Genomic DNA, 72089 nt, shown 5'->3' with positions numbered 1-72089 from the left:
AAGGATAATATATTTCCTGTATCCTCTATAAGTGCTTATCATTAGAAAATAGCCAGTCAGTGTAAATTCTCCCATCAAAATAAGCAAAGTATTTCTGTAACATTTTTGTGAGCACCATGTGGCTTCGTTGCAAACCACATAGATACTTTCAGAATTGTCCCAATTTTTTCATCGAGTTTATTCACATAAGGATTCCACACAACAAATTATCAGTATTCTGGGGCATTTGTGCAGTTGTTTGAGTTATTGGGTTGTATATTTTGGGAGAGTCACTACTATTTTAGAGTGCTTCTGAGCCACTACAAAGGGCTTGGGCAGGCCATATGGCATTCTCCTTATACGTGTCTTGAGATTATCCAGTACTCTTGTTGTTGTGGTCTTCAGTCTGAAGCTTGGTTTGCTGCAGCTCTCCATACTAGTATATCGTATGCGAGCTTCATCTTTGCGTAACTACAGCATCCTACACTGACAGCAGAGATGTGCCATTGAGGTAACACACAATGACACATCAGTGGTAACTCATTAAATGCAAGAAGAGTATTCTTGCCAACATCCGTACTCTAATGTGAGCACCATGGGTTCTGAACGAACTGCTGAGAAACTAGGTTAACCTGGGCTCACCAGTGAGTGCATCTGGCTAACACTGACCTTGTGTCTACACTCACCACACTGAAGTGATTAGAGGGAATAGCTATAGACCTAAATTAAATTGGCAAAACAGTATACAGGTCATGAACCTAACTTCGTGTTATAGGTGTGTTGATGTTACACTGTAGAATCTGACATTGTAGTGTTGGTGGTCATAACTGAGAATGGCAGCTATGCCACTGTGACAAAAATGGAGATAAAATGAGTTCTAAACCATTGTGTTAGGGCATTATGTGTATATAAAGGGTTACGTTTTTACTGCTTAACTTATCCTTAGGTAAATTATGCAGAAGGAAAAATTTAAGTGTCAATGTAAAAAGTATTTATTATGAACATATGTGTACAGTACAGTTTTTGTATAGAAAACGAAACATTTTATGCTGGCTTGTCAAAGAATTTTATCCTGGCTTAAGTACAGTTACCTGAATATAAATCATGTTAAGAGGCTTACATATCAAGTACATGAAACAAATTTATATCTCCTCTGGTGTATTTTCGTTGTCTAAGATTTCTGTGGAGTTTATTTTTTGGTGAACACCACAAAAACTCAGACAATACATGGCATTACTGCCATGAGGTCTTTTAACTCCACAGATGATATGGGTTGTCAGAATGGATAGAGTAATGGTATTTTTTCAGGAAGTTTAGTTGGTAAGGATGATCAAGCATGGATTATCTTCTGGTTTTTGAGTGATGACCTGCCATATTCTTGAAGAGATCTAATCCATACCACTGTTCTGCTTCAGAATAGATGTATTTGAAAAGTAACATGCTTGGTTATCTACCAAATTTCACAGCTGTTATTTTCCTGATATTAAAGTTAGCACCAGTTATTGCTATTCTGCTTCTTACTGTTCTACTTTTAACTGTTGAAAATCCATGAAATCCTGTGTTTCAGTTCAAATGACCTTAAGTGTGTCGTTGACTCTGGCATTTTACACAACTTCATACCCTGATCTGGTGTGTAAACATGATTTGTCATTCTGACTTCCTTTTCTGTTGTGCCAAAATTTTTATCACTGGATAAATAAGTATGTCCAGGAACAAGGAACTAATGTTAAATGGCTTCATGGAATCCTTCAGCAATGAGAGAATAGTACACATTACTCACTTTATTGTTTCTGTTTTGTCCAATAGAAGAGTATGAAAAAACAATAGCTTTCTCTTAAAATGAACATTTGAGGGATCATACTGCAGGATGTAATTTCTGATGAACCCCTTGAGGCAATATCTTCTGGCCACATAGACATTATACCTGAATTGGAGTTGCATATGTGGAAGTCAAGGTTGTATACCCACAATTGCCTTATGCTGGAAAATGTTTCTGTTGAATTTTTAGTGGTGGCAGTGCTTGTTGTAAATCATATGTGATTACAAAGTAGTTGCAATCACCACCAGAGCAAGCCTTTGTTTATTCCCTCAACAGAGAGTATGCTATTTCAGCTTTAAATTGGTGTAGCTTAACAGTCAAAGTAATATTATCTACCATAGAAGCAGCACACTTATCACAAGTGTGTCTGTGTATGGTAACTTAAATCTTATATTAAAAAAAGTATTAAAAAAATTTAGCATACTTGCTATATTTTATGGGTAAAACACCTGAATCTTGGCATTCTTTCTCACACAGATGGTGCATTTGGGCCAGTTTTTGCACTCATAATGTACATCTCATTTGTATTGTCTTTCCATGAATAATTACTTCAGTATTTCAGAATGGTTTTTATATGGCATCTAACCGTATCGGATGAGGCTTCACTTATTGTATGCTTAACAAAGCCATGTTCTCCATATCTCTCTATATGCCACATGCCAAGATGTGTTGTATTAACTACATTATTCACCTCAAAATCTACATTTTAACCAATAAAACACACTTTTCTGTCTCCTGTAATAGTTGGCGCTCATTTCTGCAAAATTGCAAGTATGTAACAAAAAGCTTTCAAACCTACTCCAAGCTTTCTCTTCTACTCACTCCCACAGAATTACATTTCTTAAGCATAGCCCCTACTGCAGTCCACACTCAATAAGCTTACTTAGGTATGCTCTTTCAATGCCGCACTCTTGCCGCCTGTAAAACCCACAAAATAATGTGTTTTTAGAATCTTCATCTAACATTTAGTGGCTACACCAATTGAGGTTAGAACAATGTCTTCATTTTTGCAATCACATGCAGGTTCTTCCTGTTTAGCTGGTACTTTTCTTCTGGTTTTATCACTCACATATTCATATCCACTGTTTCTTTTCTTCTTTACATTTTCTTTCTTTCTCTATGTTACAAATATGTTTTTTTTAAATAATTAATGGAAAATCTCATATAAAGATGTAAAACAAATACTAACAAAGAGATAGAGGGGCTGGCCAGTACTTACCTCAGCTCAGTACAGCCGATAGATACACAAAAAACAACAAACAAAGGAAAATTTATGTTCCTAGCTTTCAGAATAAATGTTCCTTCATCAGAGAGGAGAGAGGGGAAAGAAAGGGAAGAAGGGAAAGTGGATTTAGTTACTCACAACCCAGGTTATGAAGCAACAGGGAAAGGAAAATAGGAAGGGTAGCAAGGATGGAGGTATGGTTGTCAGAGGGAAGCCAAAGATATTCTACTGTAAGTACTGTGCCAGCTTCAAACCAAAGAGGATGCATACAGAAGTAAAGAGGTATATGGTATAAAGATGTAGGACGAAAAGATGCATGAATGGCTAAAGAGGAAAGGGAAAGAGGAGAAGACTGAAGAGTAAATGGGAGTGAGGTTGTTTAACGTAGGTTCAGTCCAGGGGGATGGCGGGATGAAAGGATGTGTTGGAGTGCAAGTTCTCATCTCTGCAGTTCAGAGGGACTGGTGTTGGGTGGGAGAAGCCAAATGGCACATACAGTGTAACAGGTTCCTAGGTCCCTAGAATTATGCTGGAGGGCATGCCCCGCTCCTGTTCATGCGCCCAGCCAGTTTAGTTGTTGTCATACCAATGTAAAAGGCTGTGCAGTGCAGGCATGTCAGCTGATAAATGACATGTGTAGTTTCACACATCGCCCTGCCTTGAATTGTGTATGTTTTACCAGTAGCTGGGCTGGAGTAGGTGGTTGTGGGGGGATGGATGGGGCAGGTTTTGCAGCGGGGTCGGTTACAGGAGTAGGAACTGCTGGGTAGAGAAGGTAGTCTGGGAATATTGTAGGGTTTAACAAGGATGTTACGGAGGTTAGGGGGGGGGGGGGGGTGACGAAAGGCACCCCACACCACCCAGAGTTGCCTTTCTGGTATGACAACAACTAAACTGGCTGAGCGCATGAACGGACACCATCGAACTGATCACCTAGGAGATGTCCAATACCCAGTAGTGGAGCATGCCCTCTAGCATCATTCTAGGGACCTAGGAACCTGCTACACCGTATGTGCCATTTGGCTTCTCCCACCCAACACCAGTCCCTCTGAACTGCGGAGATGGGAACTTGCTCTCCAACACATCCTTTCATCTCGCCATCCCCCTGGACTGAACCTACATTAAACAACCTCACTCCCATTTACTCTTCAGTCTTCTCCTCTTTCCCTTTCCTCTTTAGCCATTCATGCATCTTTTCATTCTACATCTTTATACTATATACCTCTTTACTTCTGTATGCATCCTCTTTGGTTTGAAGCTGGCACAGTACTTACAGTAGAATATCTTTGGCTTCCCTCTGACAACCATGCCTCCATCCTTGCTACCCTGTGAGTGGCAGTTCCCCAGCCTCTGCACAGAGACTGGGTATGGGGCTGGTCCTGTAAGCACCTGTGGCTAGCCTAATCCCCCGTGGTGGATAGCATCCATAATCTTCAAGTAAGAGGCCTCATTGACCCATGTACTGTGCAGCCATAATCTAGCGATGAATGCACAAAAACCCCATAAAACTGGAGCTGACGCACCCTGTCTGCTCCCTAACTCCTGTGGCTAAGACACTATGATATCCAGTGCCTTCTGGGTTCTGGCTTCTGGCTTTCAGGTCTCTCAAGTGTGGTTACCATGATAGTATGGAGTAAAAAATGAGGCCCAGAAACCTCACTGAGTCTCTAAAATGTAGAATAGTGTCCCTCATATGCCAGTCAGGTAAATTAAAAATATGACGAGAATGTTTAAAATGAAAACACACACACACACACACACACACACACACACACTCTCTCTCTCTCTCTCTCTCTCTCTCTCTCTCTCTCTCTCTCTCTCTCTCTCTCTCTCTCATGTGCAGAAAACTGAAAACCCATCTTCGTAGTTCACTCCCCTACCTTCTGCACAATAAGTTGCAACTGACAGGTCACTGTTGCAACAATGGAGGAGAGGAGGAACAGAAAACAGCAAAATCGTCCACAAATAAGGAGCATCTTACAGTATTTATGGCTATGGCGAAGAGGAAAACACTTAAAATACTGCCCTAAGGAGTACCATTCTCCTGCTCAAAATAATACAACAGTTTATCACCAACTTGGGACCTAAGAAAACACTTAGACACGATGGATTGTATGAAGATGGGGAGGTGGGCACAAAAGCCCCAGTGATGGAGTTGCTCAAGAATACTGTGTCTACAAGTAGTGCCATATACATTGCTGATATCATAGAGTATACCCATGCAGTGATGCTTATGTAGAAAAGCCCACTGAATAGTCAACTCTAGTAGGGTCAGGTTGTCGAAAGTGGGCCAAAATCTCTTAAATTCATGCAGAGAGGTGCTAAGGAGTTGCCTTGTCTCTAAAAACCAGACCAGACAACAGTTAACCATTCACTCCAGGGTCTTTCCTACACAGCTTGTTAATGTGATACTCTGGTAACTACTGGAGCATGTGTGTTCCTTTCCTGGTATGAGGAGAAGGATCACAATTGCCTCTTTCCATGGATTTGGAAAGTTGCCTGTCTGTCATATGAGATAAAATATCCAAGAAAGATTTCCTTTTGATGCTACTGACAAATGTCAAAGCATACAATACCAGATTTGTTTGTGACCATGTGCAGTGTCACAAGTCTCAGACAGTGCCGCATCCGGCTCCCATGTTGAGAAAGGGCAGTTGTAAGACTCAGAACTGTTGGCTCTAAAGTCCCTCTTGCCCCTCTCTACAGTCACAGAGTAGTGGCAAAATGCTGGATCCTGACTGGTATCCGGAGTAGTCGCTACAAAATGCTCTGCCATCATCTGAGCAATGTCTCTGAACATTGTTTGGAGACATTCATTTTCAGCTCTGCTGCTATTGGTAAACGACTGTGTTTTCCAGAAATCCTCTGGATGGCTTTCCATACTTCAGAAGAACAAGTGGAATGAGATTTTCACTCTGCAGCGGAGTGTGCGCTGGTATGAAACTTCCTGGCAGATTAAAACTGTGTGCCGGACCAAGACTCAAACTCGGGACCTTTGCCTATCGTGGGCAAGTGCTCTACCAACTGAGCTACCCAAGCACGACTCACGCCCCATCCTCACAGCTTTACTTCTGTCAGTATCTCGTCTCCTACCTTCCAAACTTTACAGAAGCTCTTCTGTGAATCTTGCAAAACTAGCACTCCTGAAAGAAAGGATATTGCGGGGGACATGGCTTAGCCACAGCCTGGGGGATGTTTCCAGAATGAGGTAGGAGACGAGATACTGGCAGAAGTAAAGCTGTGAGGACGGGGTGTGAGTCGTGCTTGGGTAGCTCAGTTGGTAGAGCACTTGCCCGCAAAAGGCAAAGGTCCCAAGTTTGAGTCTTGGTTCGGCACACAGTTTTAATCTACCAGGAAGTTTCATGTCAGAGCACACTCTGCTGCAGAGTGAAAATCTCATTCTGGAAACACCCCCCCAGGCTGTGGCTAAGCCATGTCTCCGCAATATCCTTTCTTTCAGGAGTGCTAGTTCTGCAAGGTTCGCAGGAGAGCTTCTGTAAAGTTTGGAAGGTACGAGACAAGACACTGGCAGAAGTAAAGCTGTGAGGACAGGGCGTGAGTTGAACTTGGGTGGCTCAGTTGGTAGAGCACTTGCCCGCGAAAGGCAAAGGTCCCAAGTTCGAGTCTCGGTCTGGCACACAGTTTTAATCTGCCAGGAAGTTTCAACAAGTGGAATGGTTGATGGAGTCCAGGAACCATTTCCTGCTTTTCTTCATCATGCATCGAGTTTTGGCTCTCATGTCTTGAAAGGCTGCAAGGTTGCCTGCTGTTGGGCAGCATTTAAACCATCAAAGAGCTGCACACCTGTCTCAGATTGCTGAACAGTACTCACCAGGCCATTACCTGAGCCAAGGCACAGTTTACCACCTAAAATGACCTGAAGACTTTAAGTTGGGTAAGTTAGTTGCATGATGGACCAGTTGCATGATGTGGTCCACGAATTTGTGGACAATGTCACAGTGTTCAGACAAAGCCATCTGGCTGAACAGCATCCAATTAGCCCTGTTGACCATCAATTTCGGTGGCTTCTGTTCAAGCATCTTCCATCCAGTATGTGGATCCGCAGTGGGAAGTGGTTACTCGAATAAAAGTCATCAGTTACTTCCCACTGGAATGAGTCTGGAAGGGCAGGAGAGCAGAAAGAGAGGTTGATGGCTGAGGACAATCCAATAGCAACTGAGAAATGAGTGGGGCTGGCTGTAATGAGGTTGCACAACTCCTGTGACATCCGGAGGTTCTTCAAGACGAACCCTAGAGGCCCATAATACATTATCAGCACTGAAATCACCCATTTGGAGCAATGGGTGGGGAAGTTGTTCAATAAGGTCTCAAAGTCAATTGCATCATGTAGATGTAAGTATGGTGTGCAGACACTGATCTTCTGAGCCACATGAACTGCAATCGCTAATGCTTATAGGTCAGTAATCAAGCAGAGAGCAGAGGAGTGGTGAAATGAAATCGTATGGCATTGTGGACCGGGAGGCCTCATATGGGGAAGTTCGGCTGCTGAGTGCAAGTCTTATTCCAGTCGATGACACATTGGGGAGGCAAGCACACTACCACCCAGCTATGCAGGTGGACAGAGGAGTGTTGCATGTTACTGGACAAACACAGCAATCCCTCCATTGGTTCTGTCCCCCGTCATATCATCCTTTCAGTGAAGGGTATAGGCCCCACAGTACAGGGGCATCAGTGGGTTTAAGATGTATTTTTTGAAAGTACAGGCACAAGGGATGTTCATATGGTTACAATTTCAGTTCCTCCACATGTGTCCTGAATTCATTAATGTTCCACTCTAACAAGGGAGCCATCTATCTTGGAAGATGCACTTTCATGTGTCTTTCTGCCAAGGAGGGAGCCCATACTGGGTGGAGGCTCAGTCTTGGGGCGAGATGACTGTCCCAGTCTGACATCAAGGCCCCTTAGCTCTACAGAAGAATCACGAGAGATGTGAGAGATGATGTCGACATCGTAAGACTGTTTACTTTCTAATTCTGTTGGTGGTGGATACTTGACCTTTGATTTTTTGCCCTGGGTAGGCTTCAGAGCCACAACAGCAGCAATGATAGCTGGACTGCTGGATGGTGAACTGGAGTGAACCTCTGGAGGAGCAGGGAGCTGCAAAATGTCTAGCTACCATGGCCTTGTCTGATTTTTTGAAAGGAACTGTAAGTTTTGAAGTTACTGTAGCAGCACAAGTACACTGACCAATGCACGTACTAGTGCTAACACTAGAAACCTCTGGATATGTAGCATCTTTGGTTTTCTGAACTGTCTGTTTAACAACTGAAGCCATGGAGATAGCAAAGATGGGGGGGGGGGGGGGGCTGCATGCTTTATAAATCTTTTTGGCCTCACCGTAGTGGATCTGTGTTATGGAATACCATTGTGTGGAAGGGAAGTTGAATAAAGTGAATTACAAAAGATGGTTGGTAAGTTGGGGCCTTATAGAGAGAAGCTGAAGTGAATACAATAACCCACTCATTGTAGAATGCAAACAAGATGAAGGGGAAGACTTGTATTAAGAGTCCAGACACTAAAATAAAATATTGGGAAGAGCACCTGATCATCCTGTAAATATAGATGAACTATTGCACAAATTTAAAGATGTACTGTATATAACTAATCTAGATCTTGCCTCAAATTTTCACCAAATATTATTTCAATGCAATTCTAGGAAGCACACTGATTTTTTGTGTTAGCTGGACTCTACAGAAAATTTATAAGAAATCAGAGTTTTAATGCGGATTGTCCGAATAATCTACATCTACATCTACATCCATACTCCGCAAGCCACCTGACGGTGTGTGGCTGAGAAATGTAAAATGGAAACAGTGTAAGGAATGCCAGAAATCACTTGATGAGATAAAGTTACAGTTATGGCAGCTAAAGAAACAGTTATGTGAGCTAAAGAAACAGTTATGTGACAGCAAAATTCTACACAGACCAGATCTGACATTACCATATCGCCTAATGATCAAAAACAGTGACAGTGGAGTGAGAGTAAACTTATTTAAAGACAAAGTAGTGAAAGGGAAGATAGAACACCGTTCTATAGCATTTGTGAGCTGAACGTTATATAAACAATAAAAGAATTACACTGTAACAGAGAAAGAGCTGCTGGTGGTACATTGCACTTTGACAAAGTTTAAAAGCTATTTATTGAAATACAAAACTATAGTAAGTTATCTGTAGGAATGCAAGTTGTCACAGTAGACTTACAAGATGGGCACTTTTCTTGGAACAATTTGATTAGTCAGTAATAAGATACATAAAAGAAACGCAAAATGTAATTGCAGATACACTGTCTAGAGTACTGGGAGGGGTGGGGGCTGAATGTGTAAAGAGTAGGAATTGAGAAGGAAGGGATTTCAGGATTACGAACACGAAAGGCATTATGTCTGAAAGGGAAATTAGGAAGATCTGTAATGAGATAAGGAGAAACCAAAACCATGGTGAAAACTGGGAACTTGTTAAGTGTCTCATGGGAAAGAAAGTTAATGAAAAAGTGGAACACTACTACATAGTTTATAAGGGAATGTTATTTGGGAGAAATAGTCTAGAGAATCACAAGTGGAACTTGGGTTGGCCAGAACAGTATATAGATAGTCTTATTAAATATGTATATGAAAGTTATGGACACTGTGGGGCTTTGAAATGTATCCAAAAAGTCCAAGAGTATTTATATTTTTATAACTTAGCTGGAAGAGTCATAAGCAGTTTAGCCACTTGTGACAGACATGTAAACATCAGCAACAAAACTAGTAGAGGGCACATGCAGAAAATTATTCCTAAGAAGCAGATGTTACTGTTAGGAATTGGTTTGTTTGAGCGATTACCAAAAACAGGGGGTACAATCACATCTGTGTTATGGTGGATTTATTCAAAATTCATGAAGTTATACCCTATAAAGAATGTAACAGTAAATGCATAACATAAAAAAAAGATTGTTCTGGAAAAGTACATATCCCAAAAGATATTCCAGCTGATAATGGGGCTCGGTTTACTTCTAAATCATGGAAAGGTTTCAAAGGGGAAGAAAATATAAATCACACATTAATATCGGTGTGAAAGCCGTAATGCAGTAGAGAGCACACGTCTGATTGAACATGTAAGTAGTTTTGAGAATATATACACATCAAAAAAAGTTTTGCATTACCCTGGTTCCCAAACCTCCTGAAGATAGACTGTGACTGTGGATACTCTATCAAAGATGCAGTCCCTTTGACTGTTCAGAGATGTCACTAAACCCACCCAAAGATGTAAACATTCATGCATGAGCAGTGCCTATTAGATGGAGGGGGTCCAACTGCTTATCAGTTCCAGTCATTCCACCAGGAAAGAGGTTCACAGCTCATGTTGTCAGTAGTTCAACCATGCCTGGACCATCACTGCCATGGTTCAGTCACATCCACATTGTTACTTTGTGCCAGAAAGAGCTCTCAGGAAGGGAGGTGTCCAGGCGTGTCAGAGTGAACCAAAGCGATGTTGTTCGGACATGGATGAAATATAGAGAGACAGGGACTGTCAATGACATGCCTCGCTCAGGATGCCAAAGGGCTACTACTGCCATGAATGACCGCTGTCTATGCATTATGGCTCAAAGGAAAGCTGAAAGCAATGCCACCATATTGAATAATGCTTTTTGGGCAGACAGAGGTCGTCATGTTACAACTCAAACTGTGTGCAACAGGCTAAGTGATGCACAACTTCACTCCCATGTCCATGGCAATGTCCATCTTAGAAAACCATGACACTATGCAGCGTGGTACAAATGAGCCCAACAACATGCCAAATCAACCGTTCAGGATTGGCATCACGTTCTTTTCACCGATGAGCGTCACATATGCCTTCAACCAGACAATCGTTGGAGATGTGTTTGGAGGCAAACTGGTCAAGCTGAATGCCTTAGACACACTGTGGAGGTTCCCTGCTATTTTGGGGTGATATTATGTGGGGCCGACATACATTTGGTTGTCATGGAAAGCGCCGTAACGGCTGTATGATACATGAATGCCATCTTCTGACTGATTGTGCAACCATATTGGCGATGTATTTGTCTTCATGGATGACAATTCACACCCCAATTGTGCTCATCTTGTGAATGACTTTCTTCAAGATAATGACATCCCTTGACTAGAGTGGTAAGTATGTTCTCCAGACATGAACCCTATCAAACATGCCTGGATATATTGAAAAGGGCTGTTTATGGGCGACGCGATCCATCAACCACTCTGAGGGATCTATGCCTAATTGCTGTTGAAGAGTGGGACAATCTGGACCAACAGTGCCTTGATGAACTTGTGGATAGTATACCACGATGAATACAGGCATACATCAATGTAAGAGGATGTGCTACTGGGTATTAGAGGTACCGGTGTGTACAGCAGTCTGGACCACCACCTCTGAAGGTTTCGCTGTATGGTGGTACAACATGTAGTGTGTGGTTTTCATGAGCAATTAAAAGGGTGGAAATTATGTTTATGTTCATCTCTATTCCAATTTTCTGTACAGGTTCCGTAACTATCGGAACCCAGGTGATGCAAAACTTTTTTTGATGTGTGTATTAAATAGCTTACAGCATCAATCAACAGATTTTCACCATATGAAATAAAGTATGACAAGAAACCTACTAATTTAACAAATGAAATGATAGAAGTACCCGCATGTAAAAGTCTTAACTTCACAGGAAAGGGATGAGATAGTCAAGAGAAATATACAGGAACAATGTAATATTAGGGAACAAAGAGATGATAGGAAGGTAAAAGTAACACAATTTATGGTACGAGATCTGTTTCTCATGAAAACAAATGGAAAACCAAGGGAAATTAGTGAAGAAGTTAAACAGTTTTTGTCATTTATATTGGACCATTTGAAATAATAGTTTCCTCATCCAAATGCTGATAGACTAATTTAACCTTAGTCAAGAAAGTTGTGTGTGTTATGAAATATTGTACACCTGAAGCCATACTAACATGCAACTAAAACTGGTAAACAAGTCCTGTCATTGCAAAAAAATATTAACATAATGCAATTGAGTATATGGATTTTTGTACGTTTTTGTAAATGTTAATGTAGACCCTCGAGGTATACATCATCTTTATGCATAAAATGTGTGGCATACACAAGGTCCCAAGCCATGTGATTTTTACTTCAAAATTTTGGTTTCCTTGAATCACATATTCTTTATTTTGTTGTATAAAACACACATATCCTACTATCTTCACACTTCAATGATGCACTGTATCATGCTGAGTTTGCTTCATTTTGTGAAGACTGTGAGTGGGATATCGAATGATATATGTTGAATTATATCATCACAACATATTTAAATGAAACTTATGCTTTGCATTATGTCAATTGCCTAACTCACTGAAATGTCTGTAACGTAAAACTCTGGCATGTGCACTATATTTGAAAGGAAAAAGAAATCACATGGTAACCCAATTACAGTCATAATGAAATATGGAAAGCTATTACCACTGTCTCAGAGCCTACACTTACTTGTCTATGAAACTAACACACGATATAAGAAGAACTATATATGTTACTTGCAATTTCTCTCACATACTGTTTCTTAATCAACGTTATGTGCCTTATATACAAAGCAGTAACATTGTGCAATGTGACTTATACTTTGATATGCAGCACAATATTTATAATTGTTATCAGAACACACATTTATGGGTTACTATTTCACAGTGATATGATGGATGAACCAGATTACCATGTTATCTTGGAGCAGATCTACTTCCATCTCATCTAGATTCTACAATGCTAGCTAAATGTTTCATGATATATCACATAAACTGTTATGACATGTCATATTTATGAACAGAATGATTATACTTCAATCTGATAGCGTCTTATATAAATGAAATGTTATATTGAATCTACTATGATGTCAGGCTAAAGCACTTTGAAAAGTTTGTAACCAGAAATGAACTTTCATCTGGCCAGGCCAAATACCATTCAGGCAAAGGCAGTATGTCAGTACCAAACAGTAAGTTTGATCCCCTGTAAACATAAATGTTACCTAGTTGACAAAATATATAACCATTATACAATACGCATTTACAACTGAGAATACCTCTCTTCTCCTTTGTCTGTGATGAAGCTGCCTTTCAAGAGATACCTGATTAAGAATGAAGTATTATATATGTCTACATACCTACAGTAAAAACCTAGCTATGAAAGTAGTTGTCAATATCAGAACGTCCCACATCAATGAAAGCATCAAATGCCTACATTTCAAACTACATACAGTGTCATTCTAGTGAATCCAAGATGGTCTATGGCTCCTCCTGATGTTGAATTTGTACACTTTGAAAAGTTTTGTTGAGCATATACATGGATTGTTGTCATTGACTTTAAAAAGTATTATACATGCACACAATCCTAATGTACTGTACGCACTTATTCCACTAACATCTTCATTACTTGTAAACACATTTATTAAGTAGTTGTTTTTTCTGCATCTGGAGGGCACTCAACTTTGCAGTCATCAGCACCCGTACACTAGCCGTGTGAGGCGAATGGGTCTATAGCACACAAAATGGGGATAGCCTGAAATACAAATAAGACCACATACACTCCCTTGTACTCTTTTTTGCACAGACACATGTAACTCCTCTGGATGGTACAATGGAGCAAGCAAGTTAAGGTAGACCATTACAAGCAATGATATCTGTCTTGGACAGACACTAAATGGCAAGCCCAGAAAGAAGATTGGTAGATCATAAAAATAGTAACTGGATGAGCCAGTCATTCTCTAACATACAAAACCACCGACCTAAGAGCTTAGGTAGAAGTGAAGACAAAGCACAAAATCGTAAAATCATAAAACACTTGCCGCATTCAGTTCAGTATCACCTACAATTGAAGGCATGTCTGTCGGAAAACCAGCTTGAATCCTCTCGTCATTATATGAAATACAGTCAGTTAAAATGTGGCAAACTGTAATCAGCACACCACATGCACCACAAACAGGCAATTCTCCATGCCTGAGAAGGAAGCTATGAGTCAGGGGGCTGTGTCCTATTCAAAGTCACAGTAAACAAACTTCATCAATTCTAACTGGCCAGGAGGACGTGCGTCATGGCTTCACAGTCTCTTTTATCGATCGCAACTTATTTTCCATCATGCTCAGCCACCCTTCCTCCCAACGATGCATGACAGGTCTTCACAGCATTGACAGCACAGCACACAGACGGACAGGGCAGTCAGTTACGTTGGGAAGGGTACATGCCTCCTTGGCCGTGGTGTTGGCCACCTTATTCCCAAGGATACCCACGTGTCTTCGTACCCAGTACAATGAGACAACCTTCCTTTGTCTGTGCAAGTGCAAGATGACATCTTAGAAATTCTGGACAGTTCTGTCTGCTGGATACACAGACTGGATTGTCTGCAGCGCACTGAGTCAGAGCATATGAGGAATTTGGCTCCACATTCACGTTTCATCTGATCCACAGCTTTAAAAATTGCAAATAGTTTGGTGTCAAAGACAGTAAATGCACTAGGCAGACAGAACTTAAAGACAAGGGCAGGAAAACTGACATAACAACCTACAGCATCCCCCTCTTTGGACCTATCTGTCTATACCATGTTAGAGTCCTGTTACCCTTTTAAAATGGTAATAAATTTATTCTTAAAAACATAGTCTGGAGTGAACAATTTGTTGCACTCTGTCAAATTTAACATTATTCTAGGTTTCAACAACAAGGGTGGAACTTTGCAACAACCCTCTTTATGTTTGGCAGAGAGCTCCCCAGATCCAATAAAAGCTGTTTTGCCTGCTTACAGAACAGTTTCGTCCCTCGTGGAGAACTGCAATAGAGTCATTCTAAGGAATCGCATATATTAATAGCTGTAGAGAAGGCCAGTGAAGTCAGAAACAACAGGAGCTTGAGCGCCTGTTAACCACAAGGAACCGCTACCAAGCAGCTACTTGTAGCTCCCCTGCCTCTGCACTTGAGCTCGGTATAGGGATAGGGCCCGTCCTATAGCCTCCTGTGGCCATTCTGATGCCCTTGTGGTGTGTGGAGTCCAGCATCTTTAAATATGTTGTCGTGCTGACCCGTAGACTGTACAATTATAATCAAGACGTGATCACACGAAACCCTTACAGAACTGCAGTAAGCAGGATCTATCTACACCCCAGTTCTTTCCATTCAAGTGGTTCATGACATCCAGCACTTCATGAGCTCATGTTTTGAGCTCCTTGAGATGTGGCAGCCAAATAAGTTTGCTATCAAATAAGAGACGTAAAAACCACACAGTCTCCTCAAAATGTAAAACAGAATGTTAGTTCTGCAGGTGTAAAAAGAGACCAATCGTGATTAAAATCAGTACATACTGTTTTCTCTGGGGAGAAAATAAAACCTGTTCAAGCAGACCATTCTTCAAGCCGCTTAAGTGTTAACTGTAACTGACAAGAGGAAGATATGGTACTAGAAGTGGAACAGAAAAGAGAAAAACCATCCACAAAGCATGAGTGCTGCAGATGACTCCTCACTGCAGACAATATGCCATTAATTGGAACTGCAAGCAAAGTCATGCTTAAAACACTCCCCTGTGGGATACCATGAACTTGAGGAAATCAATCGGAAAGAGTATTCCTGACTCTGTACCGAAAATAACGTTCAGCAAGAAGGACCACAAGAAAATGGGGAGGTGGCCACGAAAGCCCCATTCGTGTAGCTGACAAAGTATATTGTGTCTCCACATAGTGGTGTATGCCTTTTCAATGTCAAAAAAGATGGCTATTAAATGCTGTTTCAGTAGGAATGCCTCCTTTATAGCCGCAACCAGTAGGGTGAGGTTATCAAAAGTGGAATGGTACCTTCTAAATCCACACTGGAAATGGCTGAGGAGATTTCAAGATTCCAGAGTCCAGACTAGGTGGGAGCTGATCATGCCCTCTAGCACCTTTCCTACACAACTGCCAAGAGCAACACTGATAGCTGCCTGGAAGGGTATCATCCTTCCCTGGTTCAAGAATGGGGGCCATTATGGATTTCCTGCAAGGCATAGGATATTCCCCATGTCTCCATATCTTATTAAAGAAAGATGTAAGATTTCTTTAGATTCAGGGTTACGGTGCCGTAGAATACCGTAATGCATAAAGTCTTGCCCAGGAGCAGTCTTGCAAGCCGCAGCTAATTTTGTGTCCAAAAAAAAAAAAGTTCAAATGGCTCTGAGCACTATGGGACTTAACTTCTGAGGTCATCAGTCCCCTAGAACTTAGGAACTACTTAAACCTAACTAACCTAAGGACATCACAAACATCCATGCCCGAGGCAGGATTTGAACCTGTGACCATTGTGGTCATGCGGTTCCAGACTGTAGCGCCTAGAATCGCTTGGCCACTCCGGCTGGCTGTTGTGTCCAATTCCCACGTGGAGAACGGAAGGTTATACGCCTCGTCATTCTTGGAGTCAAAGGCAAGACATCTCCTCTCCCAAACATCGCAACAGGTGTGGAAACTTGGAACTGGACTCATGGGTTATGTTAAATCATAAAAGTACCACGTCATGGTGTTAGAAATATCTGCGGGCATTATTTTCAGGACTCCCTTGTCCTTTACGGCAACTAAGGGACAGGGCATCCTTATCTCAGATATTTTTCTTACGGACTCCTATACTGCAGTGGTGGAAGCTGACCAATTAATGGACTTTAGAAACTCATGCCATGATTGCTTCTTGCTCTTCATTACTGTCTGTCAGGCTTTGGTTCTCACTAACTGAAAGGCTCAAAGGTTCTCTGCTTTCAGACTATGCATGAACTTGTGAAGCAGTGTCTGCCTGTTCTGTATAACACAATGACACTGATCATTCCACCAAGAAACAGGTTGCCCTCTGTGATGGCCTGGCAATTTAGGTATATTTGCATCAGCGGCAGTGTGGATCACATTGGTAATGTGAGCCATCAAGTCGTGGATGCTGTCCCTGTGCTCAAGCACAGTCAGCTGACTATAAAGGTCCAGTCACTTGGGTTCCCTCAGGCTCCATTCGCTGTATTAAGTGGACAGTAATAGGGAAGTGGTCACTGGAGTGGAGGTCATCTGGCACCTCCCATTCGACAGTCTGTGAGAGCAAACTGTCAAATCAATTGCAGATAATGTCCCTGTTGCTGTGCAAAAATGTGTCATGGACCCCGTATTCAGCAGATACGTGGTGTCAGCTCATAATACACTTTCAACTACTCATCCCATCGGGAAGGTGGAGAGACTAATCCATAGAATATTATGGGCACTGAAATACCCTAACAGCAAAAGCTGGTCTGTGGGCTCAAAGTGCCTTGTCATCCAGTGGTACTTGTGGCGGAAGATAGAGGGAACAGAAGGTCACCTGAAAGGACACAAAATGCACAGTGACAGCGACTGTCTGTAGTGGGGTGATTAGGGTTACAGGGGAGGAGTAAAGTGTGTCATGGACGCTCGTTACCAAATCATCAATAGCAGCAGTAGTAGCCGGTTTCACTGCTGGTGCTTTAGGGACCGTTGCACTGAGCTTTGACTTAGTCTTTGTGGTGGCTTTCCCTTGTTGGACTGAAACATGGAAAGGTCTCTGAATGAGTGCACCAGTCAGTGCTGGTGGGACCATTCCGGTTGGGGCAGTGACTCTACATTGGCAGTCTGAGAAGTTTCTGTAACTGAGTCTTTGGCAAGCACAGTGTTACCAGATCCTGGCTGTTGGCATGTGCAGCAACAGGAGCACATGCTGGTAGCAACAGTTTCCACTCCCATTGGAGTCATCACACTAACTTTAACTATGGGCTGTTTCACAGCTGATGCAAATGAGGTAGCGAATGATGCGGACTACATTGACATAAGCAGCTTCCTTGCTTCACCACGCGATGTGTAACTTTATGTTCTTTAATTTTCTTTTCCCATTACACCCAATGGTTGTCTGACCAAATCTCTGACACTTTAAACACTGCATGGGATTTGGAAAAAAAAACAGAAACGTGGCTTAATGTGGCTGGACAGGTCTTGGTGTAATGGAAATTAGAATGAATGTAGGTGTTGGTTCAAGCTGCCCATTCACATTCTTATTGTAGAAGCCAGTGTGGAGCAGCACGCCCTGAAGTTGATGTGAGAACATGAACTGGAAGGAATGACAGGATGGAGGAAACTGTTGGGTTGAGGATGTGGGGACAGTGGGTCACCTGAGATTGAGGCCACGAGAATTACAAGAGGATAACTTCTATCTGTGTAGTTCAGAGAAGCTGGTGGTGTAGGGAAGGATCTAGACGGCCCAGGTGGTTGTGAAGCAGACATCAAATTTGAGCATGTTGTGCTGAACTGCATGTTGTGCCACTGGATGGTCAATTTTGTTCTTGGCAACAGTTTGGTGGTGGACATTCATCCTGGTGGACAGTTGGTTGGTAGTCATAACAACATAAAAAGCTGTTTCAACTCCCATATAATCTCCAATCCATACTGAAATTCATAGTCCCATCGAAGAATGTCTCACCTGAGGGCATCTGCCCCTCTCACTCCAACAACACCCCACAGACCCACTTTTTACATACTTACCCAAAACCCACAAACTCAACAATGCTGGATACACCACTGTAGCTGGAGACTGTGCTCCCACTGTAAACTTCAACTCTTGTTTACCAACACCTTCAACCAACTGACTGAAACCTATCCCTTCCACATCAAAGATACTAACCATTTCCTTCCTTGACTTTCCACTATCGCTCCTCAATCTCTATTCATCACTGCTGATGCCATCTCCTATACACTTTACCAATGGCCTTGCATCTCTTGAACACTACCTCTCTCAGTGTCTTTCAGACTCCAAACCCACCACCTCATTCGTTATACACCTTACCAACTGTACCCTGATGCACAACAACCTTTCCTTTGAAAAGAAGGTACACAAATCCACAGCACACCTACATGACACCTTACCATACCAGTGTTTTATGGGCCATCTAGAGGAAACCTTCCTTGCCTCCCAACCCCTTGTCTGGTTCAGGTTCTCTGATATTTTTACAATCTGAACTCAGGGTCAAGACACCTTATCCACATTCCTTCTCAACCTCATCACCTTCTCTCCCATCTGCTTCAACTGGTCTTCCTCTAACCAATGTGCCACCTTCCTGGATGTTTACCTCCAACTCTCTGGTGGCTCCATTCATACCACTGTTCACTTTAAACCTACTAATCACCAACAGCACCTTCATTATGACAGCTGCCATCCCAACCACACTAAAAAACCATCCCACACAATCTTGCTACTTGTGGACAACATACCTGCAGTGATGAGAACGATCTTGCCCAGTATGCTGAAAATGTCATAAAGGCCTTCACAGACAGGCAAACCCCCACCCAAACCTAATTCACAAACAGATTTCCTGCGCTATATCCTCACACACCACCAATCCTCCCTCCACCCCCAAGAATCACCCCAGACTGGAATAACTCAGCCATATCCTTTACCAGGGCTTTGATGCTCTCTCATCCCACTCTAAAATGAGGGGCATCCTACCCAAGATCCTTCTCATCCATCTGAAAGTGGTGTTTCTTCACCCACCCAACCTACGAAACAGCCTAGTCCCTCCCTATGCCATTCCCACTTCCAACACCTGTGGCAGACCAAGATGCAAGACCTGTCCAATCCACCCATCCAGCACATCCTACTCCAGTCCTGTCACAGGCTTAGCCTACCCCATCAGAGGATGCGCCACCTATGAAAGCAGCCATATCATATACCAACTTTGTGGCAAACACTGCACAGCTTTTTACATGAATATGACTGCCAGCGAGCTGGCCACCAGGATTAATAGCTGCCACCAAACTATTTCCAAGAACAAAGTTGACCACCTGGTGGCACAACATGCAGCTAAGCACAAAATGCTTAGTTTCAATGTCTGCTTCACAACCTGGGTCATCTGGATCCTTCCCTCCACCACTAGCTCCCCTGAAATACATAGATCTGAGTTACCTTTACAACACATCCCCTGCTCCCACACTCATCCTGGCCTCAATCTCAGGTAACACAATGTCCCTGCACCCATCATCAAAGTTTCCCCTTCCTCCGCACTGTCACCCCTCCCAATTCATGTCCCTACATCTCCTTCAGCATGTACCACTCCACACTGGCCCCTACAATTGTGCATTCCATGCCTGCCTCCCCTCCCTCACGCATTCCTAGCCAAGGTTTGGAGTGAAGACTTTCCACTATCTTACTCAGTGTTGGCAACTCTGGTATGAGCTCGATATTGATCATTGTTTATGACAGAAATGACACACACAAGTAACAAGGTTTATCGAAAGCACATTATACGGATGTTAATGTTCAAATAGTGTGAATATATGTAGAAATGAATATGAATTGTCTACACACTGTTAGATCTCATAGATTTACAGTAGCTGCAAGTGGCTTGGTCTTCCAATTAGAAGAAGTAGAGAACAGCTTTTAACAATTGAGTTACCTCAGGAGCTAGTGCCAGTACATTCTATTTTATGTTGTTCACTTTGTTCAAGACACCTGTGCTTGTTAATATGGGCAATAGAAAATATACTTTCTCCAAAACTTTTAAAGCAGAATTTCTTTTCTTGAGCAAAACACAACATATACAAATGTAGAATGTACTTTATGTCATTCAGTTTTCTCCAATGAAAATTAAAGTTAGGCTGATGTAACACCAGCACCTTAAGAAGCAGCAGCACATGTTGGGAGTTTCTGTGAGAACTTCCAGTAGTACAACTTCCTTTATAAGTACAAATTGACAACAAACTGAGCAAGATAAACATATCACTGCTGAAGAAGGGTTGTTTGTGTTTCATGCTGCAAAACCATTCACTCCACTCAATGGACTGCATAGATCTTATTGTACAAGAATGTTTTGAGAAGAAATTTACATGTTCCAGGACAAAGTGAGAGTCAATTTTAGTGAACGTTTAATCATCATATGCAATGCATGAAGTGCAGCCAGGACTTACAGACACTACATACATGTCTCTTTTGGTTGAAGCATCAAATCAAAAAAGCGTCAAATTAGTCCCAATTATAGTAAGGTATTCAGAGCAAAATAATATTCTGCAGAAACTGGTGGCGAAACAGCAGAATTATTTGCCAGTTATGCCCTGGGCATCACAAGAAAGCATAATTTAGCTGACAAGATCATCACATTTTGTGCAGATAAACGTAAAGCTAACTTTGGTTGGTACAAAAAGGCTGGGACAAACAAGGGTTATTCCAAAGTGAAGAGAGTGCTCAAAATGAACATTCAAGGCATTGGTTGTGTAGCTCCTGTGGTACACAAGTCTACAAACAGGTGCAGACACTCTACCTATTGATATAGAAACTGTAGTAAATAAAATCTTTCAGTATTTTCATATGTACACTGTGCCCGTGGAAGAACTGAAATAATGTTGTGATTTTGTTGATAATGAATACAAGCAGGTTCTGGGTAGTGTTAAAACTAGATGGTTGTCATTGCTTCCAGGAGTTAGAAGACTTACTATACAGGGTGAACATTAATGAAACCAACAAACTCCAGGGTTGGATTCCTGAAAGAAATGGAGGGGAAAAAGGTCCTATGAACATATGTATGGAAATGCATCATTGTCATGGTAGATGGTGCTGATGAATGAAAGTTCCTCTGACAATGTGCCATGTGTTCCTTATGTGTTGCAGGCTGTGCAACTGACACAGCATACTGTAAGCAGAATAGTGGTCTGGTATTCATGTCAGGAACAAGCCGAGATGGTGTTCGTGTACTGCCCAGCAATGGAAACGGTCGAGAAGCAGTACGGCTAGAACAAAACAAGTACCCCCCACACACACACCAGCCGCATCACATGGCATTTCAAGCCTTTTTGGGCAATTTGTGTGATCATGTGTCCCTTCAGACAGACGAACAAGCAGGGAGCAAGCGGACTGTGCATATACCAGCTTTGGAGAACCGGGTTGTATACGGGATATTGCGAAGAACCCTAGTACAAGCTTGAGGTACATGGCTCGCCAACATGGTATAAGCCAAAGAATGATTGTGTGTATGCTGCGTGACAGCCTTTATTATCCATGTCACCTGCAATGAGTGCAATGCCTATCAGCAGCAGATTTTCCGCTATGGGAAGGATTTTTTTCAATGGTTTTTGCACCAGACCATCCCAGTTATGGGATTTCTGTCAGTCCATGATGTGACACGTGAATGCGTGCATTGCACCCCATGGAGGCCACTTTGAACATCTGTTGTGGCATGTATGCAATGCACCTCTGTACTTTGTTCCAAGACAATATGTTGTTGTGCGTACACCATCCATTTCCAGATGTGTTCATAGGACCTTTTTCCCTCCATTCACAGTCAGGAACCCATCTCTGCAGTTTGTCAGATTTGTTAATGTTCACCTTGTGTGTGTGTGAATCGCTTAAGTCAAATTTCATGTCCCAGGAGAGGTATCCAAAAGTTAGAAAGAACCAAAATTTCTGCTACTGAAGGAGATGAACTAGAACAGCTTAAAGAAAGAAAGGAAAATTTTAAAAAAAATCAGCAACATGAAATGTAATACGTTTCAAATTTCAGTTGTTTCTTAAATGTTAATAGATTTAGAAAAGGTGTTTTCCCTCAAATTATGAACTGTTACAAATTTATTTTATGACACTTTTGTAATCTATTTACAAATCATTTCATTCATTAACATTGAAAATTCTGTATCTTTGAATGATGTTTTAAAAAGTCTGGAAATTCCTGAGATAGTATATTCAGGTTCAATGATTCAGGTAAAGGAAGATGAATTATTTAATGAGTTAATATATGTGAACAAAACTGTTTCTAGAAAACTTTAATGCACAAAGAATAAAGTGGATACTGATAAAATATTGTGTGATGTATTCGACATACTTAAAAATGTATGTATTTCATGTCTATAAATATAGAGGTCCATTTGAGTTTTGCTCTTCTGTACCAAGCACAAATGCTGTTGCGGAAGTCTCTTCAGCTGTTACCTCCCTTTGGATTGATATAAGAAATCACAATACTATCAAAACAATTGCAATTGCAATCGTTAAACCTCATTTTCACATGGCTCCAAGCACTATGGGACTTAACATCTGAGATCATCAGTCCCCTAGAGTTATAACTACTTAAACCTAACTAACCTAAGGACATCAAATGCCCAAGACAGGATTCGAACCTGTGACCATAGCAGCAGTGCGGTTCCGGACTTATGTGCCTAGAACCGCTTGGCCACAGTGGCTGGTAGGAAGAAGGTACACAGTTCGTGTTGCCTGTAATTCAACTATGCCTAGATGGTCAACACCGCAGTTCGATCGCATCCGCATTGTTACTTTGTGTCAGGAAGACCTCTCATCAGGGGAAGTGTCCACGTGTGTCTGACTGAACCAAAGCAATTTTGTTCGGACATGAAGGAGATAGAGACAGGGACTGTCAGTCACACGCCTCGCTCAGGCCACCCAAGGGCTACTACTGCAGTGAATGACAGCTACCTATGGATTATGGCTCTGAGCAACCCTGACAGCAATGCCACCATGTTGAATAATGCTTTTTGTGCAGCCACAGGACATCATGTTACAACTCAAACTGTGTGCAATGGGGTAAGTGATGAACAACTTCACTCCCACGTCCATGGCAAGGTCCACCTTTGTAACCAAGACAATGTGCAGCGTGGTACAGCTGGGCGCAACAAATGCCGAATGGACCGTTCAGGATTGGCATGTTCTCTTCACCGACGAGTGTCACATATACCTTCAACCAGATGATCATCAGAGACGTGTTTGGAGGCAACCTGGTCAGGTTGAACACCTTAGACACACTACCCACTGAGTGCAGCAAGGTGGAGGTTCCCTGCTGTTTTGGGATGGCATGTGGGGCCGACGTATGCCGCTGGTGGTTGTGGAAGGTGCCGTAATGGCTATACAATACGCGAATGCCATCCTCCGACCGATAGTGCAACCATGTCGGCAACATATTGGCGAGGCATTTGTCTTCACGGATGACAATTCGTGCCCCCATTGTGCACACCTTGCAAATGACTTCCTTCAGGATAACAACATCGTTTGACTAGAGTGGCCAGCATCATCTCTAGACATGAACCCTATTGAAAATTCCTGGGATGGATTGAAAAGAACTGTTTATGGATGACGTGACCCACCAATCACTGAGGGATCATTCCGAATCGCCATTGGGAAATGGGACAATTTGGACTGACAGTGCCTTGATGAACTTGTGGATAATATGGCACAATGAATACAGGCATGCATCAATGCAAGAGGATATGCTACTGGGTATTGCAGATATCCGTGTGTACAGCAATCTGGACCGCCACCTCTGAAGATCTTGATGTATGGTGGTACAACATGCAATGTGTGGGTTTCATGAGCAATAAGAAGGGGCAGAAGTGATTTTATGTTGATCTCTATTCCTATTTTCTATACAGGTTCTGGAACTCTCGGAACCAAGGTGATGCAAAACTTTTTTTGATGTGTGTGTAAGGAATTCTGCAACCTGCTAACTAAGCAATCCGAAACACTTACAAGATTTCAGGTCTTCTTATAAGTACAAAGTTCCTGGTTCAGACACCATTGTGTTGGTGTTCAGGAGGTATCTGATGTCTAGGGTACGGTTTTTTTTTTTTTTTTAATTCTGGTAGAATTCTTGGAAAAACTATGTACTAAAATATGATTCAGTGTCATGATGTGTATGTTTTTAAGTTCATTATTAAAATGAATGTCTATTTCTGTAAACGAAAGTTTTAATTTGTTTCATTAAAGCAGTGCTAACATACACTAAGCATACTACTTTTTCCCATTTTTTAAAAATTTGTATTTTTCAGGAATGCTCCATTTTGTACATAAAAAACCTGGTCACCCTAAATTATCAGTAAATTTAGTTACCAATCCATCTTTTAACTTCAACTCCAAATGAAGTGGTGCCCCATACTTTTACTAGTTGGTAACTTAATTCACCTGACACTTTTGAATGATTTATGAGATGTTCTAAACTGTAAGACTAAATCGTGCATCATTCATTTCGTACTCTATAAACTCTTCATAATTGTGTGCTGCCTGAGCTGTTAGTGATAGAGACTGTGTGGTGTTTCAGAGAAAAACATAACATTTGAGAAGACTAAGAAAAGTGAGATGCCTTCCAATGACCAGTTGGATAGGAGTTTCCATAGCACTGATGGTTCAGTAGAAAAGAGGGGGGACATGGAGAAAACAAATTTGTAAAATTAAGTAACCTTTAATAGTTTATGTAGTGGTAGTTTGTAAATGATTCTTAAGATAGTTCTTACCTCAAGTGTTTATGTAATGAACTTCTTTGGTAGTGCTTACCAATATAGACCAACACAAACAAGTGCAGACATTGAAATTATTCTAAAACATACCTGTTCTGGTATGTGCATACTATGGGAAACTATAATTTTTGTGGGTGGCACTTTGTGTGTGCATGTAAAGAAGCAGAATGGGATGACTTACCACTTTGAATAATATTAGGCCTAGAAAACTGGGCATTTATGTTATTTAAATCATTACTGGTACATATGTAACTGATTTATCTCTAAGAGTAATATATACTAAAAATGAACCAAGTTGCAGTACCTATTTTCCATGTTTACTTTAGCTTCTTGGTACCTTATGAATTTTAAAATAATAACAATTACAAAGTATAACTGCTCACCCACAAAAAAAGTCCATAGTGAGTTATTGAGCAATTTATTCCTCTTGAGCTCCCACAATTTCTTGCTCATGCAATGAACTTTATTTATCTATGGCAAAGTTACAGTGAAGTACAAAACCTACCAAGTACACGCATGAAATTATGTCAATGCAATCATATTGGCTCAACTATTTGAGAAAGCAGCTGTTATGTTCACTAACGTTCTTTCTAACTAATTCTACAAATTGACAACAAAAGGCAGGACTAGTCAAGGGACAGGTAGCAAGATGTTTGTACATTGTTCTCACACAAAATGAGTCCAGTTTTCAGGTGACAGGTGGCTCACACATCAAGAAAATGATGGACCAACCTGTACTCAGGTGCAGTCTTTTTAACACAAAGTTTTGGCCCAAGCTATGCTAGGATTTGGCCTGCAGTGTTAACAGAACTGTGATTCTGACTATAAGTACCCGATACTGTCTTGCAATGTTTACACGAAATAGTACAAATATGAGCATGCACTCCAACACTGAGTACAATATGTTGATGTAGTTAGAATACCTGTAACACAGCTATGGTAAAATACAATAAAAATGCAATGAAATATAGCTACTATCCGAAAATAAGTGAAAAATTTAAACAACTGTTAAAACTTCATACACAGAATCCTCACTGTAATTATTGTTCAGCTAAGTGTAAGGTTGCAGGATTCATGTTAGTATCAAAACTTCATCTATCTCTATTAGCCACACAGTCTTCTTTTCCTTTATATTTTGCTTAATCATGTTTCATCATGTCTCTCTATTCTTCTCCTCCCTTCACCATGAGTCTCCCTCATACTCCCTGCTGCCAGCACTCCTACCTAAAATCTTTCTCTTCAATAATGTATTTTTCGAGGTGTACCTTTCTAATTGTTTCTCTCACTTTGCCAGGTTAAATAAATAAATAAAAAAATAAAACTGAACCTGTATTTAAAACATTGAGATTTTTAAATTAAACATCATTTAATAGAACTGACTGACTAACTCAGTGTGTCGATCCTGGCATCACAAGGAGTCCAGAGTTGTTACAGGTGGATATAAATGTTATGAGGAGATACATACCTCATTTACAAACTTCAAGAAACAGCAAATTAAGTACCCAGTTTTAGAGACACAGAAGGTCACTACATTTTATGAGGATACTGAAGAATGGGTCACCCAAGTGTCCTATATGTAAAATCTTATCTACATAAGATACATTTTCCCAATAAAATGCTGTCTAACATTTGCCTTTCTTACTACCAAAATTATAAACTATTTTGTATTGCTTTGCAGCATTATGCCTATATACTTAATCAACATGGCTGTGTCAAACAGCTCAACACTAATACTTTATTATTCTGTCATCACACCAAACAGATTCTATGTCACTGTATCTTTCTACATGTACTTAACAGTGATACTTTCCTGATTACTGCAGCAACATCAGTAAAAAGTGACAGACCGCGTAATGGCTTCTGTTATTTAAGAAATCTTCAAGCCACTCCCTTATCTGGGAACCTACTCCATATATTTAGACAGTCATTAACAGTCTGCAGTGGAGCATCATGTGAAGCAGTATCTGGAAATCTGACACCATGCGATCAGCCTGTCGTCCTTCACACATAGTTTGCAGGATATCACGTGAGAAAAAGGCAATCCGAGTTTCACATGAGAGACGCTTTCTAAATTTGTGGACAGAAGCTTTTCCGTCTGAAGAAAATAATTATATGCAAGCTTAGAATTTGTTCCCGAATTGTGCAACAAACCGATGTTCTTATACACTTCTCTTACACAGGAAACGCCTGCAATTTTTCCCAGACACCTAGGACTTCACACTGGATGGGAGGTTTGTGATACATGCAAGGTAAGTAGAGGGGCCAATGCTGTAAGAGTACTCGCTGTAAAACAAGATTGTAATTCCATCTTAAGTGGCAACTTCTTTGTTTTCAGTTGCTTCTCTGCACCAGGGATGCCTATTACTATGTCTTCAATACAGTTGTTTGTGTGATGGTTGAACAACGTTATGTCTGTACAATCCTCCAGTATTAAATATTTCTTAGACACAAAATAGACAAACTTCAGCATGCTTTTTGCTGTTGTTTACTGCCACTCTAGAATAGTCACATAGATTGTCCATCTACTACCTCTTTTTTTTTTTTTTTTTTTTTTTTTTGGGGTGGGGGTGGGTGTTTAAGGGCACTCAACTACTGAGGTCATTAGCGCCCAGTCACAATTGTAAGAGCACATAGAATCTAGTAAAACAAGAGGGGGGGGGGGGGGGGGAGGGGAGACACCAGAAAGTTCTTACAAAGATGCAGATAAAATAAGTGAAAGCGTTAGATGTCTTTGGAAAAGCCAGTCAAAGTAATAAAACGAAGAACACGAGCAGCTGCTCGAGTCTCATCAGCTAAAATATCCTGTAAAGTAGATGGCAGAGAGAGGACAATATGAGATTGACTAAAACGGGGACACGACAATAAAACATGGCGCACTGTCGATGCATGACCACAAGGGCACTTCGGGGCTGGGTCACTGGAGAGCAGGTAGCGGTGGCTAAACCGGCAATGTCCAATCCGCAACCTGGTCAGAAGGACCTCTTCTCGCCGAGATGGTCGGGAGGAGGTTGTCCAAGCAGTTGGAATGGTTTTAAGGCCCGTAGCTGGTTTCCTTGAAGTGATGACCAAGTATCCCACCACAATGACACAAGCCTCTTACAAAGAACCCCACTAATGTCAGATGATGGGACACAATGGGAGGCTGGCCAAGGCAGGAAGACTGCAGCCTTGGCTGCAGCATCAGCAGCCTCATTCCCAGGCACTCCTACATCGCCGGGAACCCACAGAAAGCTGACAGGAGAGCCATCATCAGCAAAAGAATGGAGGGACTGCTGAATCCGTTGCACCAAGGATGGACCGGATACGGAGCTCCAAGGCCCTGAAGAGCACTGAGTGAATCACAGCAGAGTACATACGATGAATGGCGGTGGCAGCGGGCATACTGAACAGCCTGATGGAGAACAAAAAGCTCGGCCGTAAAGCTGGAACACTGGTCGAGGAGCCGGTATTTAAAGGTGATGGCCCCAACAACAAAGGCACAGCTGACACCATCGTCGGTTTTAGAGCCATCAGTGTAAATAAAGGTGTGACTGGCAAATCGCGCACGAAGTTCGACAAACCGTGAGCAATACACTGCAGCCGGAGTACCCTCCTTCGGGAACGAGCTGAGGTCGAGATGAATATGAACCGGAGCCTGGAGCCAAGGTGATGTCGGGCTCTCACCCTCTCTGAAGGTGGTATGGAGGGCAAAATCCAATTGTCGAAGCAGGCGACGAAAGCGGACTCCAGGGGGCAGCAGGGCATCCACGTACAACCCATACTGATGGTCGAGAGAATCGGTGAAGAAGGACTGATAAGACGGGTGGTCCAGCATTGACAACAGCCGGCAGGCATACCAACAAAGCAGTACACCGCGCCGGTAGGTCAATGGTAATTCGGCAGCTTCAGCATAAAGACTCTCGACGGGACTAGTGTAGAATGCTCCGGTCACAACCCCCGATGGTGGATGGAGTTGAGACGGCGTAAGAGGGATGGCCGAGCCGAGCAGACGAGGCTCCCATAATCCAACTTTGAACAGACTATGGACTGATACAAGCAAAGCAGGACAGTGCGATCCGCTCCCCAAGATGAACCACTAAGAACTCTGAGGACATTAAGGGAACGTGTACAACTGGCAGCCAAATAAGAGACGTGCAGAGACCAACAAAGTTTCCTGTCCAGTTTCAGCCCTAAAAACTTAGTTGTTTCCACAAATGGGAGAACAACGGGACCGAGATGTAAGGATGGCGGAATGAATGCTTTATATCGCCAAAAGTTGATGCAAACCGTCTTCTCTTCAGAGAACCGGAAGCCATTAGCCACACTCCATGAGTATAGGCTGTCAAGACAACGCTGAAGGCAGCGCTCCAGGAGGCATGTTCTCTGGGCACTGCAGTAGATCGCGAAGTCATCGACAAAAAGAGGGCCTGAGACATTAGGTGGAATGCAATCCATAATTGGATTGATCGCTATGGCAAAAAGGGCTACACTCAAGACGGAGCCCTGAGGCACTCCGTTCTCCTGGAGGAAGACGTTGCACAATACGGAACCCACACGTACCCTAAACTTTCGATCTGTTAAACAAGAATCAATAAAAAGAGGCAGGCGACCGCATAGACCCCACCTGTGCATAGTGCGGAGGATACCTCCTCTCCAACAGGTAGCATAAGCCTTCTCCAAATCAAAAAACACGGCTACTGTTTGGCGTTTTCGCAAAAAGTTGGTCATGATGAATGTCGACAAGGTCACAAGGTGGTCAACAGCGGAGCGGCGGCGGCGAAAGCCGCATTGAACATTGGTAAGTAGCCTTCGAGATTCAAGAATCCAAACTAACTGAGCGTTAACCATGCGCTCCATCACCTTACAGACACAGCTTTTAAGAGAAATGGGGCGGTAACTAGAAGGAAGATATGTATCCTTCCCGAGTTTGGGTATAGGAACAACGACAGCGTCACGCCAACGCATGGGGACTTTACCTTCGGTCCAGACGCGACTGTAGGTACGAAGAAGAAAGCTTTTGCCTGCCGAAGAAAGGTGTGTCAGCATCTGAACGTGAATGGCATCTGGCCCCGGAGCAGAGGACCGGGACAGTGCAAGTGCACGTTCGAGTTCCCGAATAGTAAAGCAGGCATTATAATTTTCCAGCTTCAGTGAGTGGAAGGAAGGTCGCCGATCCTCTTCTGCCTCTTTCCTGGGAAGGAAGGCAGGGTGGTAATGGGCAGAGCTTGAAACCTCTGCGAAAAAGCGGCTGAAGGCGTTTGAGACATCCACAGGATCAACAAGTACCTCATTACCTGAAGTCAGGCCAGGTACCGAGGAGTGGGCCTCAATGCCCGACAGCCGGAGCAGGCCACCCCAGACGACAGAAGAGGGAGTAAAACTGTTAAAGGAGCTGGTGAAAGAGGCCCAACAAGATTTGTTGCTGTCTTTGATGACTCTACGGCATTGCGCTCAGAGTCGTTTGTATCCAATACAATTCACCAACGTAGGATGGCGGCGAAAGGTGCGTAAAGCACATCGTCAAGCACGGATAGCATCTCTACAAGCCTCATTCCACCAGGGGACGGAAACGCGACATGAGAAAGAGTTAGTACGAGGAATGGAATGTTCGGCAGCATTGATGATAACAGCCACGAGGTATTCGACCTGACAGTCACAACTGAGAAAATCGGGGCCTCTTTTACTTGAGTACTACAGATGAAATGAACAGTCATCATATCAGCTAGCCCAACAACACTAGTTGAACTTATCAGCTGCAATGTGTGTGTTTGTTTGTGTGTGTGTGTGTGTGTGTGTGTGTGTGTGTGTGTGTGTGTGTGTGTGTGTGTAGCAAAGTTGCCAACAAAGAATACTAAACTGAAGTCCTTATTATGGACACAGGTGAAAAGACAATCTAACATACATCATTTTTAAGAAAACTATTTTCTTGTTGTGAACTGTGCTACAGATTACTGATAATTTCATAAGGTAAGTAATGCTGGGAAAGTAAGTACCACATTACTGAAAAGAACCATTCAGATAATTGTCCATTTGTGTTTTAGTTGTAATTTCTGAAGGTTTCCTCACCTGACAAACTCAACTTTCATCATGTTTTTCTGCTGAAAATATAGAAGATACAGATGTTTCTCATGTCTGAAATGTCTTATGATGGTAATTACATGCATGAAATAATTACACAGTCTTAACTCTAAATGAAGGCACAAAATTGCCGAGAAAAGCATGCAGACAATATTTGAGGAACTCTGAAATAAAGACTTCTACAGGGTTTACATAAGAGACTTTATTCAAATTGCCAATTTACACAAATCAGCTCTCAAAATCTGAGGAAACATGAAAGTACATATTCTGTATAAAGTAAATATATACCAAATTAAAAACTAAAATGATTCAGCATCCCAATTTTGCTTCATCTCGAAGAAATGAGGCACAAAGCTTTTCTAAATCATCTAAACTGAGATTTAAAATAGATTTGTAGAAATATATCATGAATTCTCTAGTAATTTTAGAAGAGTCGCTTTCATTATAATACTGCCGCAAATATCTGTACATTGCATCCTTTAGGACAGTGCAGTCTGCCTCGCCCTCCCTCGCCTTCACAACAGCTACTTTTGCTTCATCCTTTATTCCATACACAGATAGCGGAAAGTCATCTGTAACACAAAAGAACACATTTCAAACAACAAGAAGTCCCAGGCAACTGGAAATAAAACTGCAAGCATTTCCTGTATACAAGAAAGCTGGTAGAACATTGGTGTGTTGCGTAATTATTTAAGACATTCTAAGCTGGAATACGATAAATTTGCTTGAGACAGAATACTGACCTGGTTTGGTGGTGACAAATACAAACATCTGCAAAAAAGTTTAGGATGCTAATCGAAGAGTCACTGGATATGGGTCTGCTGCCTGTGTGTGATCAAACACTAATACATTCTAACCAAGAAGACAGTAGACAGGAAGCAATTTAAGGGTAGCAGTTTTAAGGGCACAGGGGAAAGAAAAGCCAAAGCAAACAGGCACAAAGATGATGATCAGTATCTGAACAAAAGCAGTAATCATGACATCTTCGGTTGTTGGGTGTTCTGCCGGATATCAGCGTCATACTTGCGTGTTATTTCGGCAACGTAGCTCGTTATCGTCATCAGGTGCAACCTGAAACTACTCGAGTGGACCTGGTCCAGTATTTATGCCTGTGGCATTCCTCCTTACCCAGGCACTCCCTCTGCAGTCTGCACCCACTCACTGTGATGATCTGGAGCATTGCCGTTCCCTTTTCCCTCCGCTGCAGTTCTGGGTGTTCCATCTTCAGTCTTTAGTGTTTGTAATCCGTCTGTGATACCAGGCATTCCTGCAGTGGTCCTCTCCCACTCACTGATCTGCTGGAGCATTGCCATTCCATTTTTGGTCCGCTGCGGTTCTAGATGTTCCCTCTGCGGTCCGCGTCCGTCAGACCCGACCCTGGGCATTCCATCTTTGATCTGGCGTGCCTGGAACTCTGTATGGGGATCGTTCTCCCTGTCCAAGCCTTCAGTTCTGTTTGTGGAGTGCTGCAGCTGTCCCCGTTGCTTCTTCGACAATTACAGAGCAGGATCCCAGGCTCTACTTAGCTGGTACCCCGTGTCATGGCTCATGAGGTTATTGGTCACTTATCTCTATTGACTCCCTTATAACACTGTTCCAAAATCTGGGCGTTTGTGCTAGAAACTTAGTTTCTTCATAATTCAAGGCATGACCAAGCTCTAGACATTGTTCAGCAATGGCTGATTTTGTTGCCTGTCTTAATCGAGTGTGCCTCTGATGTTCCTTGCACCTGATATTTAATGTTCTCGTCATCTGGCCAATGTAGGACATGCCACACTGGCAAGGTATATTATAAATCCCTGGTTTCTGTAAACCCAGATCGTCCTTAACATTTCCCACCAGTCCCCCAATCTTGCTGGATGGACACGCGGGTACCAGCTAAGTAGAGCCTGGGATCCTGCTCTGTAATAGTTGAAGAAGCAACAGGGACAGCTACAGCACTCCACAAATAGAACTGAAGGCTTGGACAGGGAGAACGATCACCATACAGAGTTCCAGGCACGCCAGATTGAACATGGAATGCCCAGGGTCGGGTGTGACGGATGCAGACCGAAGAGGGAACATCTAGAACCACAGCGGACCAAAAATGGAATGGCAACACTTCAGCAGATCACAGTGAGCGGGAGAGGACCACTGGGGGAATGCCTGGTACCACAGGTGGAATTACAAATGCTCCAGACCAAAGATGCAACACCCAGGAGTGTGTCTGGCAGGCGTGACCCGCAAAGAGAACACCCAGGACTGCAGCGGACGGAAAATGGAATGGCAATGCTCCGGAAAATCGCAGTGAGTGGGCACGGACCACAGAGGGAGCCCCTGGGGAAGGGGGAAGGCCACAGGCATCAATACTGGACCAGGTCCACTCGAGGCGTAGTCTCACGTCGCACCTGATGATAACGAGCCCCGTTACTGAAATATCGTGCAAGTATGATGCTGATATCCGGCATAACACCCGACAACCCAAGATGTCATTAGAGCGCCGGTAAAGTCTGCAGAATTACACCAGTACTCATTGTGATTTTCTTCCCGACAGTGAAATAAGGTTTCGTAACTTTGTAATTTACTTATTGAGCCTATCCTGAATATCATTATGTTGGACCTACCACAAACTGCACTGGCAAAAACAGGTACCATATACGTTCACAGGTTTGACTTTTACACAAACCATACCAGGAGCAATTGCAACACACACCATCACACAAATACTGTGTGTAATAAGATTTTTTTTCTTTTTTTTTACCAAAGCAAAACCTTCACATAGGAAACTACATTAAACTAAGAGGAAATTAATGTAAGGAGGGTAATGCAAGGAGCATTCACTGAATTACAAGATTAAATTTTGTCCAACGATCTGAGGAAGAACCCTAAGCAGCTTGGACCTTATGTAAAGCCCGTAAATATAATTAAATTATCTAGACACTCACTCGCTCATTTATCAGACTAGTACTGAATTGGATGATGACATGGGGAAATACAAAATAATTTCGTTTTTCCTTAATGTTTTAGCTCTGGAATATCTTAATATTGTTTCTCTCCATCATCACACAAATGTGTGTTGATAGAAAACAAAATCAAGCAAAATTGCTCAACAGAGGAAAGACAACTGGAGCTAATGGTACACTTTTATGTTCCAATATCAGGGTTTGCACAATATGCATGAACTGCATGCATGTGGCCCCAGGCTTGGCCTGTCTTGGCCCTTCTCAGAAGTACTCAGCGAAGGGAGACATTTCATTCAGCAATGCAGTGCGGTATTTCAGTTGAATCACTATGTCAGCTCTATCCATTATTTATTCATAATATAAAGGAAGTTCACAGTTCCAGTGGCTGATTGCACAAAAAAGGCTGTCTAGTGACCTGCCACCACAAACCTTTCAAAACCAACGCCAATGACAGAAGAGATCGATGCAAGTTCTTAAAATTTACTATCCAGTCACACAGTCATGGGTACCACAAATTTGTTATGGAACGATACTACAACACAATACAGAAATGATTTATAGATTTAGTTAACAACAAAAGAGCCAAACATTACAATGCTCAATATATGATCTCTGCAGGATTCACTGTTCTATACACCAAGAAGTACTTTGTGCTACATTTGCAGGCATAGAGGATGTGCTAAAACTATTGGAGTTAACAGTAAATGTCATGACGTTTCATGCACTATTACACTACCTGTTGCAATAGTTTTTGACAAAAATTGAATGATGATTGTGGAGTCCTTACAAATTTTGCAAACAATGTTGGTTACGTCAAGGGGCATGCCTGCAACAATATTTAAATTTAAAAGCCACTATTTTTGAATTACTACTGGAAAAAAGAAAAGCAGGAAAAAAATTTGGAACCTCTGGAATAGACTGCTGATCTCAAATTTTAACTAGACTGGACTGTACCAAGTCTAAAATTAGACACTGCAAGGTCAGAAACAACTTATTTCTGATTTGACGGGGATGCATTTAAAAAGAAAATCTAATTGTGGAAGCGACAAATCCCGACAAAAACAGTATCTATTTACATAAACTCAATGGCATTAAAAAGAACATGATTTTGAAGAACTGTGGCATTCAAAGAATTGCCAGATTAGTTTTCTAAACATGTTAAGTGCTCTGCCAATCATATATCTGTTTCTGATCTGTTTTCAAGAACGTTTGCCATTACAGGACACTGTGCACGAGCAAACATAACTGGTATATCTGGAACGTACAGGGCTTGCCCGCAAAGTAATGCATCATTTCTCTTTTTTTCTTTTTTGTGTTCGGATGGGTTCAGCAACTTAAAATTCTTCCCAAGTACGACTCTTCCACATCAATACATTTTTGCCAGCAAAACATCCATGCATTATGAGCTTTCTGGAACACCTCAATCTGAATTCTCTTCACTGAAGCCATCAAAGAACCTTGCACATTGTCCACTGACTTAAGATGCTTTCCTTTGAGGTCCCTTTTCAGCCGAGCAAACAATAAAAAGTCCTCTGGGGACAAGATGGGACTGTAGGGTGGCTGTAGTACTGTTGCCACACTGATACTAGTCAGGTAAGACAAGACAAAAAAGGTGGTGTGAGCAAGAAAACTGTTTTAGTGCAATTTCCAAGATTCGTGGAACTCCTTTCTGACATAAGCACCCCCTGTGATTCAGTCTCTGGTGCACTGCATTGTAAAAGTGAGCATCGACAACCTGGTTCATGTACAGAGAGTTGTTCGACTTCTTCATACAATTCCACTTGGTGCCATGGATGCACATCTGCAAAAAGTCTCAGCGTAAGTGTTGCACGAACCTTTCAAATGGTCAAGTCTGCAGATACAATCTTGGGAAAAAGCATTTTCAGCATGTCCAAAATTCCCAGCACCAAGCAAACACTCAGTCTATGATCTGAATTCAGTAACTGGCACACATGAGGCACATGGTCATCCATTTCCTATGTTGTGTGTGCTGTACAGACCTTATCAGTGACCACCTCCAGACATCTTGTGCCACCTGTCTGACTGACCCGTACAGCCAATCATCGCCAAAGGTTTTCTTAAGCATTCCAAAAGTTTCCAGCGGCATCTTGTTGATGCTTCACATAAAACTTTATTGCACGGCGTTGCTCTAAAGATTTATCCATCATACATTCAACATGACCATTATGTAGAGGTTCAAAGAAGAAGTAATCCTAAACCACACAGAGGCAATCGAGTGACTTACCACTGAAAAGCTATGAGTCCCTCCCACCCTCCCTAACTCTAACATATAATAACGTCACAAAAAATTGTAACATTACTTTTTGGACACAACCTTTAATTCTCATTTAACAGAAATACTTTAAAGTTAAAACTGTACAGGAGATTTATGTAGTTTTCCTCGGGAAAGGGGTTCCCCATTTCCGTAATGTGGCTGCAAACATGATACAATATTTCAGTTGACCTATGTGCATTAAAGGCTTTCTTGATTATCAAACTAAATGAGTAACAATTACATGGAAACTTGAGTGATGAAGAACTGCAGAATTCTCTGCCTCTATCTGTACACCAACAGTTTGTACCAGATCAACATTTTATTACATCTTCAGCAGCCCAAAAAAAATACTGAAAATTTATTCTGTTTGTGATGTAAGTTGTTTAGAAATATGAAACAAAGCTGCATGCAAGTAGTTCAGTTTTCCTAGTGAGCTGCATTGCCACCTAAATATGGCACATTCACAGTTTCCACCTCTTCCTGTGTGGACACCGTGCGTGGTAGTGGGGAAGTGTGCAGCCAGGCAACAGTGCTCCAAATGCATGCGACAGTATTGCATACATGCAGAATTCTTGGCTGTCCCCGATATGAATCACGCAGAAGAACATATCGACTTTTAACAATAGTTTAGCATAAATTACTGGAGAAACAAACTGTTATAAGCAATCAGAAAAAGCCACATATCATTTCAGTTTCCAAAAAGGGCCATCAACTAGTTGTGTACAGCTGGAGACCTACATCAATGACATCACTCTTGGCAGAACCTATGGGGATTTTCTGAACACTGATCTTATTAAACTTTTCTCTCATTCTGCCCATTCACAAAAGTGACAAACCAGTAGACAACAGTACCCAGGTTGATGCCACCTCCTTAAATTTCCAGAATGTGTTCAATACAGTTCTGAGTATCAGCTAGTGAATAAAATACAAGCTCATACACTATTGCATCAGCTTTGAGATTGGATTGAAGACAACCTATTTTTTTAAATGATATACTGGACAGACAGATTGTCAGATGTAAAAGTAACTTCAGGCACACTGTAGATGAATGTTAGGCACAGTGCAACAAAAAAGATGCAGCATAGGTGTGTAAGCAGGGTGGTGGACATGGGCAATGCACATTAAAGCTGCACTGCTGAGACACAAAGTCCTGCAACCAAATACTGGCACAGATGCCATCTAGGCCAGACCCAGACAGTAACTCATTTAATATTTTGTGACACTTACATGTTGAGCAGCAAAGAAGATACTGGATCCTTGCATTATAATTGAAAAATGAGAAGAAAAATAACATTAAATTGTGTACTGAACATTCCAGAATATTTACAGGATGTCTCAAAACTGTTTCAACATTGTATTAGAGAAAGTGAAGGACACAATTCGGAGTAAAGCAACGTACTATGGCCCCATGAAAACCTATTTACCCATTTATATGAACCGTGGAACCTGTGTACCTGTCAGTGGGGGTGGACAATAAACACACAAAAGTAACGATGAATGCATGATTTACATATGTTACCGAAACCAATCTGATTCTTTTTTTAAATGTGTCGTCTTTCACATACGAAGTAAGTATATTTGTAATAGAGGAGATGGGTGAAATTTCATAGCAGTTATTTTGGACAAGCTTTTTAACACCACCACCTTAATTTACCATATAAATTACATTGTCAAGTGTGATGTTTTAAGGTTTCTTTCCATTCAGTGATAGGTAAGAGGGACCCCTTTGAACAAATTTAAAGGAATCAGTGTCAATGAATCTGTTTACAAACAAGCAACGAATACTCAGTACCACGTTTTTAAGAGGACAAAAATCATAAAAATCTATTTGGTGCTTTAACATAAAAAATTAGGAACTACAGACACAAAACTGTGTTACAACCCTCTGTAAGTTGATGTTATAATTCTAAGTACTCCCATTTTACACAACATTATTCTGATTTGTGATGGGATAATTTCCATGTCTGTGTGTCAACACCACAACACGAGGGCTATGCTGAAAGTTTTTAGCAGAATGTGTGAAAAAAATGCAAAAAAAACGTTTACAACTTTTCAAAACACTCTCCATTAGCATGTATACATTTTTCCATTCTCTGAAACCACTTAGAAAAAGTGTCAGTCCAAGCTTATTTTGGGATGTCACTTAGTGCACTCTCGTACGCTGCTATGGCCTCTTCATCCGATGAAAAATACTGCCCTTTAATTTTTTCCTTAGTCTTAGGGAACAGAAAGAAGTCACAGCGGGCCAGGTCAGGTGAGTATGGGGGATGGGCTAACACACCCACTTTTTCCTTCTCCACACAATCCATCATTCTGGCAGCCCTGTACGCAGATGCATTGTCATGATGCAGCAGAAGGTGCCCACTCTTGGACTTTGGATGCTGTGACTTCCATGTGGCGATGACTTGGAAGACAATCATTCACGTACCATTCAGCATTGACTGTACGACATGTGTCCAAGGTCACAGAGGCGAGATGCCCGATCTTTGTGAAAAAAGTTGCCACCATCTCTTTTCCAGAGCTCTGATGTCTAACTTTTGTGGGTGATTCCTCCCCTGGAAAGCACCACACAGAAGACTATCTCTTTGTTTCAGGGTCATAATGGTAGACCTACGTTTCATCACCTGTGACGATGTTGTAGGTGTCTTGTGACTTCCCTCCATTGAATTTTTCGAGCATGAAATGACACCAGTCCACTCTCGCCTCCTTTTGGCTTTCTGTCAGGGAATGTGGCATCCAACGGGGACATCTCTTAGTAAGGCCTAAGTGACTACGAACGATGGTCTGCGCTGCTGTTGATCCAATATTTAGAGTCCCTTCAATGTCGGAAAATTTGATCATTTTCTTCACAGCATCAATGTTTTCATGAGTCACAGCTTTTGCTGGCTGACCGGGATGAGGTTCATGTTCAATTGACTGCCGACCCCTCAAAAACTCGCGTAACCAATTTCCAACTGTGGCCCTAGAAAGGGAAGCTTCACCAAAAACACGCAGCAAAGAAGAATGGCATTCTTCGGCTCTTAAACCCTTTTTATAATTGTAAAAAATCATGGCACGAAAGTCGCAGCGCGACAGCTCCATCCTGCACCGTCTCTGACTCAGCACTGCCTGTGCTTTCTTATCGCGTAGTGGGGGGATGACCGCTAGCCAGGGGCTGTGCGCGCACATCCCAAGGTCAAAAAACGTCACTCTTTCGAATGAAAACAATCCTATTGTCCTCCACCGTACAGTTTACGAGCTGCTAAAAACTTTTGGCATAGGCCCTGTACAACATTAAAATGAACAATTAATGCAACAGCCATCTCGAAGATACATTAAAGTCTGCCTTTCCACATACTTCCAGAAACATCCCTATTACTTTCAGAACAGCTATTGTGTTAACTAAGCACTCAGATGCACAAAATTTTATTTGCAACAATGTTCCAGATGATGGTTTACATACTTTACTCATGCCAAGCACTGAGGTAAAATGTTTCTGATTACCAATTTCGCCAGATAAACCTGTTTTATGCTTTCAACTAGGTACGACACAAATTCTCAAGTGGTAGCCAGCATTAAGTTCATTCTCATTATCTGTCAAACTGCACAGTGCTACATCTGGTCCAATACTGGATACTGGGATGCCTCCACCACACATCACTTTGAAACACCTCTCATGGCTGCAAACTGACTTGGAGCAGTTGATGAAGGGATGTACTGCCGCCATGCCACTCTTGTGTGTGATGTCTCATTTGTTAATAAGAGGGCAGCCTTAACCAGTGCCATGACTGCCACACGTCCACACAATGCCACTCTTGTGTGCATTGGACCTTATAGGGACATACTGCTTGAATATAAATTCACTATCAACTGGGTAATGTCTGAAGCTTCATTAGGCTGTTCACTAACAGTGAGGATGTATACAGGGAACACCACAAAGTTTTAGTTACAGGCAGGAAACTCTCCAGAGGATCAACACTTAGTACAGAAACTGGCACTCATTTTCCCTAATCACATGATACAAGACAAGAACAGAACAGTGTACTGTGAACAAAAGGTCAGAACTAACAGCATCTCCTAGCATGCACTTCTAAACTATTTGTGAAGCACAGATCTAACACTGTATTTTTTTTTTTTTCATTTTGCCCAGTATCAGAGTGGTTATTTTTAGCAATGCCTACACTTATTATGATAATTACTAAGGCTGATGCTGCAGGTGTGTCCAACACTACCCAAATGTCCAGAGTTGCAAACATGGTTGGTCTTAAGATTTTATATAATTTGACTTTCATCTCTAGAAATGCTCCGTGTAAGGGAACAAAAGTTACACCACACACCTGATCTCATATTACACTGTCAGTTCTGAAGACCACATCTAGAAAAACATTTAATGTCAAACGAACCTCCAGGTTGCTAATAGCTTAACATTTTTAATTTTAGTACAAGCGACTTATGGGATTACATACTTTTCAACAAAATGTTTTAAAAAATTCTGAACAGGGCAGGAAGTTCTACTGGCAACAAACAGTAACTAAGGAAATGTGAAGAGGAGCGGGAGGGGGGGGGGGGGGGGTGCGCACACTGAGTATGAATGCAAAGAATAGTTAGAAGACCTTCAAGAATCAAGAGTTTCCAAAAAGTCACACAACACTGAAGTGTTTTTCTTCAAAATTAATGTTAAAGTATACACAGCATCACATTATTACTTTATCGTCACTATTACAATGTAAGATCTGTCCCAAAACAGTACTATTAATTATGTGATGCAAGCAGATTTCTCCACTTTGCGGTATCAATGGGAGCACTTCCCCACACTTTACTTTTCACAGAATGGAAACTTTGAGCTGGGAGAAGGCATTGCAGTTAAGAACTTAAAGCTGTTCACAGAAGTGTAGAGGTCAGCTGCCTGAAGTGTTCCTGAGGCAAATTTGCACTTGACTGTGCCCACTTGCATAGATTGGGGTATGGAAATATTTTCACATTAGAATCACAAGGAAAACTAAGTTAAAAGGGAGGGTAGAACATTCACATCCCAAGATGAGAGGGACTCAACCTTAGTGAGGACAGAGGTAGACAAAGATGTCTGCCTGTCTTTCCTTTGTAACATCCCCTAAACTATCCCTCTCTCCTCCCCTGGGAAGGACCTATTAGTTACAAAATCTAAATGATTTGTCTAACGGCAGTTCTATACATTTTGCCTCCTTGTAACCAAGTACTGGCCAGAAATTCTGTCTCAAATTATGATTTTTCCTTTGATACATTATCCTCCTCCTTTCAAGTATTTTATTATCCTGGCCCAGTTCCCTGCAATCAATAGTTTCACAAAGGCTGCAGTATTATAAGCTGAAGAAGGGCCCATTGTAATGTGGGTTAGCACTAAATGTAGTTCACACTGTTGCACTCACATATTGATAATTACACTGTCAAGACAACCCTCAGAAACTGTAACACAATGTGTCACATTGCTTGCAGTGCAGCTACCAGACAGCTCATGAGATGCCACTGACATGATCTAACTACATTGTGCAAGGAAACGGATTAAGCATTTCTTTAACTGAGGCACTTATTTATCATTTGTGTATTGCTGAATTATTAACTCTTTTTATTAATACCACTGAGTTTTAACACTCACTTCTCAGTTTAGCAGATTTCAATGTTTGTTTAAATTCATTTCAGATTATATCACAGGTACAGGCCAATAAAAATAAATTAAGAGCACATAATTAGGAACTGCATCATTGCACATGCTCTAAAACTGGAACCCCAAAATTATAAACAAACACTAGGGCCTCATTCTAAAAGATAAATACTAGCTCCTTCCAATCCCCTCTCTAAATACTTGCACATTACAATAGCTGTAATGAATACTGACATGCCTAGAAAGAACCATAAAGAGTGAAAAATGTGATAAGCTGACAAACTTGCCATTTGTTTGTGATGAAGGAATGAAAGTGAAGCCACACAAAAAACAGGAAAATTATCTTTTCTTAACAGTGCAGTAGGTAACACTATAAATGTCAGATACAAACATTAGTTAGAAGAGTGTACCATAGTGGAACTTAATCCAGATACCTGCTTTTCATAGTATGTTACCGATTTCACCATTGGAGCATACTGTTCATGAAAAGCTGGTCTTTGGGTTCGAGTTCCAGTCTGTCACAAGGTTTTAATTTGCTAAAAAAATTACTTATGTTTGAAGGTCAGTCATTTAAGAGGACATGTTTTTCTATAAAAAGCTTTGCAACTAACAAAACAGAATGGCAAGTCAGTAACTGAATAAGCTACATGCTGTATCAGCAATGTAATCTTGCTAACTACACTGTGTTATGTTACACTGAATGAATGTTTTGATATAAATATTATAATGAAATTTATTATTACATAATGGTAAGACAGCTTACAAAACCAGATTTTGAAGTTTAAGTCATTTCCCAGGGCCGATGTGGACTGCACATAACTGATCGGTTGCGAACTGTACATTAAAACAGAACTTCTGACAATAGAAAATTAAGGAGTTTGGATCTAGATAAGTTGAAAGAATCAGAGGTAGAAGCAGAGAAAAAAAAAGTAGGCGACGTGGGTCAAATAGAGATTAAACAGTGAAGGTAGCTGAGGATCAAAAGGTAAAAAGACAAGGCTTACTAGAAAACTTTGGATAACTCAAGAGATAATGAAATTCACTGATTTAAGAATAAAATACAAAAATATAACATATGAAGCACATCAAATAGAATACAGACAACTAGAAAAATGAGTGACAGGAAATGCAAAATTGCTAAATAGGCGTAACTAGAGGACAAATGCAAGACTACAGAAGTATGCAGAACTGAGGGAAAGGTAGGTACTACCTATAGGACTATTAAAGAGAAGTTTGGAGAAAAGAAAAGCTGCTATATTAATACCAACATCTCAAATGGAAAACCAGTGCTAGGCAAAAACAGAAAAGTTAAAAGGTGAAAGTAATATATAGAGGAGCTATACAAGGGAAATGAACTTTAAGGCAATATTGTAGAAGGGGAAGGGGAAGTACATGAAAATGAGATGGAATATATGATACTGTAATTCGGTTCTGTTTTGCTTTAGGGCACAAAAAACAGCTGGGGTCATATGCACTTAAGTTAAGACTATAGAAGGCGAAGACAGAGGAGTTAAGGATGACTATGTCAGTCCCAACTGACGTAATAGAAGACAGCTAAAAACAGAAATGTGGCAAAAGGGCTAAAAGAGAGACCATACAGAAACATAGATCCAAAACTAAAAATTAAATGGGCTTCATCATATTGCTTTGGCAGATAAAAAGTAAGACGCAGTCGACAACCCATGCGTCATTTACTGAAATGGCTGATAACTCAGACCACAAACCCAAGCAGGACTGTAAAAGGTTAAAAAAAATGGACATTCCATCAGGAAGTGGCAGACAGTTGAAACTTGAGTGCAATGTGTACAAAGTGATGGGGTAGTGCCACTTAGCAAATGACAATGGCTAAAAAGGCTATGTCCAATACACAGCAGAGTTAAAATAACCTCCTCCTGGCAGGAGGGCCGAGAGGTGGTCATCCAAGCCACTGGGAGAGGCTTAATAAGCCGGAGCTTAGTCCTGTGAAAGGAGAACCATTCGTGATGCCAAAGGGACACTACCTCCTGACAGACAGCAAAACAGAGATCAGAAGGAATATAGGTACCCGCAGGCTGAGGTACAAGAGTGAGCAGTTGACAGTTTTCCTGGACCCGTTGCACTAAGGAATGGGCAGAGTATAGCGCGCGCACACGCACACACTTTGAAGGGCACTGAGTGAGTGAGCAGATGGCAGACTCACAAAGGCTGTGTCACCGGATTTACTCCATGGCCTGATACAAGGCAAAGAGCTTGGCTGAAAATACTGAGGAGTGTGCCAGAAACTGATATCAAACGACACGGGTGCCAATGATGAAGGCACAACTGACCCCACGGTCAGACCGAGAGCCATCAGTGTATACAAAGGTACTAAAGCGAAGTTCCATGCAAAGGTTGTGAAACTGAAAGCAATAGACCAAGGCTGGAGTAGTGTCCTTAGGAAGAGAATGAAGGCTAAGGTTAACACAGGCCACTTCACGAAGCCAAGGTGGTGAAGGGTTCACACCCACTGGAAAAGTGCAGGTAGTGTAAAGTTAAGCCACCGTAACCAGTGCCGAAAGTGGACTCCAGGAGGTAACAGAGAAGGATGAGCCCCATATTAACGATCAAAGATATGATCAAAGAATGAAGCACAGGATGGGTGGCCACACATGGCAGACAAACGGCACACATACCTGCTGAGGAGAAAGTCACAGCGGTAGGACAAGGATACTTCAGCAGCATCAGCAGACAGACTCTCAACCGGGCTAGTGTGAAAGGTGCCCATGGCCAAATGAATGCCACAATGGTGTTGAGATGGCATAAGAGGGATGAGCGTGTAGATGCATAAACGAAGCATCCATAGATGCTTGTCGATCAGAGAAGGGACTAGTACAAATAGAGGAGGGTGGTTCACTCGACACCCCATGAAGTACCATTGAGGACACATAGGACACTAAGAAAACATGTACAGCAGGGGTGCCAGGTACATGGGAGGACCAAGAGAGCTTCGTATCGAGCTTGAACTCCAGGAAATTCGTAGTTTCAACAAACGGAAGGGCAACAGGCCCATGCTGGAAAGATCATGTGAGAAACCACTTGAATTACCAGCAATTCATACAGATAGTTTTGTCAGTGGAAAAGCGAAAGTCAATGTCTATACTCAAGAGTAAAGATGATAAAGACACCACTGAAGATGCCACTCACTGAGACAGGTCCGTGGAGAACTGCAACAGATGGCAGAATGATCAACAAAAATGGGGCTAGAGATGCCAGGTGGGAGACTGGCCACGATAGGGTGATGGCAATAGCAAAGAGGATGGCACTCAGGACGGAACCCTGAGGCACACTGTTTTAATGGATGCAGGTGTCCGACAAGGCAGAACCCACACACACCTTGGAAACTCAATCTAGTAAAAATGTCTGAAGGAAACAGGGATGGCAACTATGGAAGACGTATGTGAAAAGAGTACGGAGGGTAACATTTCTCCAGCAGTTGTCATAGGCACTCTCCAAATCTAAAAACACAGGCACAATCTGGGAATTCCACACTAAGCCATTCATGACATGGGTGGATAAGGTAACGAGATGGTCACTGCAGAACGCCTCGCTCGAAATCCACATTGGCATTCATCAGTGAAGTGCGAGACTCAAGACACCATACCAGCAGGGAAAGAATCATATGTTCCATCACATTGCAAACACAGCTGGTAAGAGAGGTGGGGTGGCAGCTAGAAAGTTTTTGTCTTTACCTGGCTTAGGTATGGGTATGACGATAGCTTCATGCCAGTGTCCAGAAAATGTGCCTTCTGCCCAGAAGAGGTTGTACATGTTAAGCAGAAATTGCTTGCCTGTAAGAGAAAGGTGCTGCAACATCTGAATGTGGATGGCATATGGTTCTGGGGTAGAGGATTGGGATGAACTGAAAGCATGATCGAGCTCCCTCATAGTGAAGGTGGCATTGTAGCACTTACAATTTGGAGAAGAGAAGGGTATTGCTCATGCCTCCTCCTCTCATTTCCAATTGAGGAATGGAAGGTGTTGGAGATAGTAATAGGGTCCATAAGGACATAGTCTGCTACTGTCTGGCCGGAAATTGGGGAATGGATCTTGGTCCCAGAGAACCGTCGGAGTTTGGCCCACACTACAGAGGCAGGGCTGGAACTGTTAAAAGAACTAGTGAATGAAATACAGGTAGCTCTTTTGCTTTCCCACAGAATGTGACAACACTTTGCTCATTTGTTTATAATGAATGCAGTTCGCCATTTTAGGATGATGGTTAGAAATGTGAACACGTCTCTGTGTGTGAATTGCATTGCGGCATCCCTCTGTCCACCAAGGGACTGGAACACGGCATGGTAAAGAGGAAGTGCAAGGAATGGAATGTTCTGCAGCAGTAACGGTAACATTCATGAGTTATTTCACCTGGTAATCACAACTGGGGAAATAATGTTGTTCAAAGGTTGCCAGGGAGGAGTAAAGCTGCCAGTCAGCCTTAGTAAGCTACCATTTAGGCGTGCACATCGATGGGGTAGGATCAGTTAATGGATAGCACACATGAAATGCTCACTCGAGTAGGTGTCAGAAAGAAAAGACCACTCATGACAATGGGCAACATAGGCAGTGCAGAAGAATAGGTACAAATGGGAATAGGTAAGCGACGAGTTGGGAAGGAAACTGGGTGCTCGAGTGTTAAGACAGAATAGGTTAAGTTTGTTAAGAAGGTGAGCCAAGAGGGCACCCCTTTGACAGGTCCTGGGAGAACGCCAAAGGGGATGATGCACATTAAAGTCACCAAGTTGCAAAAATGGGGAGGTAGCTGCTCAATAAGCTGAAGGAAGTCTGCCCTGGTGACATCGAATGATGGAGGTACATAAATCGTACAGAGCGAGAAAGTCAGGTGGGGAAGGAAAAGGCAAACTGCAACAGCTTAAAGACAGGTCGTCAGGGAGATGGATTGACTGTGATTGTCATCCCATATGAGCAGCACGACACCCCCATGAGATGGAATGCTGACCTCAGGGGGAAGGTCAAAACAGATCGGTAAGTAATATGAAAGCTCAAAGCGGTCAAGAGGGCGCAATTTCATTACCTGAAGGCAGAGAAAAAGGGGATGCTGTGATGCTAAAAGCAGCCATAAATCCTCCTTGAGAGACGAAAGGCCACAAACGTTCCATTGGAGGACAGTCACAAGGAGGAAGAGATGTAGGGGTGCCAACTTGGCAGCCGCCAAGTGACAGCCGGTGTAGAGTCACTACTACAGGGCACAGAAGCGCAACGATCCTGTTCCATGGGGTCCACAGAAGCATCAACTTGCTAGCGCGGTCGGTCTGTGGAGGTCAATGCTGAAAAACTGTTGGTGGTGTGCAATGGCGAGAGAGGCTGGCCGGGCTAAGGTATCACGTGGCAACACAGTCGAAGAGGATCAAGCTGACAAAGGAGAAGACCATTTGCCTTTCATGGACTTCTTCGAGCCTTTCTCATTGGAGGAAGACTATGGTGGTGTTTCGCTGGAGGGACGGAGGAAGTCTTCATGAGAGTACTACTCCTGCCCTTTTAAGCCTACCAGTTGTGTAGCTGGTGGCTTTCCCACTTGAGCCAAAAGTTTGACGGATTGTTGCACAGCAGGACGGGGGGAATGGTGATGCTAACTTGACACTGGGCGATTTCACAACCTCAGGGCCGAATTTGAGGTTGCATGTCTGCATGACCATGTCCTTCATGGAGTGAGGGGTAAGAAGAACAGAACTATGGATGCCAGATGGAAGAATGCAGGGTTTTCGACTAGCCGGTATCTTGTGAGCTACTGATTAAGGCACTTTTTCCTTTCCCCGAACCTCTTTGACACCACGCTCATCAAGATACACAGGACAATCCCAAAAGGAGGTCGCATGGCTGCCATTGCAGTTGATATAGCGGGGAGAAGAAGGCGGACAATCGCCCTCGTGCGCATCCCTACTACAGGTGACAAATTTGGCTGGGTGTTGGCAAGACGTTGTAGCGTGTTTGAAACGATGACACTGGTAGCAGTGAATCAGGTTTGGTATATAAAGCTGGAATGTGATTATTTCATAGCCTGCTTTGATCTTTGACCAAATCACCACTCTATCAAAGGTGAGGAAAAGAGTGAGGGTGGGCACTAAGGGGGAATCTACCTTTTTCATTACACGATGGATGACATTGACACCCTGATCAGAGACATAAGATTGGATTTCGGCCTCGGTAAGATCGTAATGGAGCCTGGTATAAATGACACCACAGGAAGAAAGCAAAGTTCTATGGGCCTCAACACGAACAGGATAGCCGTGGAAGTGTGAAGCACCAAGCAGTTGTGCTTGAAAATCAGAAGTAGTCTCCAAAAGCAAAGTGCCATTCCGTAAAGAAGAGCACGATTTCACAGGGCCAGCAATTACAACAAAACCGCCGCCGTCTGCTTCACGTCTGCTGTGCAGCGAGCTACCTTAATTTAAGTATTAACTATATTTTTCTTACTTGTCACTTCTTCCGTGTGTTTTTGCTTTTAGGAAGCTTTAATTGTCGAGTGCTAGTAATAGTGTTCCATAGATTTCGTGTTTGTTTTGAATACAGTCAGAGAGAGTACCTTTAGTCAGTCATAGCGCTAGTAGTGCTAGTGTTTGTTTTGAATACAGGTCAGAGACAGGTAGTGCTATTTTCATTGTTTTCTACAAGAAGTGGTTAGCAATCACAGTTTAGTCAATAATCAGCCGCCTTTAGTGAATTAGCAGTCTAGTTAAAAGTTGATTAAGTCTCTTCAGTAAATTGATTCCTTAGGATGGATAGGATGTGTGACTGCTGTGTATGGACGCAGAAAGAGCTGGCCACTCTTCGCGAACAGCTGAGCGTGTTGATGGCCGCGGTCAGCCGTCTTCAGGCTGCTGCCTCGGAGTGTAGCGGCAATGGGGAGTCTGGTGCGTCGCAAGGTACACCCCAGGTGTTACATGCTTCACCCACTGTGCCTGCTGTCGAGACATCTTCGCGGGTAACGAGCGCGGTTGGGCCACCCTCTCCCCAAGGGGAGTGGCAGGTTCAGCGGCGTTCACGGCGCACGAGGCGGAGGGTCAATGTGGAGGCTGGCCGTGTGGCGTCACCCGCTCTGTCTGTGAGTGGACATGTGGCTGCTCCTTCAGCAAGGTCCGAGCAGGCACACAGGGGGAGAGGTTTATTAGTTATTGGGAGCTCCAATGTTAGGCGGGTGATGGAGCCCCTTAGGGAAATAGCGGAAAGGTCGGGGAAGAAGGCCAGTGTTCACTCTGTCTGCTTGCCGGGGGGTCTCATCTGAGATGTGCAGGAGGCCCTACCGGCGGCGATAGAGAGCACTGGGTGCACCCGACTGCAGATTGTTACACCATGTCGGCACCAATGACTCCTGCCGTCTGGGTTCAGAGGTCGTTCTCAGTACGTACAGGCGGTTGGCGGAGTTGGTGAAGGCGGAAAGCCTGGCTCGCGGGGTGGAATCAGAACTAACTATTTGTAGTATCGTTCCCAGAACCGATCGCGGTCCTCTGGTTTTCGAGCCGAGTGGAAGGCTTAAACCAGAGGCTCAGACAATTCTGCGGAGAGCTAGGGTGCAAATTTCTCGACCTCCGCTATCGGGTGGAGAAATGTAGGGTCCCCCTGAATAGGTCAGGCGTGCACTACACGCCGGAAGCGGCTACGAGGGTAGCGGAGTACGTGTGGAGTGCACATGGGTTTTTTTTAGGTTAGAGAATTCCCTCCCTAGGCCCGACAAGACGGCTCCTGAGACGCGGCAAGGCAGGAGTAGGCAAAATGCAACAGGGAATAACAATATTAAAGTGCTAATAGTAAACTGCAGGAGTGTCTATAGAAAGGTCCCAGAACTGCTCTCATTAATAAACGGTCACAACGCCCATATAGTACTAGTGACAGAAAGTTGGCTGAAACCACATGTAAACAGTAATAAAATCCTAAACTCAGATTGCAATGTATACCACAGAGACAGGACAGTGAAGGGGGAGGCATGTTTATAGCGATAAGAAGTGCAATAGTATCGAAGGAAATTGACGGAGATTCAAATTGTGAAATGATTTGGGTAAAGGTCACGGTTAAAGCAGGCTCAGACATGGTAACTGGATGTCTCTATAGGCCCCCGGGCTCAGCAGCAGTTGTGGCTCAGCACCTGAAGAATAATTTGGAAAATATTTCGAGTAGATTTCCCCACCATGTTATAGTTCTGGGTGGAGATTTTAATTTGCCGGATATAGACTGGGAGACTCAAATGTTCATAACGGGTGGCAGGGACAAAGAATCCAGTGAAATATTTTTAAGTGCTTTATCTGAAATCTACCTTGAGCAGTTAAACAGAGAACCGACTCATGGCGATAACATATTAGACCTTGTGGTGACCAACAGACCCGAACTATTTGAATCAGTTAATGCAGAACAGGGAATCAGCGATCATAAAGCGGCTACTGCATCGATGATTTCAGCCGTAAATAGAAATATTAAGAAAGGTAGGAAGATTTTTCTGTTTAGCAAAAGTGACAAAAAGCAGATTTCAGAGTACTTGATGGCTCAACACAAAAGTTTTGTCTCAAGTACAGAAAGTGTTGAGGATCAGTGGACAAAGTTCAAAACCATCGTACAATATGCGTTAGTTGAGTATGTGCCAAGCAAGATCGTAAGAGATGGAAAAGAGCCACCGTGGTACAACAACCGAGTTAGAAAACTGCTGGGGAAGCAAAGGGAACTTCACAGCAAACAAACATAGCCAAAGCCTTGCAGACAAACAAAAATTACGCGAAGCGAAATGCAGTGTGAGGAGGGCTATGCGAGAGGCTTTCAATGAATTCGAAAGTAAAGTTCTATGTACTGACTTGGCAGAAAATCCTAAGAAATTTTGGTCCTATGTCAAAGCGGTAGGTGGATCAAAACAAAATGTCCAGACACACTGTGACCAAAATGGTACTGAAACAGAGGATGACAGACTAAAGGCCGAAATACTAAATGTCTTCTTCCAAAGCTGTTTCACAGAGGAACACTGCACAGTGCTTCCTTCCTTCTCTAGATTGTCGCACAGTTGACAAAATGGTAGATATCGAAGTAGACGACAGAGGGATAGAGAAACAATTAAAATTGCTTAAAAGAGGAAAAGCCGCTGGTCCCGATGGGATACCAGTTCGATTTTACACAGAGTACGCGAAGGAACTTGCCCCCCTTCTTGCAGCGGTGTACCGTAGGTCTCTAGAAGAACGAAGCATTCAAAAGGATTGGAAAAGGGCACAGGTCATCCCCGTTTTCAAGAAGGGACGTCGAACAGAAGTGCAGAAGTATAGACCTATATCTCTAACGTTGATCAGTTGTAGAATTTTGGAACACGTATTTTGTTCGAGTACAATGTCTTTTCTGGAGACGAGAAATCTGCTCTGTAGGAATCAGCATGGGTTTCGAAAGAGACGGTTGTGTGAAACCCAGCTCGCGCTATTCGTCCACGAGACTCAGAGGACCATAGACACGGGTTCACAGATAGATGCCGTGTTTCTTGACTTCCGCAAGGCGTTTGACACAGTTCCCCACAGTCGTTTAATGAACAAAGTAAGAGCATACGGACTATCAGATCAATTGTGTGATTGGATTGAAGAGTTCCTAGATAACAGAACGCAGCACGTTATTCTCAATGGAGAGAAGTCTTCCGAAGTGAGAGTGATTTCAGGTGTGCCGCAGGGGAGTGTCATAGGACCGTTGCTATTCACAATATACATAAATGACCTGGTGGATGACATCGGAAGCTCACTGAGGCATTTTGCAGATGATGCTGTGGTGTATCGAGAGGTTGCAACAATGGAAAATTGTACTGAAATGCAGGAGGATCTGCAGCGAATTGACGCATGGTGCACGGAATGGCAATTGAATCTCAATGTAGACAAGTGTAATGTGCTGCGAATACATAGAAAGATAGGTCCCTTATCATTTAGCTATAAAATAGCAGGTCAGCAACTGGAAGCAGTTAATTCCATAAATTATCTGGGAGTACGCATTAGGAGTGATTTAAAAGGGAATGATCATATAAAGTTGATCGTCGGTAAAGCAAATGCCAGATTGAGATTCATTGGAAGAATCCTAAGGAAATGCAATCCGACAACAAAGGAAGTAGGTTACAGTATGCTTGTTCGCCCACTGCTTGAATACTGCTCAGCAGTGTGGGATCCGCACCAGATAGGGTTGATGGAAGAGATAGAGAAGATCCAACGGAGAGCAGCGCGCTTCGTTACAGGATCATTTAGTAATCGCAAAAGCATTATAAACTCCAGTGGAAGACTCTGCAGGAGAGACGCTCAGTAGCTCTGTACGGGCTTTTGTTAAAGCTCTGAGAACATACCTTCACCGAAGAGTCAAGCAGTATATTGCTCCCTTCTACGTATATCTCACGAAGAGACCATGAGGATAAAATCAGAGAGATTAGAGCCCACACAGAAGCTTACCGACAATCCTTCTTTCCACGTACAATATGAGCCTGGAATAGAAGGGAGAACCAATAGAGGTACTCAGGGTACCCTCCGCCACACACCGTCAGGTGGCTTGTGGAGTATGGATGTAGATGTAGAACCTTTCTGAATAATGAACGGATTTACTGTGTCGAATGACTGACCGTCTTCATCTTCAATACGTGAGACCACGAAGAACCATGGTGCAGTTGAAAGGGTCCTCATTACGTTTACGTTTTGTAGACATTGATTGGAAAGATGATTGACTCACGAGGAAATCCCCCATGATTGCCAGCATCTCCGATGTGAGCCCCTTCCAACTGGGGGCCTTCACAAGGGGGCACACCTGCCTTAGGTGATTGTTCACACCTCTGGTCACAGGGCTTTAACACCTGACAGAGGGACCAATCGGCAATTTGTGAAGGTTGCAGCTCAGGCTATCACCCCTCCCTGCGCCTGGCCTGTACCAGGGGATATGTGCAGACCCTGCCACTAAAACCAGGGCTGGAAATGATGCATTACACAGTCACCTGTTATTCATCAAATGCATAGGACAGCCTTCAGGAGCGCACAGGGAGGACAAAGAAAAAGAGGAACCACAAACTCTGAAGCAAAAGAACGAGAGAAGAGAAAGGAAAAGGGAGCGAAAAACAAAAGGTGAGACGGTTCTTACGTCAGTGGAAGACAATGCAGAACATTCCTAGTAACATCACAGAAATGTTCCTGAAGTGGAGGGAAAAAGAACAGCAAGAGGATGGGCATGCAGCAGAGAAGGAAAAAATGCTGCAAAGGCTGGGGTCCCGTGGTAGCCAAACATGAACCCACGAAAGAGTGGAAAGCCCCCTGGGGGGGGGGGGGGGGGGGATGATATTGTGAGAAAACACACAGCATTAAAGTCTAAACAAACCCCCTGAGCGGACGAGATCTCTCAGAATTACTGAGAGCCTTGAGACAGAAAGCCACCTTGTGTGCATGATGTATGAGACAGGCAAAAATACTGCCAGACCTAAAGAAGAATGTAATAATTCCAATTCCAAAGAAACCAAGTGCTGACATGTGTGAATGTTATTTAACTATCAACTTCATAACTCATGGTTTCAAAATACAATTATTTACAGAAGAATGGTGCAACTGGTAGCAACTGACCACTGCAGCAATGTAACAACACGTGACAATGACCCAAGGATTATCTTACATGATATGTTAATTGAAGGTAAGTCAATGTTCACAGCATTTATAGATCTACAGAAAGCTTATGATAATGTTGAATCAGCTGTAGTCTTTGGAATTTTGCAGCCACCAGGAATAAAATACTGGGACGAAAAGGTTATACATAGCTTGTAAAGAAATCAGATTGCAGTCAGAGGACATGAAAGGGAAGCTACAGTTGAGAAGGGAGTGAGACAGGGTTCCAGCCTGTCCACAGTTTTCTTTGATCTCTATGTTCAGCAAGCAGTGAAGGAAATGAAATAAAAATTTGGAGAACAAATTCCAGTTCACGAAGAAGAAATAGAAACTGTCATGTTTGCTGATGATACTATAATTAACTCGGCAAATGACTGGAGACTAGCGGAACAGAATGGGTATTGTCTTGAGAAAGAGGTTATAAGGATGGCATCAACAAAATTAAAACAAGGGTAATGGAATATAGTGGAATTAAATCAGGTGACACTGAAGGAATTGGATTATGAAATGAGAAAGAAAGTAGAAGACAAGTTCTGCTATTTGAACAGTGAATTAACTGGCGGCCACAGTAGAGAGCATATAAAATGCACACTGACTATAGAAAGGAACTTATTTCTGAAGGAGGAATTTATTAATGTTGAAGATAAACATAGGTGACAAGAAATCTTTTCTGAAGGTATTTAGTGTAGCCAGGTGTGGAAGTAAAACACTGACAATAAAAAGTTCTGACAAAAAGGGAATACAAGCTTTTGACATGTGGTGCTCTTTAAGAATGATGAAGATTAGATGGGTAGATCATATGACTAATAATGAGGTACTGAATCAAATGGGGGGGGGGGGGGGGGAGGAGAAGTAATTTGTGGCACAACCTGACAAAGGAAGGATGATTAAATGGCCATCAAGAATAGTCAATTTGGTTTTGGAGGAAAGTAAAGGGGGGAGGAGGGGGGGCCTAGAAATATCAGAGGGAGGACAAGACATGACTACAGCAAGCAGGTTCAAATAAATGCAGCCTGCAGTAATTAATCAGAGAAAATAAGTTTGCTCGAGATAGACTAGCATGGAGAGCAGTAAATTTCCTTTACTTTGTGTCTATGGTCACAATTTTTTGTCATCAGACTATCAGTTTCAGTCTAAGTTTCATAAAAACATGTCCTAATATACTGGAGCCATTGTGGCATCATCAAATGCCAAACGCAAAATCAGCGCCAGCATTGTCAAATGTATATTACTTATATAGAAGAGTCATCTTGTCAGCAAGATTACTGTTCAAAACAAACTGTGCTGTATCAAATCAGTCTTGTGACTAAAGACAACAGCAAAAACAATGTTAAAATGAAATTTTCATTTGTAATTTTCATATTTGAGAAGCAGGTAACTTAAACAGGATTTAGAAGGCTTTATTCAGAGGAGCCTACAGTACAGTAGTCCCTAAATGACAAATTCCTGGCACTCCACTGAAGCATTTCTTCAGAAAACCTACTGATACTCTACTATCATGTAACATGTGGCTTGGGGGCTCTGTGGTGTGCTTAGATTACATTTCTTCGGGTACTGTGTTCAAATTCCAGTCAGTCCTAATCCTTTTATCCGTCACTTATACCTCTTTATCACCTCTTGCAAGTTTAGTTAATTTGAAAACAGCCTAACTTTTCCACGATTATGAACCCACATTAAACCGTAGGTCCTCCTATAACTGGATGTGCAAGTCAGTGCAGTGATCAGAGCAAGGCAAGAGTATACTGCCTTCAATGCAGCAATGCCTAATGAAGCACTGTGTTCAAACCAAACTTTCTGCTGACAACTTTTTTTTGTAACCATTGAACTTTAATCCTGTGAAGTATTAGACTTCCTTACACCTAAAGCATAGGAATGCCACCTGTGTAAGCAGACACTCTAAGCTGTTTTCATTTGATACATAGCTACATTAGCCTAAGGATTATATTATCACTTTAAAATGCATACCGTAACATACTTCTGCTGATCTGTGAAGGGTGTTACAAAATACATCCTCACTTATTCACCAAATTTCTATATGATTATTGATACATCATACTGGGGTACACATGCCATTTAAGTGTCATAGAAGAAGTCTACACACACCCCAACAAAATTTGGTGTGGAAGCTCCTGTAAGCTCATCCAGTGCACATGCTTTATTGACCTACACCCTCAATTTCAGGATGAGACCTGATAAACATGGTGGTCAAGAAATGTCATAATTGTGAGAAATTAGGCAACCACTAAATATAATGCTTAAAGAATTCATTGAAACTTTACAACAGTAAAGCTGTATTATTGGAACCATATTCAGTTGCCTCCCAGTTAGTTGGCTGACAAAATCCAAGATTAAGATCAAATTTTAAAACAGCAAGAGCTTTATCTATCATGATTTTCTAACAACAGGAGGTGGGGAAGACAAACACCATGTCACTGACTGTAATTTGTAATTTAGAGCACACTGGTAGCACCAGGTCTCATCTGTAATGATGCGGATATCGAACAACATATGATCACAGTTCTTTAAGTGATTCTACGAGTAGTGTTTGCTGATCGTTGCCAACAGCTTTACAACTGATATCAGAAGTGTGTGGTAGTTAATTGTGATTGCTTTGAAGGCCAGTAAGAGCAGTTTGTTTGTAACTTGTTTCCTTCTTTTTGAGACCATTCAATGAGCTTTTCAGGTGCACAATGTATGGGCAATAACAGAAGTTTTGGTTGTTAACCAAGTAATTGGCAAAACCCTTTTCAGTCATACTGAGAATCACGTCATCAGCCATCACTTCCAGAATTTGTTCTAAAAATGTTATGAATCTTTTGTAATCTTGAGTCTTCAGTTGCTAAACCTCAGCCATAACGTAAGGGCAATAATGAAGCGGTAACCTCTGACAGTTATCAGACACACACATAGCGGACATGCTTATGAGCTGCCTAATATTTAGTAGTGTCCAATGTCATACTTTCGCAATACTTTCTAATGTTCTGATTGATGGAAGACCCTTTCACAGATTTTACCCCTGAACTGTTTCTCTGAAGTTTTTCACCCACAACAAAATTTTGGTCACAGGATGGAACATGTCCTCTTCAACACATCCTGAAGTGCTGGGCAAATTGATTTAAAAGAAAAGTTTCCAGAAGAAATGCATGGTGCTTACTAGCAACAGCACTACGGCCATGAAAATGGCATCAAATAGGCAACAGTTACAATGTTGTGACAGACTTTTGCTACATCTTGTATTAATCTGTAGACGAAATGTTTTTTTGACTTGCTGCAAATTGCTCTATTTCACTCAGTGATCCTGTTTGGAAAATTAGCAGCTCTTTTCTTTTCGAACTATGTTTGCCTATTTTGTTTTACTAATAAATTCTTCAAATTTGAACATTACACTATGTATGTATGTATGTATGCAAATAACAACATCTAATCCAGTAACACCTATCTAAAATGATACGCATTAACTAGTAAGATAAAGCACAGTATCCTTAAGGAAGCACCCTAGCATTTACCTAACATGGTTTACAAGAAATAGCACACTTACATGCATTGAAATCATGTCCACTCTTTACAGTATCCCCATATTAAAGTAATTTGATGAAAAAAGTTTACATGTAAGCAAAAAGCACAAAGCCCTTATAGGGGCCCCAAACCTCATATGTTAGCCTTAGGATCACAGTTAACAGCAACCTATAGCTGAAGAGTGGGTAAAGGCACAGAGACAGAAAATATGCTTTCTCCAGATATAAATCAAAGACAAAAATCAACGACAAAAATCCGGAAACTATCTGAAATGATTTTTCAGAGATTCTAATACCGAGCCTGCTGGAATCTACCCACCCGTATTTTTCACTATAATTGTCAAATAATGAAACACAGCAGAATCTCTGGACTGTGAAACAGTTCATCTGACAGTTCACTGAAGTAAATGAATTTACACTTTTCACTTGCTTTGAAAAGCTACCACTCTGCATGCACAATAACAAAGATTTTTACTTCTTTCATGTATTTATGTTTACTTGCCAAATATTGCGACACCCCTGAAAATTATCCTCTGATTAGCAGCTGGTATGCCACTGGTTTCAGAAATAGCTTGTTTAAGTGATTGAAGAGTTGCATCTGCAGCAACCTGCAACAGATAATACAAAGAAGAATGAGTGGCATGGGTAACTTGTTACGAAAAAATTAAAATCCCTTACATTGTTAACAGGCATTTCTGAATTTTGAGTAATTATGATTTACATACCATGAACAGGAAATTATCCCATAATGTCACTTTACTAATATCTTGATTAAGATGTAGGATACATGAAATTTGTAACTTCATTGGTACACAACCACAGCTAACGAGATGCACAAGCCTTTTCTGATCAAACTCTCACATTTACAAAATTTTTCCTTCAATGAGCTGTTCTACCAGACTAAAATTTGCACAAGAAATGTACAGCAGTTACTTTCCTGTGATTCTATATACTGAAATTACAGGAACATTTGTTCCGTAACACTACACAGCAACCCTTAAAAACAACTCTAAATGGAAATAGTGGAATTCTGATTTTCCTGCCTAATTTATATTGTAATTAAGAAGCAGAAAGAAGCATCAAACAAATCAAGTGATAATAGTTAAAAAGCAGCAGATACTGAAGAAAGCCCATGTTTTAAATAAAAATTAGTGTTCCAACACTGAGTCTCCACATCATACAAATCTCAACAAGCTTTAGGCAAGATACTTGCTCAGATTCCAAGATCACTCCCAAAATGTCCTAAAAATAAACATTTCTGATACAAATTAGTGAATTGCTTCAGCTTGTCATAAAAAAGCACATAAAATGTTATAAAGGATTTAAGTTTCTGTAAATGTGACAATACATTACATCAGGACCCCGGAAGGTAAAGGTGGTACTGTCAATAGACTAGGTCTTTTGTAAGAAGAAAGAACGGAATAAATGTGTCTATTATGATACTCAAACATTCAGATGCAAATACCAGTTTCTATTGTTCGTGGAAAGAAAGATTGACAGTATGCATCTGGGTGTGCTCTAACCTCTCTGATTTTATCCTCATGGTCTCTTCAGGAGATATATGTAGGAGGGAGAAATACACTTCTTGACTCCTCGGTGAAGGTATGTTCTCGAAACTTCAACAAAAGCCCGTACCGAGCTACAGAGCGTCTATGTTGCAGAATCTTCCAATGGAGATTATCTATCATCTCTGTAACGCTTTCACGATTACTAAATGATCCTGTAACAAAGCGCGCTGCTCTCTGTTGGATCTTCTCTATCAACCCTATCTGGTACGGATCCCACACTGCTGAGCAGTATTCAAGCAGTGGGCGAACAAATGTACTGCAAATTATTTCCTTTGTTTTCGGATTGTATTTCCTTAGGAGTCTTCCAATGAATCTCAGTCTGGCAGCTGATTTACCGACGATTAATTTTATATTGTCATCCCATATTAAACCACTCCTAATGCCTACTCCCTGATAATTTATGGAATTGACTGCTTCCAGTTGCTGACATTTATAATGTAGCTGAATGATAAATGATCTTTCTTTCTGTGTATTCGCAGCACATTACACTTGTCTACATTGAGATTCAATTGCCATTCCCTGCACCATGCGTCAACTCGTTGCAGATCCTCTTGCATTTCAGTAAAATTTTTTATTGTTGCAACCTCTCGATATACTAAAGCATCATCCGCAAAAAGCCTCAGTGAACTTCCAATATTATACACAAGGTCATTTATATATATTGTGAATAGCAACAGTCCTACAACACTCCCCTGCGGCACACCTGAAATCACTTACTTTCGAAGGCTTCTCTCCATTGAGAATGACATGCTCCGTTCTGTTATTTAGGAACTCTTCAATCCAATCACACAACTGGTCTGATAGTCCACGTGCTCTTACTTTGTTCATTAAACGACAGTGGGGAACTGTATCAAATGCCTTGTGGAAGTCAAGAAACATGGCATCTACCTGCGAACCTGTGTCTATGGCCATCTGAGTCTCGTGGACGAATAGCGCGAGCTGGGTTTCACAAAATCACCTTTTCCGAAACACATACTGATTCGTACAGAGTAGATTTCTAGTCTGCAGGAATGTCATACTTAAACATAATGTGTGTTCCAAAATTCTACAACTTGTTGATGTTAGAGATATAGGTCTATAGTTCTGTACATCTGTTGAACGTCCCTTCTTGAAAACAGGGATGACCTGTGCCCTTTTTCAACCTTTTGGAATGCTACGCTCTTCTAGAGACCTACAGTACACCGCTGCAGAAAGTTCCTTCACGTACCCTGTGTAAAATCGAACTGGTACCCTATCAGGTCAAGCAGCCTTTCCTCTTTTTAGCAATTTTAATTGTTTTTCTAACCCTCATCTATTTCCATATCTACCATTTTGTCATCTGTGCAACAATCTAGAGAAGGAACTACAGTGCAGTATTCCTCTGTGAAGCAGCATTGGAAAAAGACATTTAGTATTTCAGCTTTTAGTCTGTCATCCTCTGCTTCAGTACCATTTTGGTCAGAGAGTGCCTGAACATCTTGTTTTGACCCACCTACCACTTTGATGTAAGACCAAAATTTCTTCGGATTTTCTGCCAAGTCAGAACATAGAACTTTACTTTCGAATTCATTGAACACCTCTCACATAGCCCTAATAACACTACATTTCACTTTGTGTAATTTTTATTTGTCTGCAAGGCTTTGGCTATATTTATGTTTGCTGTGAAGTTCCCTTTGCTTCCGTAGCAGTTTTGTATCTCTGTTGTTGTACCACAGTAGCTGTTTCCCATCTCTTACAATCTTGCATGGCACATACTCATCTGATGCAAATTGTACGATGGTTCTGAACTTTGTCCACTGATTATCAAATCTATCTGTACTTGAGATAAAACTTCGGTGTTGAGTCATCAAGTACTCTGAAATCTTCTTTTTGTCACTTTTGCTAAACAGAAAAATCTTCCTACCTTTTTTAATATTTCTATTTATGGCTGAAATCACTGATACTGTAACCGCTTTATGATCACTGATTCCCTATTCTGTGTTAACTGTTTCAAATAGTTCGGGTCTGTTTGGCACCGGAAGGTCTAATATGTTATCACCATACACTTAAAAAAATTTCACTGGATTCTTTGTCCCTGCCACCCGCTATAAACATTTGAGACTCCCATCTATATCTAGTAAATTAAAATCTCCACCCAAAACTAACATGTATGTGATGCAAAAAAAAAAAAAAAAAAAAAAAAAAAAAAAAAAGTGTGTTTGGAAAAAGACTAGGAATATGGAAATTAAATGATGCAAAAACGAACCCTATACTCATTCTCACCACGCTCAAATGAACTCTTCAGCTGGTATCAATGGAAAAATGGCACAACAGAAGTGTAGCGAAGTTGGTTCAGGAAGGTTCTACAGATGACGCTTTCAAAATCTTTGAGAACACATTACCGAAGCCCCTTATCCACTGATGATATTCTTCCTAGATCTGCAATCATCTGAACACACTATTTCAGCAGTGCACCTAGCTGCCATCTTCAGCTGGTAACACTTTATGCTAATCTCTTGATTGCTACCATGAATGGCTGCCCTCATATGCCTCAGAAGGCCAACAGCATGTACGTCAGCAATCGTCACTGCTGTCCCATAACAGAAGTGAATATGCAAAGCCCCCGTGGTGAAACTGAAAAAAAATGATGAAACACTGTCGAGTACCACTGTCAATAGATTCTTGACCATTGTTATTTAAAGTTAGGTAAAATGGTTTCCGAATCTTACATCAAGGCTAACCTTCATAATGCTTTCTGCCAATCTAATTTCAATAGATTACAACACAGTCCCAGAAGAGAGAGAGACAGGCGGCAACCATTTACGTCATCGTACCAAGGGACGCAGAATGTTGTAAGACAGTGCTCTGCCACCACAGATTAGCAAGGCTGCATCAAATATGTTTGGCAATGGTGTTCAGCCCATCTGTGTTGAATGATATAAATTATACAGCCAATTTACGATTTTCCCACTATGGCAAGAGGTTTTGGAAATACTGGGTTTTCTCAATCCTACAACACCTTTTATTGAGCTAAAGAGCATGCCAGTCTTAGGTAGTGGATGAATACACTCTGTTAATACATATCTTTCTAAAATTATTCCTATTTCTGAAGACAGGCCCCCAGGATATGTCAGAACCCACCATCCTACGTGCACAGTAACAAACTGACTCAGCCAGCAAAATATATTGACAGCGAGTCCTCATTTTTGCCAGCTTTCACCAGTGGGTTGCTGTACATTCACATGGGCTAGGGGACAGTTGCAACACTATTTGTACACATGCTGTTGGTCTTCTGCAGTGTAGAAAAGGGCCACCATTCATGGTATGAAAAAGTTCCAGTAATATTAGCATAGATTATTATAATATTATTATTCATTCCTTTCTCAGACATTATGTCTGGTTCAAAATGGAAAGTGACGCAGACCTTGATCAAGCATGACTTCCTTTTAACTGTACGGTATATGTTACATTGCATTTAAGAACTTTTGGGTAACTGGACATGTATCAATAATTACAGATTTCTGTAGTTGTATATATATGTTTGGATGTAGCTGTATTGTGTTGATGCACTGGTGGATATTGTGTGGTATGACTCCTGTAGTTGATAGTATAATTGGTATAATGTCAACTTTATCCTGATGCCAAATGTCCTCTACTTCCTCAGCCAGTTGGATGTATTTTTCAATTTTTTCTCCTGTTATCTTCTCTGTATTTGTTGTATTGGGTATGGATATTTCAATTAATTGTGTTAATTTCTTCTTTTTATTGGTGAGTATGATGTCACGTTCGTTATGTTGTGTTGTTTTATCTGTTATAATGGTTCTGTTCCAGTGTAATTTGTATTCATCATTCTCCAGTACATTTTGTGGTGCATACTTGTATGTGGGAATGTGTTGTATTAGTTTATGTTGTATGGCAAGTTGTTGTTGTTTTATTTTTGCTGCATTGTCATGTCTTCTGGTGTATTCTGTATTTGCTAGTATTATGCATCCGCTTGTGATGTGATCTACTGTATATATTTGTTGTTTTCGAAGTCTGCATTTATCTGTTGTGGTATTGGGATCTTTAATAATATGCTTGCTGTAATACCTGGTGTTTATTGTTTGATCCTGTATTGTAATCATGAATCCTTCCATCTCACTATATATATTGCCTTTTCTTAGCCATGTGTTGGATGCGTCTTGATCGATGTGTGGCTGTGTTAGATGATACAGGTGCTTGCCATGTAGTGTTTTCTTTTTCCAATTTACTTTCTTCGTATCTGTTGATGTTGTATAATCTAAAGGGTTGTAGAAGTGGTTATGAAATTGCAATGGTGTAGCTGATGTATTTATATGAGCGACTGCTTTGTGTATTTTTCTAGTTCCTGCTTGTTCTATAAATAATTTTCTTAAACTGTCTACCTGTCCATAATATAGGTTTTTTATGTCGATAAATCCCCATCCTCCTTTTATTCCACTTAATGTGAATCTTTCTGTTGCTGAATGTATGATGTATTCTATATTTGTGGCATTGTGATTGTGTGAGTGTATTGAATGCTTCTAGGTCTGTGTTACTTCATTTCACTACTCCAAATGAGTACATCAATATTGGTATATATTCACTCTGCAGCTGGACCAAGTTAGAGTCTCGATCAGGCACACAGTTTTAAACTGCCAGGGAGTTTCAACTTAGGTATCAGTAACTGCAACAGTTGCTAGTAAACTTATTTACCCTTTTATTGGAAATAACTACCTACTTTAAAAGGGACATACAACAGAAATCAAAAATAAATCTTTCATGAAATACCAATACAGCCATCAACATTTTAATCTCAATTTAACACCACCAGATTGTTCATCTTTTCACATAATCTGGATACCAACACATGAAGCCAAGGCAATCAATACACATATTCGACTCACAATGGGAATAATTCTACCTTGCTATTGTTAACAGCTCTGAAAGTTATATAGACTAGATGACAGCCAAAACAATACACTGAACTCAACATCTGAAAACCCTCAGCAGTGACTTCAAGAATGCCAAGCAGAAATATTTTCCCACTGCAATTAGCTTTCTTTATAACAACATATGGCTATAGATAAAAATCGTATGAAATGCAGTGGCTTCATTTTTAGAGTCTATATGGAAATAAGGCATAAATGCATACCAAACGCCTTACTTGTGTACACGTTTCGTGGAATTTTATTTATCGAAACTGACGGCTATCTCTTGAAGAAATCAAGATGTTGCACTTGGTCGCTAATGATTTATGAGAAGTAAACAAACAATGTTTTTCCATTTATCTGTGACACTGCTACCTATGGTGGATTTGACATGACAACAGCGTACGTTTGTGTGAAAAACAAATGACAGTGTGGAAATAACAAAGCGTGAACTTTTCCAAAATTACGTGAGGCAAATGCCGGGACGATTCTCCAAGAAAACAACGGTCGATCCCTACCACCTGCCGTCATCACCTCTTAACAGACCTGTGAGTCATTACACATGATTTGCCTTGTAATTAAGCTCAGAAAATACAAATCATTCTGAAATCACACTTGGAAGATTAATTTACTTACAGCAGTTGGGAAAATTAGAAAGCACCGTCAAAAAGGTTTCAGACACAATACCATGTTCTGTTTGGCTTGCTTTCGAAGTTACGAATTGTCTGAAAACGTAAACTTCGCTACAATACATACACACTTCTTAATACCTTGTGGTCACTGTCTATGTATACTTCTATTTCTTACCTCCACCGGTAGCAGGGTGCTGCTATCCGGAACTTTTACACTGATTTTCATCATATTCCAGCACTCAGTAAGAGATTTGTCTGAAATCGGTCTCTGGAAGCAGACGCCAAACTTTTCACAATATTCAAATACCAATTTCCATCACTATCGATATTACGAACTGCAAAGATGAGACTCGGAAGCAGGTAGTTATATCTGGATGTACCATTCAACAACGTTCTTCACAACAGTCTAGAAAGTAAAGTAATCGCATTTCATTACTGTGAGTCATCATTCATCCAAGTTCTCGTTATAATAATTTCCTTGAATTTTACACTAAGGCATTCGTTTCATTTTTGTCTTTCGTTCCGATGACGCCCAGTGCGAATCATAATCAGTATGCGCAGAAATCGTACATACAGGGTATTCGGAAATTCCCGTCACAAACTTCTAGGGCTTGTAGAGGGGAGTGAGTAGAAAATATTTTGAACTGGAACCCACGTCCGGATCGTTTCCGTGCTATAATTATTTGAAAACATGTTGGTAATGCGACCACTTTTACAAGTAACTGATTAGACATGACCAAACAAATCACTTGTTTTACAATTGAACTCATTAATAGCTAAAGAAGTTGCTCCTGTACTCGTTGACGGGCTTTTTTCAACGTGATACTGTACGGCTTCTTCTAATTTGGGTGTGTGACGTCCCCTTAGAGAACCACAGTCACACCTGTTGACAGTGACATTTCTCAAAGTCATTGTCTAATTGTGACGAAAAGGGTATGCCATGGAGACAGACGTCGTGGAGAACGATCTTCATACAGGTGACGAATCGCTCTTCCATTACTGTGAGCTTCGCCATTCACAAGGATCATGTCAGTGTATTCTGCAGTTGTATAGATTAGATTAGATTACATTCAGTTTTCGTTCCATGGACCCAAAAATGATATTATTCTCGTGGGTGTGGAACATACCAGAAAATATAAGACAAAAAAATACATTTGAATATAATACTTACTACGCTGATCATTTGTCTGGAAACTGTCAAAGTACATTGCAGTAAACTGGAGCTGCTAATATTTACGGAATAAATACACTGTCAGAATGAAACACTATTATGCACTTTTAATAAATTTATCATACACAGAATACCTCATCTTGATTGTTGTGATCAAGTGCTGTCAAAACTGAAATCTAACACACATTTTTCCTTAGCTTGCCTAATAGTCCCTGTGGAGATATTCATCTATAGGTTAGAAGGAGTTGCCTATCAAAACATCTTTCAAATTCTCTTTAAACCGTGCTTTATCTGAAAACAATATTTGTATGATGGCTGACCATTTATTGAAAATGCGTGTTTCTGAATATAGGACCCCTTTTTGGACCAAGGTAAGTGATTTCAGTCTCTATGTAGATTGTTCTTATTCCTAGTATTGATACTATGTATTGAGCTATTGGTTGGGAATAGAGATATATTACTTGCAACAAATTTCATTAAGGACTAAATACACTGAGAAGCAGTGGCTAGAATACAAAGCTCCTTGAACAGGTTTCTATATGGTGTTCTTGAATTTACACCGCAAATGATTCTTATTAAACGCTTTTGCACACTCAAAACTTTTGCTTGGTTTGATGAGTTACCCCAGAATATGATCCTGCATGACATAATTGAATGAAAGTACACGATGTAGGTAAGTTTTTTATTTTATGCATATAGTGGGTCTATTCAAAGTTTAATGACAGTGTACTAGCTTTAAACCATTTATTAATGTCAATGAAAATTTGATTAGCAGCTATTTCTCAATATTTACTTCATTTGTTACTTACTGCAATGTTTGTATCCTCTGCAGACAAAACAAACATAGCATCTCGCAGTGTAACTATGGCGAGAGATCATTAACGTGCACAAGGCAAAGCAATGGATCCAAGATGGAACTTTGAGGAACACCACATCTAATTAATTCCCAATCAGATGAAGGTTGACTGATTACTTGCAGGTAGTTCGCAGTGACACCCTATGTTTTCTGTTAGTTAGATAAGAATCAAACCCTTTCGGAGCAGTGCTTCTGACACCATAATATTTTAACTTACTTAAGAGGATGCTGTGATTCATACAGTCAAAGGCCCTTGACAGGTCACAGAAAATGACAGGAGCCTCAAATTTACTATCTAATGAATTAAGTATATTCTCACTGTGTGAATAGCTTTATCTGTATCAGAACCCTTCAGAAATCCAAACTGTGACTTGGACAATATATTATTTGCAGTTAGATGCTTAAGGAGACACTTGAGCATAACTTTTTCAAATATTTAAAAAAAACAGCTAAAGGGAAGTGAAACTGGCCGACAGTTTGATGATGTCTCTTTATCTCCCTTCTTGTAACGAGGCTTAACCTTACCGTATTTTAGCCAGTCTAGATATGTTCCACTGATAAGAGATTGATTACACATATGACTTTAGATAGAACTCAACTTGCATGAGAACTCTTTGATTAACTTCGTTGATATGTTATCATACCCCCTAGAATACTCAGATTTTTAGGATTTTATGATGGATGCTACTCCTTTGGAAGATGTAAGTGTCATTTCCATTTTACAAAATTTATTTTTAAAGAATGGTCTCAGATAATCCATTGCACTGTTCACCAAAGCTGATAAACCCATGGTGTAAGTAACAGAAACAAAGTACTTGTTTAGGAGGTTTGCAATACTACATGTACTTGTTACCAATGCCTTATTTATTTTTGGAACTATCTGTTCATCTTCCTTTTTGACCCCACCTGTCTCTATCTTCACATACAGTTTTTATTTTTTGCCAGATGTAATTATCATTTTCTCATAATAAAACTGCTTTGATTTCTGGATTAATTGCTTCAGAACTGTACAGTATTTTTTGTAATGCATTACAATGATAAATTCAAAGCTGTACCTAGATAGTAGATAGTATCCTTTTTGTCCCACATGATATATTTATTCCTTGTATAATCCATTGTTCATTTTTTGACTTCGTTTGATTTGACTCAGCTGTAGGGGAATACAATTTTCAAAAGCGGAAGTAACTTTATTAATAAATGGTTTGTATTTTCCTTTTGAGTCAGAAGTATTGTAAACATCTGTCCAGTTCATGTCTTTGAGCAACCTGTAGTTCTCTAATTTTGAGTGATTTATTAATCTCCTGTACTCAGATTTAGTAGATTTTTTTTATCCTGAGAAGTTTAAACATTTAACCATGTATCTCTAACACACACAGACACGTGAATGGAGGCTCAAAACAGGTCAGAGAGGTAAGACGAACGTTAAATGACATCAGTTGATCTGGCATATCCATCTCTAGTCACTACTCTGCAGTGGCGAAGTGTGTCATTTGTTTTATAGCATATGCTAATAATTTTGAATATCGAAAGAAGACAAAAGAACCTTAAAAAAGAACTTGTAAAACAGAAATACTGCAAAAGTAACTTAGTTACATATTGCAACTATGACTGCAACTTTTACATAGATTATTGTAAAGAAATGCATAAAAATATTAAACAGTCACACATTAATAAAAATATAACATATAATAACTCACTGTTACATCTTTTTTATAAATTAGTTCTATTCTGCTATCCTCTTTCTGGGCGTAAATATCGACAACACGAGGTATTAACTCCTGTCGTTTGATTGAAGATTTCACAGATCCCTCCTCTATCGCTAACTAAAACTGCCAAGATTGTCATTATATTGTGAAGATACGTTTTACTGCGTTTTAATGTACTGATGCGTCTTTGGCAAGATGTGGTGTTTGCTGGAATTGTAAGAGCCAACGACAGTGATTTCACACATTCAAAGAACACGTTTTTTAATCGGTTGTTTATAATCGATTTATGGTTGTCATGAGGCTGTAGAAGTTTAGTCTCACTGTTGTAAATATATAAATTCTCCTTCCAGTTTTTACTGTCAAGGAAAGGATATATTTTTAGTAGTTTTTCAACTTTATGTACCAGGAGATTGCTTGGCCTACTATAACCTGCGAAGTTTTTATCATTTACAAGTTTTGTAAAATGTATTTCATGAAAGTCCTGGAATCTAATTTTTATGTTTACTATTACTGTGTCAATTATTTCGAATGCTAGCCTTCTCAATTTCCGAATACTTGCTGCTGTTTCATTAAAATTTATTTGAGATACTCGTGCTGAATTTATAAGTCTCTTAGCTTCCATTATGCATTTCAGAATAATTTCCCCACATCTTAACTTTTCAATACCCTTAATACAGTCTTCAGTTTCGAATTTAGGGCGTCTTATATCCAGGGTTTTACTCTGCAAGATGTCAGACAAGATACTTGTATTCTGGAAAATCGAACTGGACAGTTGCAGTAGGAAAAGGAAAGTTTGACCACCCAGTACACTATTTAGCCCAATTGCTTCATTTAATGAATTATCATCCCACCCTTCATTTTTATAATATTATTAAAGGCTACTCTCAGAGCTGTATAGCGAAGCATAATGGTTTGTACAGTGTGCACATTTTGCACATAACGAATCAGGAGAAATATAAGAGAAATTCGTAGTGTTTTATGACATATCGGAAAGGCTGGAGTGCACAAGGCATAGCCTCTGTTTTGTTGGAAGTGCTAAGTAGTTGGAATACTGATAAAAACAAATAAGTATCACAAACATACAGCGGCTGCAGAGCAACGGCAGGGAAAAATTAGAGTGTCCATTCTATTGTGAAAGAAGCATATCCTTTTGCTGTCTTTATCTGCTGCTATGCATGTCAAATGGACCTAGTCCTTCAGTATGCTTGTAAAAGAATTGTAGACGTAAAAATCTATCATCTGATGTGACTTGACCTTGCTGTGCCGGATGGGCTTACGTAACTAACAGTATCACGTCTGTACACACATGCACACTGAGTAGTACAGTTCGTTTAAAGTCTAACGTACACCGTAGGCATTATTGTATGATTTGTTATTTGTAGTCGACCACTATTAAATTATGATGCTTGCTGTGCCATCTGTTGCTACATTTTGTATTTTTCTTCTGCCACAGTTTTTCCTCCGTCTCCTATAATATTCCATTGCAATGTGACATTATTCGACCCGTGTTGTTTCCACAATGGTCTGAAAGTTTTACTTTAATTTCAGTCACCATGCATAATACATTCCACAATCGAGACAAGCTAAAATCAGTTCTTGCTATCACTATTTTCGTTTTTCGTGTAAAATATATGACCATTGCACTATGCAAACATGTGACTCTTTAAACTGCAATCACCTGTGGTATCTGTTGTGCCACTGCATGTGTGCTGGAAACAGTATCTATGTTGAGTATCTTCTACAGGGGAAATCAGCACTAAGTTTCACAAAGAATAATTTTTTTTGTCCTTTGGGTTAAAGCTCATAACTACTATTCGACAATATAGTTACAATACATGGACCAATTGAGAAATTTTTTGTAGTTCCTTAGTTTTGGGTGAGTTTAATGATGTTGCAGTGAGCTTGTAAAAGAATGTGCGTCATTGATCCCATTGTCGCTCTAAATGGGTGGAGCATAAGTGTATCAACTTTTGCAAGACTTCCACAATCAGCATTCACAAAATTCCTCTCTATTGTTTCTTAAATGTTTTAATTGCGTTTTCCATCACTGTTTGCAAAAAAATCACATAAAAACTTCGTAACTGCATCTAACGCTCATATACTACACTTATAGCTTCGTTTTACTCCTAGTCTGTGACATCATCAGAGCATCAGGCAGTAACAGAGCGTTTTCGATCATGCGACCAGATCTTGATATCTGATGATTTTAAGCTTTGATTAGATAAAAGTAACGGATATTTTGTGAGAATATTGACCATAAATGCTATTCAAATGTTATAATCGATCTGAATAACAATATTCTGAAACATATTTTTAACATAGGAAAATAGTCTATTTCCGAACATCCTGTGTAATGTTAAGGGCTTGTGGCCAAAAGAATCTGACAGTGTTGTGAACTTTTAACCAAAAATTTTAATTTTTTCGCCATACTAGAATACCGTTTCAAAAGAGTATATGAGTGACAAAGTCAACCAGATGAAGGCCAATTCAAATGTCACGTCACATTAACATGTTCCAGAATGCTTTTGAAATGCCAGAACCCACAGAGGCTGGCAATGAACCGTCACGTTTCATCACATCAAAGTTATTCAGGAAGAAATTTGTGGTGGTGGCATCGTCTGCTAACACCATAAATTAACCTATTTTCATTGCATTGCAGCTAGGCTCAATATTGTTTCTTCCAAGCCCACCAGAAACAAACACAAAACAATTTTATTAAAAAAAACGGATAAAGTGTCACTAGAAGCCTTCCTAAGAGACAATCTCCATTCCTTCCGAACTGACTATGCAAATTTAGACGAGATGTGGCTCAAATTCAAAGATATAGTAGCAACAGCAATTGAGAGATTCATACCTTATAAATTGGTAACAGATGGAACTGATCCCCCATGGTACACAAAACAGGGCCGAACGCTGTTGCAGAGGCAACGGAAAAAGCACGTGAAGTTCAAAAGAATGCGAAATCCCGAAGATTGGCTAAAATTTACAGACGCTCGAAATTTGGCACGGACTTCAATGCGAGATGCCTTTAATAGGTTCCACAACGAAACATTGTCTCGAAATTTGGTAGAATATCCGAAGAAATTCTGGTCATATGTAAAGTACACAAGCGGCAAGACGCAGTCAATACCTTCGCTGCGCAGTGCCGATGGTACTGTTACCGACGACTGTGCCGCTAAAGAGGAGTTATTGAACGCAGTTTTCCGAAATTCCTTCACCAGGGTAGACGAACGAAATATTCCAGAATTTGAAACACGAACAGCTGCTAGCATGAGTTTCTTAGAAGTAGATACCTTAGGGGTTGCGAAGCAACTCAAATCACTTGATACGGGCAAGTCTTTAGATCCAGATTGTATACCGATTAGGTTCCTTTCAGATTACGCTGATACAATAGCTCCCTAGTTAACAATCACATACAACCGCTCGCTCACCGATAGATCTGTACCTACAGATTGGAAAATTGCGCAGGTCGCACCAGTGTTTAAGAAGGGTAGTAGGAGTAATCCATCAAACTGCAGACCTATATCAGTGACGCCGGTTTGCAGTAGGCTTTGGGGCATATACTGTATTCAAACATTATGAATCACCTCGAAGGGAACGATCTATTGATACGTAATCAGCATGGTTTCAGAAAACATCGGTCTTGTGCAACGCAGCTAGCTCTTTATTCGCACGAAGTAATGGCCACTATCGTCAGCGGATCTCAAGTTGATTCCGTATTTCTAGATTTCCGGAAAGCTTTTGGCACCGTTCCTCACATGCGACTTCTAATCAAGGTGCAGGCTTACGGGTGTCGTCTCAGTTGTGCGACTGGATTCGTGATTTCCTGTCAGGAAGGTCGCAGTTCGTAGCAACAGACAGCAAATCATCGAGTAAAACTGAAGTGATATCAAGTGTTGCCCAGGGAAGCGTCCTGGGACCTCAGCTGTTCCTGATCTATGTAAATGACCTGGGTGACAATG

At 41.2% G+C, this 72089-nt stretch overlaps 1 protein-coding gene across 1 annotated transcript; it reads right to left on the bottom strand.

Annotated features, from left to right (window-relative positions):
- Nucleotides 1-31540: 31540 nt before the first annotated feature.
- On the bottom strand, nucleotides 31541-64813 carry LOC126299212 (uncharacterized). The gene is made up of 3 exons (XM_049990995.1): nucleotides 64570-64813; nucleotides 57811-57916; nucleotides 31541-31928 (listed from the first exon to the last, which is right to left on the bottom strand). Exons 1-3 carry the CDS (start codon nucleotides 64621-64623, stop codon nucleotides 31666-31668), a joined length of 423 nt encoding a protein of 140 aa, XP_049846952.1. The 5' UTR covers nucleotides 64624-64813; the 3' UTR covers nucleotides 31541-31665.
- Between the last annotated feature and the right edge of the window lie 7276 nt (nucleotides 64814-72089).

Source organism: Schistocerca gregaria, chromosome X, assembly GCF_023897955.1.
Source record: "Schistocerca gregaria isolate iqSchGreg1 chromosome X, iqSchGreg1.2, whole genome shotgun sequence".
Lineage (NCBI taxonomy): Eukaryota > Metazoa > Arthropoda > Insecta > Orthoptera > Acrididae > Schistocerca > Schistocerca gregaria.
The sequence above is the reverse complement of the archived record's forward strand: the minus strand, read 5'-3'. Positions and strand labels throughout refer to the sequence as shown.

What these genes read in the sequence shown, in the direction of transcription:
- LOC126299212 (XM_049990995.1), bottom strand. Translation starts at nt 64,623, where the DNA reads ATGATGAAAATCAGTGTAAAAGTTCCGGATAGCAGCACCCTGCTACCG. An exon ending in GCACCCTGCTACCGGTGGAG is followed by an intron (nt 57,917 to 64,569) that starts GTAAGAAATAGA and finishes TATCTGTTGCAG; the next exon opens with GTTGCTGCAGATGCAACTCT. An exon ending in CAGGGGTGTCGCAATATTTG is followed by an intron (nt 31,929 to 57,810) that starts GCAAGTAAACAT and finishes TTTGTGTTACAG; the next exon opens with ATGACTTTCCGCTATCTGTG.